This window comes from Chenopodium album, chromosome 7 (assembly GCF_948465745.1).
Source record: "Chenopodium album chromosome 7, dcCheAlbu1.1, whole genome shotgun sequence".
Classification (NCBI taxonomy): domain Eukaryota; kingdom Viridiplantae; phylum Streptophyta; class Magnoliopsida; order Caryophyllales; family Amaranthaceae; genus Chenopodium; species Chenopodium album.
In genome coordinates this window covers 15,684,311-15,756,399 of record NC_137840.1, presented here as the reverse complement: position 1 = coordinate 15,756,399, position 72,089 = coordinate 15,684,311, and the positions used below count along the sequence as shown (strand labels likewise).

The 72,089-nt window shown below is 33.5% G+C and overlaps 1 protein-coding gene and 1 pseudogene across 1 annotated transcript; one reads left to right on the top strand and one right to left on the bottom strand.

Moving 5' to 3' along the window:
• Nucleotides 1-46,967: 46,967 nt before the first annotated feature.
• On the bottom strand, nucleotides 46,968-48,475 carry LOC145640045 (uncharacterized; annotated as a pseudogene).
• Nucleotides 48,476-50,154: 1,679 nt separating this feature from the next.
• Nucleotides 50,155-50,994, top strand: LOC145640044 (protein FAR-RED IMPAIRED RESPONSE 1-like). Its single transcript, XM_081691356.1, has one exon. The coding sequence runs from the start codon at nucleotides 50,155-50,157 to the stop codon at nucleotides 50,992-50,994; it is 840 nt and encodes a 279-aa protein (XP_081547482.1).
• The last annotated feature ends 21,095 nt before the right edge of the window (nucleotides 50,995-72,089 follow it).

The following is a 72,089-nucleotide window of genomic DNA, read 5'->3' as shown; positions in this document are numbered from 1 at the left end:
TTCATTATTGCTGTTTATTTCCATGGAGTTAATTTCTAAATTTGAAGTTCTCAACAATGTAGGTTTGATTTCTTATTTCAATTGCTAATTTTCGCTGATTAGGTTTTTATTGTTAATGCTATTTGTTGATTTTACATTTTCCATTGATTCTATTAATGTGTTTGAGCAATTTTTTATTCGAACTCATCGTATAATTATTAGGTTTAATTATTTGTAATTTCATATAATTCAATTGATTAATTGATGAACTAGTTCAAGGATTGATTAATTCTAATTGAGTTGCTGAAATTTGAGATTAGATTTTGATTTCTCATTGTATTTTTATTAATTTGTGATGAATTTGATCACTTGTTGATTAAACTAATGATGCATTTTGTTTGAGTTTAAGATGATTTTGAATATGGCGTAATTGTAAGGTTTAATTAGTTGTAATTTCTTATAATTTAAATGATTAATTGATGAACTAATCAAACAATTATCAAATTTAAATAAGTTGTTGGAATTTGCGATGAGATTTTGATTTCTCATTCTATTTTTATTAATTTGTGATGAACTTGATCACTTGTTGATTAAACTATTCATGAATTTTGTTTTGTATGATTCTCAATATTCGCTTCATATGATTTCTGAACTTGATTTTGATATTTGATTATAATTGCTTTTTTTCCCCATATTTGAACTTTGTTGTTTTATTTTTGAACTCAAGTAATGGTTATAATGAACTGTGTTTGTTTATTGTAGTTAGAACATATGAAATTGTTTATAAGGAAAGTCTGAAGGCTGAGCAACATTTTAAGCAGTTTCTTCAGGTGCTGAAGTTTTGAACGGTGTTCAGTGGTTTATGGTTGGGGTTCAGATATTTTTGTAGGGGGTTCAGAGGTTTTTGTAGGGTGTTCAGTAGTTTGTGGTTGGGGTTCAGAAGTTTTTGTAGAGGGTTCAGAAGTTTTTGTAGGGTGTTCAGTGGTTTGTGGTTGGGGTTCATAAGTTTTTGTAGGGTGTTCATGGTTTGTGGTTGAGGTTCATAAGTTTTTGTAGGGTATATAGTGGTTTGTGGTTGGGTTCAGAAGTTTTTTTAGGGTGTTTAGTGGATTGTAGTTGGAGTTCAAAAGTTTTTGTAAGGGTTTCAAAGGTTTTTGTAGGGTGTTTAGTGATTTGTGGTGGTTTAGAAGTATTTATAGGGGGTTCAGAGGTTTTTTTAGGGTGTTTAGTGGTTTGTGGTTGGGGTCCAGAAGTTTTTGTAGGGGGTTCAAAGGTTTTTGTAGGGTGTTTAGTGGTTCGTGGTTGGGTTCAGAAGTATTGAGAGTGTTCAGTGGTTTGTTGTTGGGGTTCAAAAGGTTTTGTAGGGGGTTCAGAGGTTTTTGTAGGGTGTTTAGTGGTTTGTGGTTGGAGTTTAGAAGTTTAGAAGTTTTTGTATGGTGTTCAGTGGTTTGTGGTTAAGGTTCATAAGTTTTTGTACGGTATTTAGTGGTTTGTGGTTGAGTTCAGAAGTTTTTGTAGGGTGTTTAGTGGACTGTAGTTGGGGTTAAAAAGTTTTTGTAGGGAGTTCAGAAGTTTTTGTAGGGTGTTTAGTGATTTGTCGTTGGGGTTCAGAAGTTTTTATAGGGGGTTCAGAGGTTGTTTTAGGGTGTTTAGTGGTTCTTGGTTGGGGTTCAAAAGTTTTTGTAAGGGGTTTAAAGGTTTTTGTAGGGTGTTCAGTGGTTCGTGGTTGGGTTCAGAAGTATTTTGAGAGTGTTCAGTGGTATGTTGTTGGGGTTCAAAAGTTTTTATAGGGGGTTAAGGGGTTTTGGTAAGGTGTTCAGTGGTTTGTGGCTGGGTTCAGAGGTTTTTTACGGTGGTTAAAATGTTTTTTAAGGGTGGTCAGTGGATTGTAATTGGGGTTCAAAAGTTTTTATAGGGGTTCATAGGTTTTTGAGTTTTGTTCAGTGTTTTTTGGTGGCTTATTAGAAAATTATAGGGGCTTATCAGAAGTTTATGGGGGCTTTTGTGTTGCTTCTGGTGTCTTATGAGAAGTTTCTGGTGGATGTTCAGAAGTTTCTTGAAGGTGTACAGTAGCTGGTCTATAATTATATAATAAGTATTAAACGACAAAAGAAGGAAATACACAACATCCAAATAAATTATTATTTCACACCAAAGTACTTGATAAAGTTTATACACAAATTATTACTTCATACATCACATATATATATGGACGTAAAAGGCAACGTATATGAACAAACAGGAAATTATGAATGTAATGGATATGGAACGATTAACATCAGGTTTTCTAATTTTATTGCACAATCCACCAAAATTGGTCAAAAAGCTCCAAAAAAAAGCAGCAAATCTCCATTTTTTTTACAAGAAACTTTAAAGTGTAGAGAAAGTAGAGTTTTCCCTATTGTTGAAAATTATAAAGATTTTAGTAATTAGAGGTAAAAAAGGGAGAATCAAAATTATTAACGAGGGAAACAAAAACAATCTTCAGAAAAAAAAAAAAAAAAAAAAAAAGGAGAGAGAAAAAAAAAATGGTTGTTGAAAGTTTTAATTTACATTTTCAAAGAATTTAGAGGTAAAAAAAATTTATCAAAATTCAAGGTTGAAAACAAAAAAATAATAAAAAGGTTGGGCTTCTTTCTATTGGGCGCAGGCTTCTTTCTATTGGACATGGACTCACTGGGATGGGTGGCAGATTGAGCCTGGTGCACCTATTTGCACCATGGTGCATGTTATACTAATTGTCCTTAATCTATAATTTTAATGAAAATTATATGTAATACATTTTGTGTTGTTTATTTGTAATTACATTTAGTTTGGAAAATATTGACATTTGCTACCAACAAAAGGACTGTGTGTCACATTTGCTACTTGTTTAAATTTATTTTATTTTATTTTATTTAAATTTTGCTTCCACACAAATCTCTAAAATATTTATTTCACTACCAACTGACTTACGCCGTTACTATTTTCGTTAGTTGGCTTTACCCACCCCTCAACCTCACTGCCACCCCCTTTCCTCAACTGCTACCCCTTCCCCCTTGCCGACGCAAACCCACCCCCTCCCTTTCACCACCCTACGCAACCAACGAACCCCCCTTCCCTTTCTCCGTTCTCGTTGTCCTGACTTCTACCCCAAACAAAAATCACCCCCTTTCCCCTTCCCCCCACCGAAATGCGCCCCCAGCCTCGTTTCCCCCCCACCAAATCGAACCCCTCCCGTTCCCCTACCCTTTTCGGCCTTCCTTAACCTTAAACCACCACCCCAAAACCACCCAAAACGAATTTAGGGTTTCTCTTATGGTGGATTTGGGGTGGTGGTTTAAGGTAAGGGATGATAAAAAAGGGTAGGGGAAGGGGAGGGGGTCGATTTCGGTGGGGGGAACGGGGTTGGGGAGCGGATTCCGGTGGGGGGAAGGGGAAGGGGGTGATGGTTTTGGTTCAGAGTGGGGGGTGGGGCAGTGAGAACGGAGAAAGGGAAAGGGGGCTCGTTGGCTGCGTAGGGTCGTGGAGGAAAGGGAGTGGGGTGGGTTCGCGCCGACGCTGGCCGCCGATATGGGGGGGGAGGAAGGGGTGGCAGGGTAACTAGGTTTCTTTTTTTTTTTTTAATTTTTTTTGTTTGAATAAACTTAACGGAACCTTAATGGATTCCGTTAAGTGGTAGTGAAATTTTAATTATTTGATTTTAGGTGGTAGCAAAATAAAATAAAAAATTAAACGGGTAGCAAATGTAACACTAGTTACTTTCGCTGGTAGTAAATGTCACTTTTTCCTTTAGTTTGTGAGTACCAACACCTATTAATTGATAATTTGAAAACTATTTTCTCAACTTGTTTTGGAAAAAAAAAAAAAAAAAAAAAAAAAAAAAACTGTTTTCTCAACTATAAAATCAATGTTTTTTTTTAAAAAAAAAAAAATTAAACATGATAAATATATGTTAGAAATATTATACTTTGTTTTAGGAAAGAAGAGTGAAAAAAATAAACAAAACTATGATTATAAAATAAAATCTAAACTTTAGATTTACGTTTACAAACCATTGGACCTCAAGTTTAAACATATAATACTACTACAACACTCGTTACATGTAGAGTAATTAATTTGGAGGCATCCAATTTCTCGGAGGCCGTATTCTATATTTCTATGTCTCATGTTGAACATGGTCATAAGCGGGCCTGGCAACAACTTAAGTTATACTTCGTACAATTTAGACCATAATAACTTGTTGCTTTAAATGTTTACTTGTTGCTGTTTGTTGAATAGTGCTGGTGACTACACTAATGCATGGTCTTCCTATCGTTTCATCTTCTCTTGTTCAATTGTTGGAACTTGATTCAAATCAAAATCATTATCATAATGATTATTATGCACCTTGTGCATTAGAAAATTTTTCATCCTCATAAGTGCTCCAAGTAACATTAAGGTCATACTTAAAAAATATCCCCAACCTTATTAACTTTTGTGTTATCAACACCATTAGTAGTATTGTCATCGTTACAAGGTTTCCAAGCAGCATTCAAATCAAACTTGAAGTTAATTGAAGCTATCAATGTAGGCAATGGTGCTCCCCTTTTTTTTCCCGTTTCTTCTCTAAGTGAAGCGAAAATTGCCTCTTTGCTATGTTTTTATGTGATTGAAAAAGCCAAAAGTCTCAAATTTAAGTGATATAATGGAGGAATCTAAAAGTTTGTGTTTCCTAAGCAATCAATACAAAAATTAAACCATTTAGTGTTAGTTCATTAATGAAAAGCCCAATTCCTGCCCCTTTGGTACAAATTTTTCCCTAGACTGTAGTCTAGGCTGCTTCCCCTACACCCCCTAACTAACTACGTTTTTTTATCCCCCTTCTTCCACCAGTGTTTTTTTTTTTTCATTCAAGCAAGTATATAATGTTCATGAAGAGACAATATTTCTTTCCTTTTCTCTCTCCTCGTTTTACCAATTTTAATTTCTCTCTCCTCTTTTAACTGATTTCACTTTCTCTCTCCTACATTTTTTGATTTTTTTTTTTCAAAATTTTCTCTTCTTCCATGGAGATTTTTTATCTCAATTGCATTTGATTATGATTGTGACACTATTTTCCTCCTTGGTTTCCTCGACTCATTTAACAATAATGTGAATAATTTGTCATTCAATCAATGTGAGAAATTTTGATTATAATGCTTTGATTTCATAGTTTTTGATGTATTGGTTTTAATTTTGATAAAGCTCTGATTTTAGTATTGTTATTGTTGTTATTAGTTGATTCATATATAGTTTTGGTTGTATTATTCTTCTAATTTGATTCTCATTTGTGTTATTGTTTTTATTTTGTAATTTTGATTGTTGCCTTTTTAATTTTATGTGTCTTATATGAACATCTATAGTTATTGTAATAATATTACTAACCAATTATTTTTATTAGCTTGTTATGTCATATAAAAATAATCTTAGTTAAAAAAAATGATCACTTGTGCAATAGTAAATGTTTATTTATGTTTAATGTATTTTTTTAGTAAACTATAGATTTATTTTAGTTGTATTTAAATATATATATATGTTTTCCATGTGAATTTCAATAATTTTCATTCTTGTAAAGATGCTCATAACTATTTCAATAGTGATGAACGTATTTTAATATATTTGTTCCCTAAAAAAAATCTTAACATTTGTTATTTTGTTTTGTTGTAATAATGTTCAATTATGCAATCATAAATGTTCATTTATATATATACTTGTGTTTATGGAATTATAAGTTGTACATATGACGTTTAATGATTATATATCAATATTTATAGTTTCATAAATGATGTTGAGTTATGTAACTATATAGATGATCATTTATATTTCTACATATAGTAATTTAATTGTAAGTGATCAAATGCATTATTGTAACTGACCATTACTGCTACTATATATGTTCATTTGTTACATGTTCATTTATTGCAGTGGGAAAATAGGATGCTATTATTTTTGAAGAAGCAAATCAGTTTGATTTTTGAGGGAAACAATTTCCATCCGAAGATGACGCTTATGAAATGTTTAACGAGTATGCTTTTATGAAAGGTTTTGGAATTAGAGTTTGGAGGAGTAAGAGGCGAAGTGATGACTCATTTTCTATGAAAGGATTTATTTGTTCTAATGGGGGTTATAAAGATAAAAAGTGTAGCTTAGAAATATTAAGTCCTAAGAGAGACTTGATACATAAATTGAGTGTTTAGCTTTAATTTTGTACAGTTTTCTATTGATCATTCAAGTGTTTTATGAACTTATAGTGTCAAATATTCTAATATATATATATATATATATATATATATATATATATATATATATAATGTAGTTAGTGAATGATTGTTCAAAGTCGAAAATTGTAAATGTTCAACCACAAATTCAAGTTGTTATGAATATTTAGTTTTTTTGTTTATGAACATATTTTTTTTTCCTAATATGAACATTATACATATATATACATATATATATATATATATACATATATATATATATATATATACATATATATATATATATATATACATATATATATATATATATACATATATATATATATATATACATATATATATATATATATATATATGTATAAGGATGTATAAGGATGTGAATCTGTAATAATATATATTTTTGAAAAAAGAGTTTATTTCCTTCTTATTAAATTCAAATAGAAATTGTATATCACCAAAAATTCAAATATTGGATATTAAAATATGCATCACATCAATTCCACACATATTATTATACACAATGAATTCTCGATCCAAAATTGAAAAATTCAACCTCGTGTTATTGGTTCGTGTTGCGCGAATCCATGCCTTCTTGATTTTGTTTATTTTGTCTTCCCTTTTTTTCCTTGCTATTGTGTGGTGCAACTCACTATATCCACAATTCTTTGTTTAACTAATATACAAAAACAAATGAATTATTAGTTAGATTGAGCAAGAACTGTTAAATGAATTGAACCAATTTTCATATGAATAACATTATAACAATTGAAATAAACATATATTAATATAAAATGAACATATATTAGTGTAGAAATGGTCATCTATTATTATGGAAATGAACAACTATTAATACACAAATGAACATATTTACATGATTGAATATGAAAATGAACATCTATTGATATATAAATGAACCTGCATTAGTTTAAAAATGTCTATGGAAGATATCAATCAATGAACATGAAATATATACATAAATAACTTTTGAAGCTATTAATACGTGATTTATCATATATCCATATTAAAAAGGACATATATTGAAACTCAAAACTGATCCGAGTATGAAATATTTTAAGAAGATCACCAAAATATAAATATTTATCAATATTCTAATGATCGTATATTAATATCTGAAAACCATATACATTTATGTGATTGAACATCTACCAAAATACAAATGAACATTCATCAAAATAATATTCCACTATAAACTATGAAAAAGAATGAACATATATTATGACTATGTAGTAATATATAATTGAACATTTATATTAATGATTTATTTTGTGAATGACTGTTTACTAATATATAAATGAGCATTTATCAAAATGGAAATGAACATTCAGTAAAAAAAAATTAAAAACCCATTATGAACTAATTTAATTTTGTCTTACTTTTCTCCAAATTCTTTGATGTTCTTCTCTAAAACTATTTCCTTCGTACCGTAAAAAAAAAAAAAAAAAAAAAAAAAAGAAAAGAAAAAAAAAATACTTCATATACTCAAAAATCAAAATACACTTGTTCAGATCACTAGTTTTTAAACGATTATTATTAAAAATTACTTAAATGCAATAGTTCATACTTTTTTTTTCCATGTTATATGCTTTGATGATATTCCTGTAACACAATTGCAACAAAAAAAATTATTATAACTAGAGTTTATATACTTTTTTTCGAACTAAATATGTATAAAATCACTTACTTCTTTGAATTTCGACCTTGATTTGTTGAATTCTATAGTAATTGAACAATTCTTTTGATAATTTGTCAAAATTTTGTAGAAATTTTCGTATTTTTAAATGCAAAAAATTGATTTAGAGAGATAAAATGCAGAAAATGGGTTAGGAGAGAGAAAGTAAAATGTAGAAAATGGGTTAGGAGAGAGAAAAAAGATATGAGAAAGGTAGTTTGTTTTTTTTTTTTTTATTTATTTATATGGGGGGGGGGGGTAAATTAATACAGTTACTAATTTTAGGGAAGGGGTATTAAATAAAACTCTGCGTTTAGGGAGGGGTGTAGGGAAATATGCCTAAACTAGTGTCTAGCCATATATAATTACCCCTTTAGTGGATGGTTTTATGACATGATATGTGAATATGTCACAAAGCCTACAACCAAAGCCGGCAAATCAATAGCCACATATAACAGACATAACTTGTCAGATAAACTTTTTTTTATTCTCAATTTTTTCGTCCTTTTTCACGTTAAACTAAACTTTTAGCAATCTAGATTATTACCTCTATTACAGGTTATGTGCAAAGATTTGAAATAAAGCAGAGAGGAAAAATGTCTAATCATCGCACATAACCTGTAACGGAGGTAGTATTAATATTGGACCATAAATTTAGAACTTGAATATCAATTTTTAGGCTTATATAGAGTAATCAAGTATGTAATCTTACATTTTAATCTTCGTTTTTATTTTTCACTAACTTCAATATGAATTTATGTTGAGATTAGTTTGCAACTTTAATTTGATTTATGTGAAAATTCATGTGTTTGGTTATTGCAATTGTACTATGAATTTTTATTAATTGGATGCCTATTGTAGACACTTAAAAATGTCTTCCCAAAACCAAACCCGATGATAAATAACCTTGCACCGTCATTATTGGGCGGGTCGAGTTTTTAATCTCGGGAGTGCTTAAAACTCATGTTCAGTCGAACACAGCTTACAAGACAGTCAACAGATCAATCCTAATATTTAGTCAAAGCATAGTCCAACTCACATTTTAGCCCAAACCCTTTTAATTTATTTCGTGTTATTTATTAATTTAGCCCGACTAATAAATAATAAAACCCTAAGTCTTAATAATTCTGAAACGACACCTAAATATCGCGTACTTAATGATTAAGAAATAAGTTTAAAAGGAGTTTGGACCGTTTTAAGGAAAAAATGTATGCCGTGTCACAACAGACATACCGCGTGACAGCATTTTATGCCGTGTCACGGTACGCCGTGCCGTGTTGCGGCACACATGTTGTGACGCGACATTTTCCTAGGGTTTCTCCACATCGCCTTTTCATTTATAAGGTTTCGTGCTTCACCCTACTCATTTCCTCTTTATATAAGAGCATAGTTTCCTCAGTTTCGAGGCACCAAAAATCATTTTCTTTCTCTCTTATGCTCTAACGTGCCTAAACACTAGTCTACTTGGCCTTCTTCTCTCACAATACTTCCCATTAGCACTCCCCGGAGTCCCCACTTGACTTGTAATTCCACATTTAAACCAAGACATGAAGGTATAACTGTTTGAGGGTTTAGTATTAGGGAGACATTTTTAGGTGTCTACACCTATGAATAAAAGGGAGTCAACTTTTTGTACTCTATTGTTATTAGCCGAAATAGTAAAAAGCAAAAAAAAAAAAACAAAAAAAAAAACAAAAAAAAAAAAAACTCTAAATGGCTCATTAAATGACTTTTTGGTTATTCGTGCAAAAAAAAAAAAGACAACACACCCTATTAGACCATGTCCAATGGGAGACTCTACTTTGAATATTAAAATACAAATTAAAATTAATTGTTTTTCGCACCCAATGATGATAGTGTGAGACATAGGCGGAGGTAGGGGGGCTGATGGAGGGCTGGCTTCCCCGGCCCATCATGGCACCCATTTTTTTTTTTTTTTTTTTTTTTTTTTTTTTTTTGCCACCCATAAAATTTATGAATAAATGTGAATGTTAACTTAAAGGTAATAATAAAGTTGGGTGTCTTAGTTGGTTTGAGAAGGAAATAATAGTACTTTGTTGGCGTGTGATCATGGGATCAAATCTTAATATAATATTTTAAATCAGTTTGAGTCAGTTTCCCCCCTCCTTTTTCCAATTAATACTATTTTAAATGTATATTTTGATTTAGATTTTTTTTTGCTAATATATACATATGAAAATAATGTGGTCTTTTCTATACTTCTCAGAGTCATTACTTCCCAATTTTTCCAACAACTTTTAATTATAATTGCATTTTCGATAAGATTTTTTTATCTATGTACATGTGGAATGATCAAGTTTGACCATGGTATTTAAAATCTGCAATAATTGCATTTTTCCCTTAAAACTCCTAATAATATTTTTCCTTAAAAAACAAACTTTATATGAGAGTCGGCCCCCCGACTCCTAAATTCCTTGCTTCGCCCCTAGCGTGATATCGTAGACACCAAGTTGTGTCTCCCCAAAACCAAACCCAGTGATGAGTATCTTTCACGTAATTGAATACCGAGAAAGGTGAAATGTGAAGAGTCTCGTGAATTCATCTGTTTTCTAAAAATAATTCATTTCTGTTTTCGAAAATCAATCATTTCATATCCTATTTATGAAGAAAGTCCGATCCATTTTAGTATATTCTATAATATGGGTCCAATAATTATGTAGTTGGATGGGGCTTGAAAAGATCTTTCCAACGATATATTATAATCCCAATTCCGGGCTATAAAGAGGAAGTCATGGTCAAAATACTAAACTAGGTCTAAACGAGTTTGATGTGAGACCCAATGATCATGTGGAGGGTCCATTAATCTTAATTATATTCCGATAAAAATTAGCTTAAATTAGAAGCTTCTATTAATTTTTAAAATATCTTAATTATCCATTTTGCAAAGATAAGATTACAAAATTTGAAGTTGAATAAAACTCCACTTTTTGAAAGTCCGTATTCTATTCAAAATGAAAGACGTTCAAAGATAATCAGATATAATTTCTTTCCTCATATTTTTTATCCAAATATTTTATGGTTGAATATCCCTTGAAATTATCTTTCCAATGATATATTGTAATATTAATTCTTAGCTATAACGAAAAAGATATGAAAGAAATACGAAACTCTATCTAAAACTTACACCCTTCCACTATTTCGGTCATATCTTTTATTGTACAAAATATTTTAATCTGGTTTTAATTGGGTAGGAAAGTGGACTTTAAAAGCTTTCCAGCGGAATATTATTTGCCCTATTTCGACTTCTGGATCAAAAGATATGATAAAAATAAAATCCGTAAAAAAAACTGTCTTATCGCGCCGTGATAGAGCCATTGCGACGCGATAAAAGGAATTTTATTCCGATTCAATTTCTGACTCTTTTCTAATCGTTTTTGGTCATTTTTCTCTATAAATAGTCATTTTTCTCTGTTTTAAATCACCAACATTCACCAACAATCAACAATAATCTTTCTATTCTCTCTCTCTCTAAGCTAGAAGCTTATTTTTTCTCCCTCTTTCTAAGCCTTGCCTTTTCAGATAAAAAATTCCTCCATCACGAGACTTAGACACACCTAGCCAAGCTCAAAGTTGTCTTTGCCCTAGACGTAAAAGGTTGATAATTGTAGGGAATATTTCAAGCATTACCCCAAACTTGAACCCCACTGTGATCATATACTTAAGCATGGTGGCGTCCAAAGGGAAGGAAGCTAGAGCAAAAGAGTCGCCAACAAGTTTTAGGAACTTGTAAACCATTCACAGGGTGAAGGTTACACCCCTTAACGATCCATGAGATCGTCAACTCCAATAGGTCTGGAACCAAGAATGGTGTTCGGGGATGCAGGTACAAATTCAATCTAAAAGAGACTGAACTCGCTCTAATAATAGGCCTCTACTTTATTCTTCTCGTATTCATGTGCGCTTTCTGACTAACATGCAATCAATAGGTTTACCCTAAACCTGTTTAATTTATGTTGGTTGAATATTAATGCACAAATAAATCTATTATTGGCGATCACTTGAATTATAATCATATTAACCTTAAACAAGATTATTAATTATCTTACTAAGCGTGATTACAAGTACAAATTCTCTTTAAACATGCATAAAAAGTGTGATCAAGCAATAACAAAATATAATCAAGCAACATAATAATAATAATAATAATCATAATTAAAATAATCATGTTAAAGCATAATAGCAAGATCCTAGGCATGATACTACAAGATTAATAACAAACCCTAGCATGTCACTAAACAATAAAAATCCAAGCTTTAACCCTAACATGATATTAAGAAAGACAATAAGAGGCATCATAGAAATCATAATTGACATTATATTCTTTACCCTAAACATGATACTAAGAAAAGCATTCTAACATGATACTAGGAAAAAGCATCCTAACATGATACTAGGAATCAAAATAACAACTGAAACATGATTTCTATATCATAATATCAATAAAACAGTTAAAACACTTACTTGAAATGTCTCGTACCTCTTTTTAATAACAAAATACACACGTTAGTAACTTCAAGGAAAATAAAAAATCAAAACAATTAAATTAAAAGAGAGAGATAGAGACAGTATCAAGATTTTCTTGATGAGAGTTGGTTCTTTTAAAAACAGAGGTTTAAGGACGCAATTTATAATGAAAATAGTCCGAAATAGATAAAAAAGAATCGGAGTTCCAAGAGGAATAAAAACGACGCTGGCGCTGCAACTACCTTTGTCACTTTGCGATAGGGCTCGTCGCCACGCGACAGGCTTGTCGCTAGGCGACAACTTGGTGTTCGGCGTTGTAGGTGATTTTCCACACGTTTTCATATTTTTTGAAAAATTAAGCGTAGAAATCCGTACGAGGGGTAAAATCGTAATTTCATTTAAAACACTTCTTTTATTCCAAATAAAACTCATAAAACTCAATTATCAATGCTAATCACATTAGGATTCAAAAGAATCTTCTAGAAGATTCTAGAAGACTATAATCAATCCTAATTGTATTAAGAATGATAATTCATAATAGGCCCTCCTCTAGATCATTGGGCCACATATAAAGATCAAATCGGGCCCAGTTTAGTAATTTGGCCATAACTTCCTCATTATTCATCGGAATTGGGCTTATAATATTTGTTGGAAAGCTCTTTTCGAGCCCAACCCAACTACACTATTATTGGACCCTTGCCATGGACCAAACTAAAGTTGGTTTGCTATTTTCATAAAATAGGTTTTCGAAAACAGAGAGAAAGAATAGAATTGTAATAAAATCTAACCGCAACACTAGACTTTCCACACTTTCACTTCATTTGATTATGATTCGATGTGTAAGGTATTCATCACCGGGTTTGGTTTTGGGGAGACATAAATGGGTGTCTACAATAATTTATGAGGATTTGGTCCCAATCCCTATTTCAATTATTTAAATTAGTTGTTTGATTTAATATTTTCATTGAAGTTACTAAAGTGTGTATTGTTTTTATAGAAAGAGATACTAGACAACAAAGTAAGTAGTTTTTATTTCTATATATCTTTAGATAGCATGCTTAGATTATTTTGATTCCTAGTGTCATGTTAGGATGTCATTTATTGCTTTCTAGTATCATGATTAGGTTGCTTCCTATTCCTTCTATCATGCTAGTATCATGTTAGGAATAAAACTTTGCTTTATTGTTTAGCGACATGGAAGGATTTGTTATTAATCATGTTGGTATCATGCCTATGATTTTGGTATTATTATTATTATGTTTTGATGAGATAATTATAATGATGATGATTTGTTATGTCAATATTATTATTATGTTGCTTAATATATTATTGTTATTGCTTGATCACGCTCTCTATTGTAGGTTTAAAAGGAATTTATACTTTAAATCACGCTTAATAAGATATATAATTAATAATTTGATTTAGGTTAATATGATTTTAATTCAAGTGATCGTCAATAATAGACTTATTTGTGCATTAATATTAACCAACATAGATTAAACAGGTTTAGGATTGATATATTGATTGTATGTTAGTCAGAAAGCGCACATGAATATGAGAAGAATAAAGTAGAGGCTCATTTTTAGGGCAATTTCAATCTCTTTTAGGTTGGATTTGTACCTTTATCCCCAAATATCTAGTCATGGTTTAGGACCACTCTGGAGTTAGCGATCTCATGGATCGTGAAGGGGTGTAACCTTTACCCTGTGAATGGTTTACAAGTTCCTAAAACTTGTTGGCGACTCCTTTTCTCTAGCTTCCTTCCCTTTGGACGCCACCATACTTAAGTGTATGATCATAGTGAGGCTCAAGTGTGGGATGCTTGAAATATTCCCTATAGATACCCAACACATTTCTCAATTTAGCAACTCATAATGTGTTTTGGTACACCTGGATGAAAATTGTCATCTAAAAACAATAAGTCAGCTTCCTAAATTAATGATCCTTAATTGAATTTTTTTTTTTAATTTCCTTTCCATAATTTTAGCTTCCTATATCCATAATTGTTCGTAATCAGATTTTTAAAAACAGAGATGTTTTAGAGACAAAATAAAATTTCAAGAGAAAGATATAAATTTTTCGAGAGAAAATGATGGCTCATGGAGAGTTTCGTCATGATCTATGATTGTTGAACTGCACTTGATGATCAACAAATTGATGTTTTTGACAATTGATATATTTAATTTTAGATTTTATCACCAAATGAGAAGGTAGTTGTCAATTGCATGAGACTCAAAAACATTCCACTATTTTCAATTCAATTAAATAAACAATTTTTTTTGAAAGAATTAAATAAATAATTTTTAGTTTTTACAAAAACATTAAAAGTTAAATAAATAGCTAAACCATAATAAAATTAATAAGGGCCCACTTTTTTTTTAGTCAATTGTATGAGATTCAAAGTTGAATATCTAAATCAACTATTCCCTTCAAAAAAAAAAAAAAAAGTTGAATATCTAAACTTAGCAACATTCTTGTAAAGTATTTAAATTTAGATACCAACTTATTGGTATTCTTTACAAAAATACTCTCTCTCATAAAAAAACTCCAATCAGTCTCACCATTGAAGATGGTCTTACTTTTCACATACTCTCTCCTCCCATTTTTAATTATCGTGAAAAGAAAAACAAGAATTAGATTATGGACGGAGGGGCAAAGTATGTTTCTACTAATATTCCAACGAAAGTTAGTGTTTCACTTAATCCCCCCGTTTGGCCGTTCCTTAACAATTGACACACTTTCCTTTTTTGTCTGGACCTAAAAAGTTGACACATTACTAAAAGTACCATAAAACCACTAATATTAAATTGTTTTTTTATTATTATTATTTTTTTTAATTTTTTTTATCTTACATAATGGCCCAACATTTTTAAGGTTTATATTAAAATGATCCCCAATCCTACTCAAACTTTCCACTAACTTAACTTTACAATGACCCATACAATAATATTTCTATGAATAAAATAACATTCCACTATTTTCATTTTACAATAAACAATTATATTCAATAAAACTACACCACTTTAACTTTTTTCTAAACACTGTGCTCATTTCAATGTGTCAATTAAATGGGAACGGAAGGAGTAAAAAAAAGAAGACAAAGTAATTTCTGAATACTTTCTTTATGTCTAATAGTTTAACCTACTTTTCATTTTGGGGCGATTCATTAAATTTGAGGCACATTTACATCATTTTTTTTTGTCCAAATTATTTATACTACCTTACCCATATTATTCCACAGTACAATATATACACTTTTTTAATCAATGCTTCAATTCTTAATTTATTCTCTAATTTTTACATCCACCAACTTTTTCTTATTTTTATCACTCTTATGTTATTATCATTTTCTTACACTCACTCACCTTTTTTCTAACTTTCTTAAAATCAATCTCTACCTTTTATAAAGTTTGAGAGAGCTCTTAAAAATAGTGGGCGGATGTTTATACCCTAAAAAATGTGTTTATATATTTGCCCCCATTTAAAAATTTGAGAAATTACTTTATTTTTTTCTATTACATTATTTTAAAAAAAAATTGTAACCTTAAATAAAGTTACATCGATTAATAATTCTTAATCAAGAAGTTGTATTTGTTTTCATTATATACAAAGTTACTCTGTATATCTCTTACCTTCTCTACTTTTGTGTAGAGTCCAAGTTCATATACCACTATTAATTGTGTTTCATTCTATGTAGCACTCAATTTTATGTCACATCATTTTAGATATTATTCATGTTATTGATTTAATTTTTAATAGCAAATAAAATTAAATAGAGTTTATATAATTTATATTTAAGTATAAATCTTTCTTTCTTTCTTGTTTACAATTATGTTGAAATCAACTTCATTATTATAAAATAGGAAAATTACACTTTAATAATCCCAACTATTGGCGATTTACCTAGAATAATCCCAACTAGGGATTATTTTCTAACAATACCAACTTTGCCTCTTATTTTCTTCTAGTAGACCCAACCGGTGAACTATGGGTCAACAACCTGTTATAACAAGTCATATGCCACGTGTCAACACACGATTGGTCCAATATAAAAAAAACAAAAAAAATTAGAACATTAAAAACAAAAATAAGTATTAAAAAAATTAGAAAAAAAACAAAAAATTAAAAAAAAAATCAGAAATTAAAAAAAAACAAAAATAACCAAAAAAAAAACCAGACACTTAGAAAAATTTCAAAAAATTAATAAAAAAAAAATTAATAAAAAAAAATCAGAAAATTAGAAAAAAAAATCAAAAAATTTAAAGAAACAAAACAAAACCCAAAACCCACCGGCCACCCTCCCACCACCCCGTAACCCTAGCCAGCCACCCTCCCTCCCCTTTCCCCGTCGGCGGCTAACCCCCTAAACATCCCAAAATGGCCGGCCGGCTGACACCCACCCAGCTCGGAAACTATCCGGTCGGCCCAAAATCACCCCCGAAATCACCCCCTCACTATTTCCCGACCTCCATAACCACCATCTCCTCTTCCCCGACCCTCAAAACAACCCCACCTCCTTTCCCCCACCGTCAAAATTGGCCATTTTCGGCGGTAGGGGAAAGGAGGAGGGGCTGTTTTGATGGCCGGGGAAGTTGGAGGGGGTGGTTTTGGGGGTTGGGGAATAGCGAGGGGTAGTTTCGGAGGGTGGTTTTGGGTCGACCGAGTGTTTTTCGAGATAGATGGGTGTCGGTCGGCCATTTTGGCATGTTTTGGGGGTTAGTTACGAGGTGGTGGGAAGGTGGCTGGGAGGGTTTTGGGATTTTTCTTTATTTTCATTAATTTTTTTTCTAATTTTTTGATTTTTTAAAAATGAATTTTCTAATTGCATTTTTATTTTCTGATTTTTTTTTTTTTGTTTTTAAATTTTTTTTTTCCATTTTCTAATTTTTTTTATTAATTTTTTTTTTTCAATTTTCTAATTTTATTTTTTATTTTCTGATTTTTAAATTTTCTGATTTAATTTTCTAATTTTTTAAATTCTAAAATAATCACGTGTTGACACGTGGCATTTATATATAGAAAAAATTAAAAAAAAAATATCTTTTCAATAGGTTATCGGTCATTGGGACCGCTGGAAGAAAATAAGAGGCAGAGTTGGTACTGTTAGAAAATAATCTTTAGTTGGGATTATTCAAGGTAAATCGCCAATAGTTGGGATTATTAAAGTGTATTTTTCCTATAAAATATATTTTTTCTCTACAAATATTTAACCTAATCTTTCTGCCTAAAATTCAAATGGTTGCTTTGTTTGTATAAGTCATTCGCTCACTATGATTCACTAAATTCTACCCCAAATATATTTATAATTGCCACAAAACGCCAGTATACTCATATTATATCATCGATATGGTAAAGTTGGATGTGACAACGTAACAAAATTATTTCTCATGTAGTATCCATTCAATTGAAATTTTGATATTGATGGATGCAATTAGAGAAAGAATGAGTTAATGTAATTAAACATCAAAATTAGGGTTCTTGTAAAGTTATGCAGGTAGTACGGAAGGAAAAAAATAAAAAGAAAATAATTTAGTCAAAATTCATAATCTCAAAAGATCATTTTTTATTTAAATTTCCTTTAATATTTACTTATAAGAAATAAGGACTAGAATATATATCTAGATAAAATTCATTATCTCAAAAGATAATTTTTTATATTGAATTAATTTAAACTTTAAAATCTCATTCACTAAATTTGCTTATGTGACATTTGAATTATTTAATTCTAATAAAAATTACAAATCTCTCATCTAATTGGCTATAACTAATCTTTATAATCCTACATGCATGTAATTGGCGCATTAAGAAATTTTAATCCTATGCGGGTCTCTAAAAACTTGGGAAAAAACTCGTTTATACATATAACATATACTAGTTTGTACCTGGGTGATGCCCAAATTTTAGTATAAACTTTAATACAATCATATAACCTATTTTGATAATGCATGATATTTAGACATATTATATCATATCAACCTTTGGTAGTTTTTTTTGTAAATAGATATATTTGTTATGATTGACTTGAAATTATTTTTATTGAACTTAAATTATTTTTACTAAAGTTTTAACCAGACTAAAATTATATTTACTGATTAAAACTTATTTTATTAATTCTCTATTTTTTAAATAAATTAAATATATTATAAATAGATCTGAATTTAAAAAACTTTTTAAAATAAATTTTATGATGGAAATAGAACCGAGTATTTTTACAATATTAAAACTTATTTTTTAGTAATTCTCTATTATTTTTAAAAATATATCAAATGTATTATAAATAATGGATCTTATTTTTAAGAACTTTTTAAAACGAATTCTATGTCGGAAATAGAAGAGAGTTATAAGATATTTATTTAAAGTTATAATTAATTGTATATATAAAATATTAGAAGTAGTATATCAATAATAAAACTCTATACAATATTTATATCTTAAAATCATTAACCAAAATTCGCTTACTTAGCATCATGTGTGTCACAATAATATCTATTTGTCGCCTACATGGCGTGACACTCGGCGAAAAACTAGAATGCTCAATGTCAATATTTTGTGGTCTGACTGCGAGATCCAAATTTATTTATTATTGATGTGATGATATGATATTAGATTGCTATCAAAAATTAAATCAAGAAATGGGATAGTTAAAATGACGTGGATCAATAATGTTAAATGCTACATGAATGAGATAAAATAGAAGGATATAGGAATCAGACCCTTTTGAGTAATGCCAAGTAATTGAATTATATCAAACTTTTTGATTCTTGAATTCAATAATTTTTGCTGCTTCGTCATTAAATCTAAATAACACAACTAAAGTTTCAAACATTAGAGAGTGAGATGGCCATTGCAGAGTCAGGCTCATCCGTGCATGTGGCGACATCATCTCCTCCCTCCTTCTCATAGCATCCATTACTGCTAGAGCTGAGGTGGTCTAAAGAGATTAAGTGGATGGAATCCTGGAAGTTGTGCCCAGGGGTTCGGGTACTTGAGGGAAAAGAGCCTGGGTCTTGGGTCCTTGGGCTGGTTGGTGTTGATAAGTCCATTCCCTCGTAGATAAAGGCTTCTTAAACTGGTAGGTCACAAATATGGGTGAGATTGATGAATGGGGAGGGGATGGAAGATTCAAGTTCATTGGTAAATATGGTGAAAGGAGCGGAATGGTCGGAGGATTTGGAGGTATGGACAGAGATGGAATTGTGTTTGTTCGAACAGGGATTGGCCTCCAAATTGGAGTTGATATTGGAGTTTGAGAGAGGGGTGGCTAGGTGAATGACAGGGATGAGGGGAGCACCACTTCCTTGTCCTCCATTGTTACTGAATTTTTGAGCTAGTAAAGGAGGAACTACATGGTTTTTTTGAGGAGAGGAAGTAGATGAAATATTTAATGAAATGGCAGAAGAAGTAAAAGCAGATGGATGTTCTTTTTGGGCAAAAACAAAAGTGTTTATTGAGTTCAAAATTGGGATATCTTGAGTAGGATTTTGTTCAGAACCTAGATTTAAGTGCGCAGTAATATGAGTGATAGTTTATTAAGACAATAAACCCTTTTTTGGATAAACAAAAGGAAGTATCCTAGAAGTGGAATTAAAACACTGAGTAGAAGTGGGTGGCATTGAATGCTTGAGTGAAAGCTCAGAAAACTCTTCGTCTCCCGTGATATCCGTAGTTAATACCTTCCATAAATTTTTGAGCCATGTACATATTTATTGTTTTAGTTTATTTGTTTCTGAATTTGAATCTTGCTACCTTGGGACTTAAGTTTTTCACTCTGATTGCTAGTACTGGCTTTAGTGTGGGGTTGAGCTTTTGGCTTAATTTTTTTTGGATCAAGTGACAAGGGTCCATGGCCCATAATCCCCAGGAAGACCACTATTATCAATAGTATCCTTGATAACTTGGTGGGCCCAGAAGAAGAGGATGAAGTGGGCCTAGAAGAAGAGGATGAAGTGTGCCCATTATTGTTAGCAACTGTAAAAACTGGATTTTGTTTGGCAGTTTTGGGTCCACCAGCAGTTGCCAAACTGATCATGGAAGCTTCCACCTGATTATTCTCAACCAAGATACTTAAACTTGCCACATGTTTGCAATCTTTTGCTAGGTGCCCTATTCTTCTACATACAAAGCACAGAGAGTGTATATTTTCATACTGAACACTATGCCATCCAACGCCTACCCAAGCTTTGGAAACTAGTGAATTAGACATGGTGATTTGATAAGTGACTTTTATGTCACTTTTAGGGTGATTATTGAGTCGCTTTCCGGCTTATCTTACAATAATTTAGCCTATTTTGTTCTTTATTTCTATTATTTTATTATTCTCGTCTTTTATTCTTTATTTTGAGTATTTTTGTAATTTTCTATAGTTTTTAGTTTATTTTCGTGTTTTATTTTATTTTTCTTTCTTTTAATGTTTGTAGTTTAAGTCGTTAGTTTATATTTTTAATAATTTCTCTTTTCATCTCATTTTCTTATTTATTTTAGTTTCGTATTTTATTTTATTTCATTTCATTTAATTTTATTATTTCTTTAGTTTTAGCATTTTATTTTATTTTATTTTACTTTATTTATCTTATTTTATTTTACTTTATTTTATTTATTTTATTTTATTTTCCATTTCACCCTCGTGTTGTTTTTGGTTGTAGGCGTTCCGGGTTTCAAAGTCAAGTTTGTGTTCGGGGTCCAAGGTTCGAACAAACTTCACAATGCCCCTAACCGACCTAGCTGCTGCCCACCTCTTAACCTACACCACACCATCCCTTAACCTCCACCACACCATCTCCATCACCGACTGCAACAGCAACAAACACACCACCTCCAATCACCTTCCCCTGCTTCCTCACGCAAACCCCAACAATCAATTAACCACCATTCCACACCGCCCTGAACCACAAACAACAACCAACCCCTGCTCCCTCAAACAACAGCCGCACACCACCATCTTCAGCCACAACCAAACCAACACCACCAAAACTGCAACCAATTCACCAATTACTCCAATCCATAGCTACGCAAAACCACCAAAATCACCACCCACAACATCCCTGCTCACCTCACACCAAGAACCACCAAAACACCTCCAATCACCACCACCAATAACCGCAATTCACCCAACACCGAAACCACCACACATCACAACACCAACAACAACAACAGTGACAACAACCGTCAACAACACCAACACCATCAGCCACCTCCAATCAACCTCCGCCAAAACCGCCAATCGCCTATCAATCACCAATTAAACCACTCACCAATTAAACCAAACTCCCACGCATCGCACCTCCCCTGCCTCACCTCCCATTTCACCACCAATTCGCATCTCCAATCGCACCAATCGAACCAAACTCACAGCAAGGAGCAACCCAGACCTCGCGGCCGCGCAGCCCTGTCAGAAAGCGCACGAGATTGAGTCCAAAATCAGAGTCGAGGCAGAAGTTATGCGCGACCTCTGCGCGGTGTCTTCGCGGGCGCGCATTCGTGGGTCAATTACGAGCTTTTCACGTGATTTTTAATGAGAATTGAACGGCTTCGATTGATGCTTGATTGATGACGATGAGGATTGACGGTGGTGATTGAGTGATAATTGATGATGCCTGATGGTGATGTAGGTGATGCAAATCAAAGCAGCCAAGATCGAAAGAGAAAGAAATGGAAGCTGATTTGTTTTACTGTTTTGGGGAATTTGATGGGTTTTGTTTCTGTTTTCCTTTTTCTTTTCATTTTCTTTTATTTTATTTTATTTTTAGTTTAGTTTTATTTTTGGTTTTTAAGTTTAGTTATTTTAATTATTTTAGTTAGTTTTTATTTCTTTTTAGTTTTCTCTTTTACTTTATTTTATTTTAGCCTTGTATTATAAATACCCCTTCGGGGTTATTTTCTAAAAACATTCACTTAACATTAGTTTAGCCTTTATTTTCTCTCTCTTAGGGTTAGGAGTAGTTTAGAGAGAGAAAGATGGGATTTTTCATGGAGTTTTTGGGATTTTGAAGAAGCAAATTTGTGGATTTTTCCTCTCATAAATTCAATGAGTTTTCCTAACTTTTTCTCACCTTTATTGCTTTCATTTATTATTGTTTTTGCTTATTTATTTGTTTATTTGAGTAGATTAATTAGTTTAGTTGTTGATTCTTGCTTTTATTATTATTTTACCTTGTTTTTCATATTTGTGTTCATTATGTTAGTTTAGGTTTTGTTCTAGGGAAATGGATGAAGGTTATGTTAATTAATTTGATGATTGATTGTGGTTAGTATGAAATTGTTTCTTGATTATTGTGTATGGATGATGCTTTTATGGATTAGAATCTTTCTAGCTATTTGATTCTATGCTTTTAATTGTGTTTTCAATCAATTGGGCGAAAGTGAGTTGTTTGAGAACCCTAAATTCCTCCATGTCTTTGCTAGGCTAGTTGCACGAGAGTGAATTAGTTTAGTAGGATTATTAACATGTTTAATTGCGCGAGAGTGAGTTAAATGTGTTGATTGTTCCTAATCAAGGTCATTTTCATCTAATTGTATGATGTTATTGAATGTATTGATGTAATTGGATTCCACTTTCCCTAGTTTTAGTTATTTGCTCTTAGTAGTGTTTAGTTGAACCTTTCTTTACCTCACAAGCTTTCCTAGTAGTCTAATTAGCATAGATTGATACACTTAGTCCTTTTGGGTTCGACCCTTTACTTACCCCTATACTCGTATTAGGGTAGTTTAGGTATTATAAATTGTTAATTTGATTAGGGTTAGTAGACTAACGACACTACTTAAATCTTCGATCAAATTTTGGCGCCGTTGCCGGGGACTAAGGTGTTCATTAGTTTGTGTTGATTAGATTAACTAGGTTCTTGTATGTATTTTGATTTTTGTTTGCTTTTCTTTGTTTGATATTTGTATAAAAATGGCATGCTTATCTTTTCCTCAATTTGATGGTGAACCCTTTTATGCTTACTTTGAAAGACTAGATGGTTTTCTTAGTTACCATGGGTGTTCTCTTAATGATGCTTGTGATATAGCTTATTGGGGCATGAATGAGTATACTAGGGGAATGGTTGAGGACATGAATAATGGTAGATTTTGTCATTTGTCTATGCATGATGCGTGGGATTTCTTCACATGGCTTGCTAAGGATTCTTTAGATAGAGAATCTCATGTTTCTTACTTTGATTCTCAATGCCAAGATTCTTTTAATTTTTGCATGAATTCTCTTGATACTTCTTATGTGCCTAGTGATAATCCAAGTATGCAAATTGACACCTTCCCCCCTTATGCTCATTTTGATGAGGTTTGTGCTAATTTTGATGATGTGCAATTTGAATTTGATCATGAACCTCAACCCAATAACATTGAAGCCCAAATTCTTTCTCAAATGCAATATCTCACCCAACAACTCCAAGAGCTTCAAGAGGAACAAAAATTGAGAGAAGTGAGGCTTGCCCAAGTGATGAGTGCTTTGGTTGATGTAAATGGATGTGAGGCACCTCATTTGGAGTGTGAGAGTGTTTTTGAGAATGATGTGGGCCAAGGGTGTGAAGTTGAGGGGAGATTTTCTTGTGATGAGGGGATTTTTGAGGATTTTGATCCTTTTCATTCCCCATTTGAGCTTGAATGCCATCCTTCCCCTTATTTACCCCCTTTGAGAGCTTCCCTTGGTGAGGATGTGAGTGAGCCATCTTCAATTTTGAATGAGGGATATCATGAGGAGGATGATGATGAGTTTGAGCAATCAAGAGAGATTGAGAGTCCCTTGAGTGATGGTGGAAGAGTTGTGAATGAAGAAAATGTCGATTTTGAGGTTTCCAACCCCCTTCTCCATCTTGATGAGTCTACCTTGCATGTTTGTGACCCTTCTATCCATGAGTCTTTGGACTCATTTGAGGTTATGGCTAGTATGTTCATTGAAGGTGTAACGAATCACTACAGCCTTTTGAGAGAGTTCATTGGCAATGCTTCATGGGAAAGGGATGAATTTGAGAGAAACCTTTATCCTTTCATGCATGGTTTAGAGACTCTAGGCTTTGAGGATCTTAAGGGAGTTGTTGTTCATCGTTGTGATAGAGAGGAGGATGAGGTTGTTTCTATTGGAGAGTTTTTGTTTCAGGGAGATGTGAGTCATGAGTGTTCTTTTGAGGATTCTATGATTGATTTTCATGCCCTCATTGGTGATGTGAGGCTTTGTGAGTCCATTGTTTCTCCTCCCCTTCCTCATGTCCCTTTCTCAAGGAAATTTGACCACATCTCCTACTATCCTATGTTCCTCCCCTCTTTTGTCTTAAAGCCTATTGAGGACCCTCTCTTGTTTGATGAGACTTTTCCTTCTCATCCTCCCATCATTGAGGAAATGGGTGATTATGCCACCCAAAAAGATTTTGAGGAGGTTTTGCCTTTTTATTCTTTTCCTTATTTTTCTTCTTCTTTCTCTTCTTATTTTCTCGATTTTTCTTTTGATTTTTCTTCTTTCTTTTGGCATCTTCCTCCTCATTTACGTGCAATAATCTTGTTGCACGTCCTCCTCCCTTCATTTTCCTACTTGTTATCATATGAAATGTGTAGTAGTGCATTTGATAAGCTCTTGCGTTCGTTGCAATATTATTTACTAGAGCGGTCTCGCTTGGACGTTAAACAAGCCTTTCTCGGGAAGTAACCCGAGGTTTTTATTGCTTTCATTTTCTTTCTTTTTTAGATTAGATTTTCTCTCATGGAAATGTTTGTGTGCCTTTTGCTAGGTACATGGCTTGATATACTCTTATGCATTGGTTTGGATAAAGAACCAAGGAAGTTTGACGCCTATTTTTGCTAGCATAAGGAAATCGAGATTCAATTCAAGAGGAAATCGGCTTTGAAAGGTTAAATTGGTTCATTTGCGGGTAATTACACCCACCAATATCCGGTAATATCTTTCCTAGATCTTTCTCTAATGGTTGGTGACTCGTTGGACTTGTGTTGGTTTGTTGGATTGATTTCTTTCTTTTCCCCTCCCATGGATTATTTGGTTTATGTTTGAGTATATTGTCTCATTCAAGCTTGGGGGAGGGTATCCTATCATGTTTGGCGGGATGTTGATTCGTTTATGCCATGCACTTGAGTATATGCATTTCCATGCCTTTTCTTTTGTTTTGAAAATTCCAAAAAGATTTTTGTTTACTTTCAAGGTAATTTTGGCAAAATGTGTTTTGTTTGTTCTTATTTTGGATATTTTGTTTTGGGACTTGAATCCTTGAATGTTTTTCTTCCTAAGTGGTAAATGTATGCACGGTTTGAGAGTGTCATTGGTTAACTCTAGGATACTATATGCTAAGGTAGCCGGTTTAAGAACTTTTAGGGGTCCATGAAGCCTTAGTTCACGGGAATGTGGTAAGATGGAGTTGCTCTCTATAGTGGATTTGAAACCCTTGGTTGGTATTTGTTTGGTTATAATCCCTTGTGAGCTTCATTTGTTCTAGCCTTCATCACCTTGTTGAGCGGCTATTTAGGATCCTTGACTATGCATGTCTTAATCCTTGTTTTGACCTCTAGCTCCAAAGATCGTGACTGGGCCTCTCTAGGGGAGGAAAAGGGCACCTTTTCTCATTTTTTCTTTATCTTCTTTTTATTTTGTTACAAATTTGATTTTCTATTTTGCATCAACCTACTTATTAACCAATTTGAGCCTAATGTTTCCCGCTCTTGTTTAAACCACATTACAAACCCAATGGCCTATGTTTACCAACCCTTTTAGTTAGTGAAGCATAGGCATGTGAGGTTTGAGTTTTGAGAGTGTCGATCATGAGCAAGAAAACTTTGTGAATTGGTTTAAGTACGGTATTTGAAAGTTGAGCTTGAAAAGAATATGCAAGAAAAGTTTGAAAAGAAAGATGCAATTCAAGAAAATCAAATGAAGTTTCAAGAAAAAAGCCGTCCATGGTTAGAAAAAGGCAAGGACACAAAAAAAAAAAGAATCAAACAAACACACAAATATATTTTTGTTTGGTTTCGTTTTCTACCCTAGTTTAAGCATTGAGGACAATGCTTCGTTCAAGCTTGGGGGGGGAGCGTTCCTTCATTTTTTTTTTTTTTTGTATATATTGTGTGTTAGTGTTGAGTAAGCTTGGGGGAGTTGGCATTATTGGTATTTTTGTTTGATATTTTGCGATTTCTTGAGTTTGTTTTTGAGAGTAGGCCACTCTTTTGCTTCACTTAGGAAATATCACCAAAATTTTCAAATTTTTACCCCGCCTTAACCCTTAGCCTTATGTTACAACCCAATAAAAGACCCTTAGACTTTAGTAGGATTAGGTCAAAGAACGGTGGAGGGAGATAGATTTCAAACCTATGGAGAGAGTATGCATGGTTGAGATGTCGGGATAACCTTCTCAAAGTTTTTCATTTCTTTATCTTTTTCTGGTTCCTTCGAGGAATCATGAGAAGCTAGCTTAAGGGTTGATTTGAAGCTAGTGGAGAGAACGCGGCCCGATTGGTTGGGGCTAGGGTGGATTGAGTCCTCATTAGTTCTCTATGCTTAGCATATGTTATGTTTCAATCAACCATTGACATCTTGGAACGTGCATACATTTGTCTATTTAGAAAGGTTTGCATCCATCGGTGTTTGTTCCAATCTCTTGTCCAAATATGAACTTGTGTTTTTCTTTCTCGTTTTATGTTTCTTTTTCTTTTCTTTTTATTGCCGTGCCTTGGTTTTTATTTAGAGTTGTGGGTTAAACTCTAAGGATACCCTCACGAGAGCATACTCGTCCTCTAGGGCGATCTAGGGGTTTAAAGGGCTTGTCATTAGTTGCTAAAAGTGACCGTGATTCCTACGAAAGTGAGTTAGTGTACATTCTTGTCTCCTTTAGTGTCTTAGATTTTCTTGAATAAATCACTCTCCTTCTCTCGTGTTTCATGTTAATTTGCTCAAGGACGAGCAAAAGTTTAGCTTGGGGGAGTTTGATAAGTGACTTTTATGTCACTTTTAGGGTGATTATTGAGTCGCTTTCCGGCTTATCTTACAATAATTTAGCCTATTTTGTTCTTTATTTCTATTATTTTATTATTCTCGTCTTTTATTCTTTATTTTGAGTATTTTTGTAATTTTCTATAGTTTTTAGTTTATTTTCGTGTTTTATTTTATTTTTCTTTCTTTTAATGTTTGTAGTTTAAGTCGTTAGTTTATATTTTTAATAATTTCTCTTTTTATCTCATTTTCTTATTTATTTTAGTTTAGTATTTTATTTTATTTCATTTCATTTAATTTTATTATTTCTTTAGTTTTAGCATTTTATTTTATTTTATTTTACTTTATTTATCTTATTTTATTTTACTTTATTTTATTTATTTTATTTTATTTTCCATTTCACCCTCGTGTTGTTTTTGGTTGTAGGCGTTCCGGGTTTCAAAGTCAAGTTTGTGTTCGGGGTCCAAGGTTCGAGCAAACTTCACAATGCCCCTAACCGACCTAGCTGCTACCCACCTCTTAACCTACACCACACCATCCCTTAACCTCCACCACACCATCTCCATCACTAACTGCAACAACAACAAACACACCACCTCCAATTACCTTCCCCTGCTTCCTCACGCAAACCCCAACAATCAATTAACCACCATTCCACACCGCCCTGAACCACAAACAACAACCAACCCCTACTCCCTCAAACAACAGCCGCACACCACCATCTTCAGCCACAACCAAACCAACACCACCAAAACCGCAACCAATTCACCAATTACTCCAATCCATAGCCACGCAAAACCACCAAAATCACCACCCACAGCGTCCCTGCTCACCTCACACCAAGAACACCTCCAATCACCACCCACCAATAACCGCAATTCACCCAACACCGAAACCACCACACATCACAACACCAACAGCAACAGAAGCGACAACAACCGTCAACAACACCAACACCATCAGCCACCTCCAATCAACCTCCGCCAAAACCGCCAATCGCCTATCAATCACCAATTGAACCACTCACCAATTAAACCAAACTCCCACGCATCGCACCTCCCCTGCCTCACCTCCCATTTCACCACCAATTCGCATCTCCAATCGCACCAATCGAACCAAACTCACAGCAAGGAGTAACCCAAACCTCGCGGCCGCGCAGCCCTGTCAGAAAGCGCACGAGATTGAGTCCAAAATCAGAGTCGAGGCAGAAGCTATGCGCGACCTCTGCGCGGTGTCTTCGCGGGCGCGCATTCGTGGGTCAATTACGAGCTTTTCACGTGATTTTTAATGAGAATTGAACAGCTTCGATTGATGCTTGATTGATGACGATGAGGATTGACGGTGGTGATTGAGTGATAATTGATGATGCGTGATGGTGATGCAGGTGATGCAAATCAGAGCAGCCAAGATCGAAAGAGAAAGAAATGGAAGCTGATTTGTTTTACTGTTTTGGGGAATTTGATGGGTTTTGTTTCTGTTTTCCTTTTTCTTTTCATTTTCTTTTATTTTATTTTATTTTTAGTTTAGTTTTATTTTTGGTTTTTAAGTTTAGTTATTTTAATTATTTTAGTTAGTTTTTATTTCTTTTTAGTTTTCTCTTTTACTTTATTTTATTTTAGCCTTGTATTATAAATACCCCTTTGGGGTTATTTTCTAAAAACATTCACTTAACATTAGTTTAGCCTTTATTTTCTCTCTCTTAGGGTTAGGAGTAGTTTAGAGAGAGAAAGATGGGATTTTTCATGGAGTTTTTGGGATTTTGAAGAAGCAAATTTGTGGCTTTTTCCTCTCATAAATTCAATGAGTTTTCCCAACTTTCTCTCACCTTTATTGCTTTCATTTATTATTGTTTTTGCTTATTTATTTGTTTATTTGAGTAGATTAATTAGTTTAGTTGTTGATTCTTGCTTTTATTATTATTTTACCTTGTTTTCCATATTTGTGTTCATTATGTTAGTTTAGGTTTTGTTCTAGGGAAATGGATGAAGGTTATGTTAATTAATTTGATGATTGATTGTGGTTAGTATGAAATTGTTTCTTGATTATTGTGTATGGATGATGCTTTTATGGATTAGAATCTTTCTAGCTATTTGATTCTATGCTTTTAATTGTGTTTTCAATCAATTGGGCGAAAGTGAGTTGTTTGAGAACCCTAAATTCCTCCATGTCTTTGCTAGGCTAGTTGCACGAGAGTGAATTAGTTTAGTAGGATTATTAACATGTTTAATTGCGCGAGAGTGAGTTAAATGTGTTGATTGTTCCTAATCAAGGTCATTTTCATCTAATTGTATGATGTTATTGAATGTATTGATGTAATTGGATTCCACTTTCCCTAGTTTTAGTTATTTGCTCTTAGTAGTGTTTAGTTGAACCTTTCTTTACCTCACAAGCTTTCCTAGTAGTCTAATTAGCATAGATTGATACACTTAGTCCTTTTGGGTTCGACCCTTTACTTACCCCTATACTCGTATTAGGGTAGTTTAGGTATTATAAATTGTTAATTTGATTAGGGTTAGTAGACTAACGACACTACTTAAATCTTCGATCATGATTTCAATGCAAACCCTAGCATATCAAGCTCTTGACATTGTATCAGTTGCATAATCCACCATAATTAGATTTCCTACGTTCTTTGCAATTTGAAATAGAGCTTCCTTATCATAATATTCCACATGGAGTTCTGGAAAACGAATCTAAACTGACATAGTGCCAAAAGTAGATGAAGATCTGAAATTTGGTTTCTATTTGGTAATGACTAGGTAATGGTCTAGGATGAACCAAGGACCACCATACAACGTTCTTTCATATTCATCAAGAGAGGAGAACCTAAAGAGGAAAACATTGTTACCCACGTCTATAGTCTCAAGGTTGCCTTTGATCCTCCACATAATTTTGGTATGTGAAGTAATGAAAGCAGGGCGAATGTTTATCCTAAACATTTCCCCATTAAAGTTAATTTCCATGGCTCCCTTAGCCTATAAAGGGTTTCTGCTGAGAAACTCACTGCAACATCAGAAGCTGGCAAAACCTCAGCTTAATCTTCCCACTCAAGGGAAGTGATAGCTATGTTACGTGCTTCATTAAACCATTGAGATGATTTAGACACAGCCTCCCTAAAAGAGATAGGTTGTAGTTGCTTTAGATGCATCCTCCTTGGAGTGGATCTTATCAAAAGGTATTGTATCCTGTATATCTATATCAACTATATTGCTATTTGATAAGTTATTATTCTCTTCCATCAAATGGAAGAGGGAGAGAAACAATCGAGCCTTGTATATAGGTTCAAACTAAAGTAAAATCCCAAGGAATCCACACCCCGGGATGTGAAGGAAACCCTCGATGATTCACTAAAGCGAAATCTATATATTTAACAAGAAAAAAGATTGATTAAAAAAGCTAGAGAAAATATTCTAGAAAGAGAAAATTGATTCCATAAAAGTTAAAAAAAAAATACCTTCCATTAGATGGAAGAGAATACTAGAGAGAGAAAATTTATTCCATTTTAGATTTGATGCATTTCAGGGGATCTCACGAAAATCTTCCAATCATTCCCTTGCTCACCGTCACAGAAGGCCAAAACATGGCACGGTTGGGAAACCCTATAGCGATGTATCAATCTTAAGAGGAGGTCTTAGGTCTACAAACATAGTTTCTTTAAACTCTAGACTCTTGTAGGAACATGTAAGTGAGGAGCTACATTGCTCCGATCAAAGTGGAGGACATCCATGGGCTAGGATATTAGAGACAATGGAGGGACTAGGAGGAGTTCTTCCTTCCACAGAACGCCTAATTAGGTGACTTGCCTACTGTAACTCTCTCCAAACCCTTACCTTGTTTAAATATGAAGCTTATTGTTTAAAATGTAAGGGGAGTAAACAATAACAAATTTGTTTCTCATGCATGGGATCTGGTTAGTCTGCATAAACCTGATTTGTGAATTTTACTTGAGACAAAGTGTAATGTTGGTAGGGCTGAGGACCTTAAAAAAAACCTTAGGCTTTCAAGATCATTGGGTAATTCATGCAATTAGGCAAAATGGGGTATTTGTGTTTCCTAGAAAGCCACTATGGATCTGATTCATTAAAATAATTTGGAGAATAAGTTTCATTCCCTTTTTAAGCTCCATAATCACAAACCAGAAATTGTAATTACTGGTGTGCATGCTCCAAGTATCCCTAGGGATCGACATGAATTTTGGAAGGATTTTCAAAACGATTGTTCACCTCCTTTGGCATCATGGCTCATTGTTGGTGATATAAATGAGGTGACAAATCAAGGAGAGAAGCAGGGGGGAGGCCTTTTAGAGCTTCTCAATGCTAGGACTTCAACAATTTCACTAATGCTACTGGCTTGATTGACTTGGGAGCTCGTGGCAATCCTTATACATGGCAGAATGCTCAGCTTGGAAGGTTCTTAATCAGGGATAGATTGGATAGAGCTATAGCAAATGCTTCTCTTGTTGAGATTTTTCCTCAAGTTTAGGTAACAAACTTGGTTTGAACATATTTAGATCATAATCCTATTCTTATCTCTTGATGCGTGCCATTTATGACACTCTTAGGCTAGATTTTCTTCTTATTTTTATGCTCGTTTTTAGTTTTATGTCGTGTTTTTAGGTAATAATGCTTGAATTGCGTGTTTGTGTGTAAGTTTAGAGAAATGCGTGCTTTTAATGGTTTCTTATTATTTTATTCATTTCTCGGCTATCTCTCTCGCTTCTCCGTTTATTTGACTTGTTTTGTAGGTGTGTCGAGTTTCCCGGATTTAACCATCAAGGAGGGAGCTCAAGCACATTCAAGGAATTCAACGGAGCCGAGTTCGAGAATATAAGCATGCAAGTCAAGGACCTAAGCGAACTCCAGAAGCACCAAGAAGCTGCCCCAAGCAGCCATGCGCATCAGCACAGCCGAGCCACCAAGCAGCCAGCGCACAACGGCCCAGCAAGCAGCCGCGGGCGTGGGGTGGCTGGCCGCGGGTGCGGGTTTCCTGGCTGCGGGTGGCTGTAGCCCAAAACTACCACTTTCAAGCAGTATGTAGCCGCAGGCTAGCAGCGGCCTGGCCGCGGGTGCGGGCTTAGGGGTATTCTCCTCCGCGGGCACGACTTTCTGGGTTTTACTTGCGATTTCAATTCTTTTCTCCATTTGTATATATTTTGTACATCTTTCTTTAGTCTTCATACATGACATTCTTTAGTTTGAGAATAGTTTCTCTCTCCTCTAAGAAGGATTAGGTTAGTTTAAGAGACTCTCTCTCTAGATTAGGAGTAGTTTTAGAGAGATAAAGTGAGGGATTTCAATGGTGATTGAGAGATTGAAGATACAAGGGTGACAATTGTGTTGAAGATCTTCTCTATTATCAATGAGCATTCTTAACTCTATCTCACCTTATTGCTTTGTTTCATTTCATGTTTGTTTGGTTTAATTTTGATGTTTGATTCTTGATAGTGTAATTGTTCTTGATATATTGTTGATTCTTGATTTCCATAGTTGTTAGTTGATAGATTATGATTCTTGAATAGTTGTTTGGCTAGAAATTGGGTGAAACTTGTATGATTGATTAATTGTGATTAATTTAAGAATTATGTTGATTGATTGTTGAGATTAAAGTGATTAATGAAGGTTTGCAAGTGTGTAATTCGATTAGGCCTTGAGAATTATGCTAGATTACATTGTAATTGCTAATGACACGAACAATTGATTTAGGAATTGCAATTATCAATTGGTTTTGATTGTGATTCTCTTAGTTTGTTATTCACAGTGAACCCTAGCTTAACAATTAAGAGATATCTCTTTGATTCAAATTGATTACTCTTATCATTAGTCTTCACAACCTTTGATTGGCATGATCTTCCCAAGTTGGTGCTATTGACATGATTGCTTGTTGATCCCCGTTCCTAGTGTTTTATTTCCTTGGTTAGTTTTTTTGTTAGTTGTTAGTGTTAAATCTTACCTTCGATTTTGACCTAGCTAAGGCACATAATTGAAAGTGTTTGAACATTACCGTTCCTTTGGGTTCGACCCTTGACTTGCCTTTATACTCGTATTTAGGTTTGTTAAGTGTTTGTAAATTTAGTTTGACCGAGGGAAGATTTGATAACGACCTAGTATTCCCCTCGTCATCTCTTTAACTCCTAACACTCTAAGAGGTCCTTTTCCTTTTAGATGTAAGGAGTTTTGGCTCCATCATAATAATTATTAAACCTTCTTCCTGTCTAATTGGAAAAATTATGATGAGTTGATTGATTTCTTGGATGGAAGAAAAATTTATTTAAATAACATTCATGAATGGAATTTAAATATTTTTGGCAATCTTATAAAGAAAAAGAAAGTTCTTTTAGTCAGAATCAATGGTATTCAAATTGCCTTAGCTAAAAAATTTTCTTACTTTCTTGTGAATTTAGAGAAAATTCTTCTTCATGATTTAAATGTTGTTTACAAAATTGAAAGGGTAATTTGGGCTCAAAAGGCCGGGATTAATTAGAGGAAATATGGAGAATATAATACTAAATACTTCCATATTCTTGCTAAAGTGAAAATAAGTAAACGTAAAATTCTTTCTCTAAGTGATTCTGCTGGTCATCTCATCGAAGATCAGCAATCACTTAAATCTTTAGCTAGAACTAATTTTGTTTCCCTTTTAACTAGTTCTGTTGTTCATCAATCCCAGTCCTTACCTAGTTACTCTATCATACATGTTTGTGATGATGATATCTCTTTGCTTACCTCTTCCCTAAGTTAGATGAAATCAGAAGCAATTTGTTTAGAATGGATCCCATCAAGAGTCCTGGTCCTGTTGGCATGCAGCCTATTTTTTACCAAAAATTTAGGGATGATTAAGGGCCTTCCATAACTACGTTTGTAACTAGGGTATTCAGGGATAGTCATATTCCCTCTGAGTTTAACTGTTCCTACATTTGCTTAATCCCTAAGAAAGATCATCCAACCTCTATTTTTGATTTCAGACATATTGGTTTATGCAACACCATTTACAAGCTAGTCATAAAAATCATCTCTTCAAGAGTAAGATCTCTACTTGACCATATTATCAGCCCCTTACAATCAAGCTTCATTAAGGGTAGGGGGATGGAGGATAATATTATCCTGATTAAGGAAGTTGCTCACTTATTTCATAAATGCAAAAAAGGAAATATATGATGGTCTTGAAACTGGACCTTGCTAAGGCATATGATTGTTTGGAATGGTCTTTCATTCTTGATACCCTTCAATGTTTTGGCTTTCCTAAATCATTATTGATCTCATTATGGATTATGTAACCTCCACCTCCATTTTTGTTCTTTAGAATGGGGAAATAACAAAAAGTTTTAAACCTTCTGGGGGTATTAGGCAAGGAGATCCCCTATCTTCTTATCTGTATGTCTTGTGCATGGAAAGACTTTCATTGTTGATAGAAAATAGTATTGCCAGGGGTAGTTAGAAGCCTCTTAAAATCTCTAAAAATTGCCACTTATCTCACCTTTTCTATGCTGATGATGTGTTCCTCTTTGGTACTGCCAACATTTATAATCTTCAAAACATGATTTCAATCTTAAATGAGTTTAGAATATTTTCAGGTTTGAAGGTCAATGATTTAAAGTCCAACATTATTTTTCCTCCCAAAATGGAAAATCATGTTAGACTTCAGCTTAAAACCCTGTCTAAATTCAACTCCTCAGTCTCTTTTGGCAAATATTTGGGGGTGAATATTAGTCATGAAAAAGGATACCTATTGGGAGCACTTATCCAAATCTCGTGATCAGATTAGAGGTTGGGAGGCCAAATTGCTTAATATGGCAGGTAGGTGTACTTTAATCAAGTCAGTTTTGAATTTCTATCCTATTCATGCCATGCAAACTAGCATTCTTCCCATCTCTATCACTTTATCCTTGGAAAAGCATTGTAAGAAATTTATGTGGAATAGGTCTAAATCATTAAGATATACTCCTACCACCAAGTGGGGGTAATGTCATTCTGCCTATAGCTTTAGGGGGTTTGGGGATAAGATCTCTCAAGGAATGGAACATCTCCTTCATGGCTAAATTAGGATGGTTTATTCTCACACAACCTCAAAATCTTTGGGTGAAATTTTTTAAGGATAAGTATTTTAGAAGGTTAGAATTTTTAGATTCTTTCTTATTCTAACCCATCCCAATCTCCTATGTGGAGGGACATCCTAAAAGGGAGTGATTTTCCTATAAAAGGGTTAATAATAAGAATTGGTAATGGAGAGGACACCTCTCTTTTGTATCATCACTGGGTAGGAGAGACAACCCTCTACAAATTGATCTCTAGGGATATTCCTTAGTCCAGGTGTCATTGGAGAGTGTCTAATATAATTAGAAGTGGGTCATGGTACATTGATGACATTATACCCCTTATTCTAAGCACTCCTATTTCCATGTCTAACTCTTGTTCCTCTTCTTCTGATCAAGTAAAATGGCTTCATCATGTTTCAGGAGTCTTCACCATCAAATCTGCCTACTTTACAGCCACTCAACCCTCCCCTGTTCCTTTACCCTTCTCTTTTAACTGGAAGAGCTTCTGGAAAATCAAGGTCCCTTTTAAGTACAAAATGTTCATGTGAATTGTGTGCTTTCCATTTTACCTTCTGTTGCTATTCTTGCTTCTAGGATTCGATATTTTGATAGCATCTATTGCAGATGTCAAGAACAGGCAGAAGGTTTCATTTATGTGTTTAGGGACTGTCATTCTTCTATTATCTTGTGGAAAATGATTTTTCAAAAACTTAAGCCTGCTCCTTCTTTCAATTACTCTACCTTTATGAATAACTCTGTAACACCCTAGAAATTCTTTTATTTTAAAATACATGTTTTGCCCTGTATAAAACTTTAAATAGGAATATCTAAGACATTACCGTCACCGTGAAAATGGTTAAGGAAAACATCAAAGATACACAGCTGAAGACTAATTTTAAAAACCTTTCCAAAACAAACCAACTTGAAAAGTTAACCAAACGAAAGTGAAGTTAAAACCAAAATAAACGAAGTAAAATGAAAATCAACCTACAACTTGGAACCATTAAAGACCCTTATTAAAAACCAAACCAAATCCAAAACTTGATGTTAGCTCCACATATAAATAATAGTATAAATAATTAAAGCAGAAACACATTATAAACTAATAGAAACTAGCATGATTTGCTCTTCACTCATGCCCCGTCATGAATGTGCTTCAATACCTGAAAAGCTTATCTCTACTTGTCTCTACTACTCTCCATTAAAAATGGGTCATCATAGGGCCAAGATAAAGACATGGACAAAACACACAAACACACACAATCAGCAAAGCTGAGTACATAAGCATAAATAAACACACTAACATGCTTTCACCTATCAACACACAGTTACCTCAATGCACCTGTTTACAAGCACACACAACATTCAACAAGACTTTTCAACTAGACCACTAAATAATTTATTTAGCGTTGATCACGCATAGAACGGGTTTTCAACTCTACCTCTCCCAAATAAATTGAGATTAACTGACACGGGAGCTAACCGTGCCAGCACAAAACCACACATAGGTGGAGGAATTCCAGCGCATAATAATAATAAAAAGGAATGTATGTACAACGTCCTGTACTCCATTAGAAGTTATGATCAAATATAAAGTCACATAACTCCCCCCATATGTTCATACTCAAGGTATGTACGTTCCAAGAGTTTTGGTGCGTAATCTCTTTTACTTTACGTTATTTACAGATTTTTAACTTGGTGATGACTCTCAAACTATAATAATTCAATCAATGATAATTATTCAAACATACCAATTTAATTATTGAATAATTAGTGACCACATAATATTTAATGTTGAACCCCTTTTAATTCTACCTCAGTGTCAAAGACACCTTAAACGCATAAAGCGCCAAAAATCCTATCCCTTGGTGTTAAAAACACCTTAAGAACACTAAGGCACCAAAATATAATTTATTCCTCGTGTACATAGACACTTATATAGCTCCTTTCCCATGCCTATAGCATCAATAAAAATTATATGAACTATAATAAAATTCCTTTTTAATATTCCAAGCCAAATTAAACATGTAGTTTAATTAAACATGCATTCTAACATGCCATAAATAAAAGTGTAGTCCATATAATCATGCCAAAATATAATTTTCCAATCCATAAACCATCACAAATAAATCATGCTTCACAATTCAATCACCAACACCAATAATTCACAATCCCAAACATAAACCTTAGCATGATACTACTTGTAATTGATTTAAATCAAGCCTAACATGATACTACATCACCAAAATATACTAAGTACGCAAACGTACCTCAAATAAGCTTTTAAAATAACTGAGTACTCTACAACAATTCTCGAACCAAGTCTTCTACATAAAGGGACAATAATACTATATTAATTCTCCTCGTATACACAATTTCTAGCAACTTAAATTTACTTTAGACTACTTAAAATAATCTGAAATTTATTTAAAAACCCCTAATTAAATTCATTTTTAATGGGTATTCACACCCTTTTATCAAAATCACAATTATACTACTTTAAATAAAATTCCAGCATTTTAAACTAATCAAAAACCCTTTAAAACTTCATCAAAATACATCTTTATACTTAAATTATCCATAGGAACATTAAATTATCTCTTACCCCTTTTAAACTCAAGGATAAAATTTAAAGCATAAAAAAAAATTCGTTAAAAATAAAAAACTGCCCGAAAATTATATTTAGAGGCTGAATTTGGCAACGAGAGGGTGGTGCTCACTACTTAAGGTAGTGAGTCTTTCTTAGAACGTTGTTTCCACATGAAAAACACTACTTTTTAAATCAAAATTGGAGGAGTTCAGAACCTGATCGGGATTAAAACGAGATTAATATTAATGAACGAAAATCTAATAATTAAAACACGAATTTACGTGTTCAAAATAATCTGGAATTAAGTTAAACTAATCAGTATTTATAATCACAAAAATTTCAAAACATCATTACTATAAAAGTCCTAAATAAATTTTTCATAAAAACCCTGAAATCATGATTTTCAATAATTAAAAACCCTAGGTTATAAAATTTAAAAAATCTGAAAATTATAAAGTTTAATCATCAAAAATACAATTTGATACTAATTTAATTAATTTCAGACAATAAAATCAAAACCCTTAAATCAATAATTATAATTACACAAATTAATAAAACAAAGGAGAAAGAAAATAAGACTAAACTTTTTGTGTGGGAAATTTTGAGGATTATGGGGTATACATAGAGTAGAGAGTGTAGGGTTAAATTTGGGCTTATAAAAATGTGGGCTTAAGTTATGAGTTTTGGAATGGGTTATTCCAATAAGAGTATGTAAGAATAATTTACATTTCCCAATAATTAATAAAAGTTTGGCCCAAAATATATTTTACTCTTATAAAACCTTATATTTAAAATATTTTAACCCTTTAAAATATTTAATTAAAATACTTAAGCCCTTAACAATACATTTTATTAATACTTAAATACTTTACAAAAATACATAAAAATACGGGGTATTACAAGCTCTTGGAATGATTGGATCAATTTCAATTTTGCTCAAACCCCTAAGTGGAAATGCATTTTCATGATGGGAATGTGGCAAATTTGGAAGCTTAGAAATGGTGTTGTTTTTAACAATGAAGATTACAATTGTAATTCAATTTTTAACAGATTTATAATTGATTACCAGATAAACATTTTTGTTTTAGAGGGTAGCTCAAAAGGAAAAGGCAAGGAAAAATTATAATGTGTTAAGGGTCCACTGGTGGACAGATCCATTCCTTGGAGACCTCCCAAAGCTGGGTTTATCAAATTGAACACAGATGGAGCCTGGAAAAGTGAAGAGGAAGAGGGTGCAGGAGGTGGCGGTGTTTTCAGAATTGACAAAGGGGAATGGTACTTTGGTTTCTCCAGTAAATACAATGCCAAAACTCCTCTTAAAGCAGAGTTATATGCATTAAGGGAAGGTTTAAGCTTTGCAAGAGCTTTCCCTGTCAAATTCCTAGAGGTTGAAACATATGCTGAAGCTGTCCGATCTATGCTTAACAAGGTGCCGGATAATATGCATCATAAACTTGCAACTATATCATCATTGATATTGGTAGGTTGCTGAGAAATAAGGAAATGACTATCTTATTCAGCCACATCCCTATGGAGAGAAACTCAGTTGCTCATTATCTGAGCCTGCTTGCAACGCGTATGCATAGGGATTACATTCCACACTATGTTGTGCCAACTAGTCTTATTGCTGCATATGAAGCTGATCATAGTGCTTTGGAGGGTATTATGTAGCTCATGTTGGAGCTTTTATCCATGTCTGTGTAAGGAGGGTAATCCCATCGTAGGGGGTCCTTCCTCAGATGCCCATGGCTGCTTAAAAGCCTAGGACTTTACACTTTTTAGGGTGTATTAAGATTTGAATTCCTGAATATTTGGGAGACCTTGAATTAGAAATAATACTCTCATCATGCTTTTTGGTAAGAAACAAGTAGGAGTCGCCAATGAGTTTTAGGAAAACTCATAAACCTCGTTCATGCCTTTCTCCCAAGAAGAGTTCAAGGGATAATTAGCACGAATCGTAAATTTACCCATGCCCAAATTGGTCTACATAAACCAGAAATGAGTTCGGGAGCGAGGGTACTAAGATAACGTTCCCTTTAGAGGGGAATCGCTATCTTAGCCCTAGTACGACCTCTACTAGCTCTTCCTTTTTCACAATTTCATTACCAAACAATATATGCAACGTGATACCTAAAGACTAAGTTATTTGATTTTATTTACAAGCATTAATCACGTAGGAATTACATTGCAAAAGTCGTTATTCTTATTTAATAATATTCGTGAAAGAACAATAAATAAACAAGATTCGCCTTGTTTTAAGTGATAAAACAACAATTAATTATTCAAATTCTAGTCTTGATTAACGAAAGAGTACTATGTGAATTAATTAATTAAAAGTTTCTTTAAAGTGATCAAACAACACTAATTATTCAATTATAGTTATTTAAACAATAAAGGAAAAGTGATTTATCTAAGTGCTTAGGAAACTAACCGTTCTTCTTTTATGTTAAATCTTCGTTTAATGTGTTTATGGACTTTCTTTCTTCTTCGTACCTCCAAGGACTTAAATGGATTCAATTAGGATTAGAAAGTATTTGGGAAGAGAGAAGAAAAAGTAGTATGATAGTAAGAGAAGTTGTGAGATTAGGGTTTTGAGAATGCTAGGGTTTTAATTATGAATTTTCGGTCCCCGTAATGCTGAACGAAGACCCCTATTTATAGGCGTAGGGATCTAGGTTTAGGGTTTTAGAGCCGCGCCATATCGTGGTGCGCGCAACTCTCTGAGTCGCGCTGGGTGCTGCGCGCATCTCAATGAGTCGGGCGCGCCAGGTGCGCGTAACTGATTGAGTTGCGCTGGTTTGCGGTTTGCTTTATACGAAAGCGCGTTTTTAAAACTTCCATAACTTTTGATTGCGAAGTCGGATTAAGGCGTGTGAGATATCATTGGAAATCTCTAAATGTCTACTTTCCAGTACCGTTAAAATTAGGTTAAAATTTGTTATGGATCAAAACTTATGGCCGTTGGAGTGCAAGGGTGTAGGTTTTGGGCCCGGTTTAGTGTTTTGATCATAACTTCTTCGTTTTGGCTCGGAATTGGGCTTATAATATACTGTTGGAAAGCTCTTTGAAATAACTATCCATATGTATAGGATTTTCACAGGAATTTGATGGTTAGTTTATCTGTTTGTCTCGGTTTTCAACAATGTAGGTTCCATTGGATCCAATCATTGCATTTAACGTATTTGAGTTCGTTATTAATCAAGTTTAAACATGTATGAACACGTTTTAGGCCTAATTAGTAATCGGACAAGGCTCTAACACAACTTGGTCTCAAATATGGGTTTTAACTTACTTCATTATGCTTTTCGTAGTCCATAAACACTTCAACTTTGATCTAACATGAAGAACGGATTTTTGTAACATCATTGCACTTCCTTTCGGGACAAGAGGCCAAAAGTAGGTGTCTACAATCTGTATATTTTTTTTTTGTTTAAAAACAATTTCCTATGTTACTGTTGTTTATTTTAGATGGATGAACTTGGTCCTTGCCTCCTTGGTTTTTATTTTGGGTTATAAACATATGGACATTAGGATGTAATTATTCTAGGGCTATGACCAAGTAATCCATGCCTTGTTTTGTGTTAAAAAAATGTTTCAAACATTATATATGCAATCAATTTTAATATAATACCATACATATTGGTGTAGGACATCAGGATCAAGCACAAAAATTGTTTTTCCTAAAAGACTAGCCACATCATGCGTGTAGGGATGACCCCTAGTAATATATAAAAATATGAGTAATTTTATTTATCATCAAATAGCCCAACAAGGATGATACCTTGGATTTTCTATATAATGTCCAATTCATATAAAATTTCTATAACATAACACTAATTATTAAAGGGTTCAATTTATGATTATTAACATCATTAAAGGTGACAAAAAATAATGTGGATAGATAGAGTTCAATTAGTTTGAACCATGTTTTGTTATTATCTTCTAAGCTTCTTCTGTTTCATTTTATCTTAGCAAGGGATATTCCTTTCTAAGTATACCAAACTTTAATGCTTCAAAGTTGGAATATGTTATTTTCTTTCTTCTGGAAGATTTTTCTAACGTAACCCAAATTTGTTATGCGTACTTGCGTAGTAGTACCTATAACTAAAATAATAATAAGTTCTGAAGTTAAGATAATAATAAAAATAAAAGAATGTTGCCGCCCTTGAGTTAAGGATGTAATATGCTATTTTAATTCGTAGAAAACTTTACAACAATTATCCATAGACAAACACCTTCAGAACCATCTGCATTTATTAATTTTATGGATTATGATTACTCCCTTGCTTGACTATCCGATTGTCATGGTCTAAGACTCTAAGTTCTTTCACACTGGATCATGCGGCGCACTCTTGTCTTTTGATGGCAAGGGCGCAAACCATGTTAGTTCACGAGGCTTGTTAGCACAAAGCAACACCTAAAAGCATCTTGATCGGAGCTTGTGATGGCTGAGCTAGCCTTCGAACTGGGAAAAACAAGCGGGACTGGATCACAAGTTCGTTTCTTATGACATGTAGAGAGTGTTAGGGTGATATAAAATGCATGTGACAATGTCGGTGTCAATTTGGATTTTTCGGGTTGAGTTCAGTGAGGTCAGATCAGGTAAAATCTATTTTCAAACTTGAGTCATTGTAAATTATTGTGCCCATGCAAATCAAAACCTCAATTATATGTTTTTCAACTCAACTTCAAATCCGGTCGGTTTGGTCATGTTTTGACATCTCTATGTGACAACACAATATCTATACAATTTAACAACATACAATAAAAGCTAGACAACATGTCAACACGTCCGCACCCAATAGTTTGTGCCGCTGAGAATGTAGTGGTAGCGGCAACGACATCCATCCTTCCACCACCTGTAAAATCAAATACACTAAACCACAATCCAGATCAACATCCCCAAAATCCCCAAATAATATTCCCCCAAATCAAAACAAATCACAGATTAAAACAAATAAATAAACCTAAATCGACAAAAAAAAATTACAATTGGAGGTGTTAATGGCACGGTGTCAGCGTCGATGGTTGGTGATGTGGTGTTTGGTGGGTTCGGTGGTTGGTGGTTTCGCTGATGATGCCGTGGTTGGTGGGTTGCGATGGGTTTGGTGAACGACAGCGGCAAAACGACATTGTGATGGCCGGTGGCCGGAAAGATTATTTATCTAGGAGGAAAGGGAATTGAGGAACAAAGGATAAGGTGAGGTAGTGTGGGGTGGCGTTGGAGCAGGAGCAGGAGAAGAAGATGGAGTGAGGGGTGGCGTGAGGAGCAAGAGAAGGAGAGGGACTGAGGTGGCGTGAGGATCTGCTAACAAGAGAGAGAAAGGAAGAGAGGAATAGGAAGAGGGGGAGAGGATAGAGGAAAACGTATTAGCCAAAAAAAGATACATATCCACTAACAAGAGGAAAACATCATCCAACAAGAGGAATATATCAGCCAACAAAAGGTACTTATCAGCTAACCAAAAAAACATATTAGCCAGGAAATGAAGCATATCAACAAACAAAAGTATGAAATCAACAAACAAAAGCAACAGGTTAGCCAGCAAAATAAACATATCAGCCAACAAAATGAAACATATAAATCAACAATTAAAATATACGTATTAACCAACAAAATAAATATATCAACCATCTAATGAAATATATAAGCCAAATGATCGTTGTCTAATATCAACCAAAAAAGGGAAAAAAATAAACATATCAGCCAATAAAAGCAATACATTAGCCAAAACAAAAATCATATCAGGCAACAAATGAAATATATCAGCCAACACATGAAACATATCAGCCAATAAGTAATATATATCATCCAAGGCTCCCGCACCAAATTGTGTTTATTTATTTATTTTGAATTAATGCCCTTTTTGGTTGAAAGGATTTGGCTAGAAAACAAAAAGTAAAGAAAGGAAAAGGTTTTAATATGTTCCCATGTTTGGGCTCATAAATGACATGAGAATTTAAAGGAAAGGAAGGGAGTAAAAGGAAAGCCTCTTTACAAATTTTCACCTTTCCTTTCCTTCCAAAATTGGAGGATTTCAATTGAAAAGAGAAAATAAAAGCCCTTTTTTTTTTTTTTTTTTTTTTTTTTTTTTTTTTTTTTTTTTCTTTTTCTTTTTAACATCGGTACACCACGCTTCATTTGCTCGTTTGATGTAACTTAAATGAATAATTTAGGAGTTATCATATACAAAACCAGTATCACATCTCTAGGTACCGTAGCCTATCAAAGATACGGAGTACTTTGTATTATTTATTCAAGTCTTATATGAAACAGAAGCAGGGTATAGTATTTTGTGAAATGCACCATCCGCATACCTAAATGAGATTATAATGAGGCAAAAGCTTGAATTTATTCAACATATGCGGTAGCTTAAATACAATTAGGAAATTCACCCTAGTATAAAGATAAGATCAAAAGATTTCATAATCTATACAATATCGACATATCCTAATAAATCGTAACATATTTGATTACGATGTAGTAGAACGTCAAACTTGGTAATTGATCATGCATTCAGTAGTGACTTGACTTACGGGAATCAGTGAATGCTCTTGTAGACGTTGCTTATAGTTGTAATTTAGATCAAAGTCAATGCAAAAATTGTCTTTTATGCTGATTGATTATTGCCTCAAAATAAATGTTTTTCTCCTGAGGCGGGGTCATGATTTGTTAGAAGTGGTTGACATATTTCAATTTCAAAGTTGCATTTCATGTTACCAAGTCAACATAAGAAGAATTTTGTCCCTATTGTTAGGTTAAATTAAATCAAATTGAGGGTTAGGAAAGTTTTAGTACTCGGAATTGGAATTGGTAACGAAAATTGTTCATCACCATCACTCAAAAACGAGTTGTGTACGTATCTAAAATGTAAACAGTGTGTATTCTAGAATAAGGTATGGTGACTTCTAGAAAAAACTAATCTATTAGCCTGTTCGATGAAAGGGTTGTTACTTGTGTTATTTTCAATAGTTGAAACTTTTGATATAAAATTAAATACGAAATAATTGTTTCATTACTGAAAATTAATAGAAAAAAAATCAAGTAACTACACCATGCGATTAGCCACATATAAAAGTTTGTACTATTTAATAGTTAAATTTCATTGTGGTGCATGCGTATACACGGACTTGATTGGTAACACTTTTTAATACTTAGCGTACTATCGATTGTTACTTTTTGAAAACTAGCAATGCATCAAACTTGATAAGCATTAGTTTTGATTAATTCTTTCCACTATATTTGTTTTTTTTTTTTTTTTTTTTTTTTTTTTTTTTTTTTTTTTTTTTTGCTATAAATTAAAATCTTCCTCTTTAATTTCATAAATCATCATATGATCATTGACAATAAATTAAAATCTTCCTCTTTAATTTCATAAATCATCATATGATCATATAATTCATTTGTATGGAGAAAGCATTATTATTTGATTGGAATTATAACAACGTATATAAGAGTGAGACTATGTTATTTTACCTGATCTAATTTCTCATTTATTAAACATTGAGTTTATGTTGTATATTAAATTATTAATCCTTGAAAATAAAATTTGCAAATGAGTTGTTTTGAATTATTAGTATTGATTAATAATATATGGATTTGTGTAATCAGATTATTTATAAAATAACTAAAAAGATATTAATTGGCCTGGTCTAATCAGATTATATATAAATCAAGTAAATATTTGCTTAGATCAAATGAAGACTATGAAGTGGAGTTATTATAAGCTTAATTAATCTAATAGGCAGTATCTAACACAAAATTAGTAAATTAGTTCTGCTTACAAAGAATAGCCGTAATGTCATTCCGACTAAGTATAAGTGTATAACATAACAAAAAAAACAACTCTAAAATGCGCAAAGTAATGCTTAATAAGTCTGACATTTGCCAGATCACTTTAATTTTTTAACAAAGAACGAGAGAATATATATATGGTTTATAGCAACAAACACCATGCATGTTAACAGAATAACAGAAGACAAAAGAGTTATATGTTATTCTGTAAGAATGTCGTTTGCAAATATATAGGGTATCTACTTCTCTGCTTGTCCTTACTCTTAGCCCTATTGTACTTCCCACCTTTTTTTTTTCTTCCTCCTTCCTTTTGGTTAAAAGGGTACTTGCTACTTCCCACCTTTAACTAACATATTTTATTTAGCATAAACTTGTAAACAAGATGGGTATACATTAAATATCGTTAAGGATATAAAGTAATCTTAAAAACGAAAATAATGTCCTTCAGGTAAAGATTAAAAGTTACCAATACTTTATTGAAATAAGTAAAAATAAAAAAATTGCCTCTTAAAAACCATATAATTCCCGTTACTTTTAATCGAATCAAGAAAAACCTCCCAAAATTTGTTAAGGCTTATCTCAATATAAAACATTAAACAGTAGAATTACTATATGCCCGACGTATGAAATTGGTTTTGTTCATTAATTAATCGGAGAAAATCACAAAAACCATAATATACAATTTGAAAGTGCAAACCAAATACATTCTCTTATTTTTTTTCTTCATACTTTCATAGGATTCTTGCACATCCACCTACCTTCAAGAACAATCCTCTATATATATGTACTATATACTTGTATATGCTTATGGATTCTAAATCTTCTAATCATATTCCCTTTATCACTTATCACATTATCAATAGCTTGAGCTATCCAAGAGAGGTTTAAAAACAGGACAAAACTTTTTAAAACAAAATCAAAATGATAAAAAAAATCAACCTACTTCAATTCTCGATCAATCTCTTGAAGTTATGACACATTATATGTTAATATATTTGAACTTACAATTATACTCAGATTCACGACTGCAAATAAACTAAAAAAAAAAACAAAAACAAAACAAGTACACCTACATTATTTCATGAGCTTATTATATAATGAAATTGTGTTATCAAGAAATATTATCCGAAAAACAAACATAAACATGATGAAATAAATCACAAAAACATATTAGATTTCTTCCACTCTTTATAGTAAATAGAATTTACACCAATTTTGTGAGGCACACACACATACACTTAACCACACAAACGAAAGACTATAGATCATTAGTACTAGAGTACCTCAAGGGCTCTTCGAATCGATTTTCTTCACCAATTTCTTGAACCAGAACACTACAATCTGATTCCAAATTAGGAAGAGTCACCAAAGAGCTCATTTCAACCCATCCTGAACTCTCCCCACAAGTTGTGGTATCTGACGTTGATACATCATTGTTTACAAAACTGTTGCCATAATCGCCGTAAAGGAACTCTAGTCCATCTTCTGCCACTACCCTTTGGGGGTTGCTACTCATCAACTCCTCTAGTTCCGGAGGGAAAGTACTACTTTGTCCTTCCATCATTCCTATCCTTACACCTTCTAATTCACCTTGATGGTTAAAGTTGGTCGAATTATTTGTCAATTCACATGTACGAATCATGGTGTCCAAGGGGAGTGTAGAATTTGAGAGGTTGATATTTGTTTGTGTGATATTATTTGGGTAAGTTATGTTGTGAAGAGGTATTAATTGAGGATTATTATTGACACTATCATAATGTCCTCCATTAACCTTCATCAACAATTTTCAAAGTGATGTATGATCATTGTTAAGACCTTGGTAATTCTCACAGGAAGAATTCGAGTAATTCGGTATTGAAATTGCACTAGGTAGATTGGTAGTAAGTTGGGGTGGCCAATATGGGATTTGGTTATGATTGACAAAACTCGAGGTAAACGGAATAGAATTAACCAATCTATGATTCTCTTGCTTTATGATTAGTTTGTTGGCTTTTCGAACTTGTTGTTGATCTCTCCTTTGCTTTCCTAGGAGTTTTTTCTTCAACCTTGTGTTCCAATAATTTTTAATATCATTATCTGTTCTTCCTGGTAATTGTGCTGCAATTATAGACCATGTGTTCATCCAAAATCAATATATATTTTCATACTTAATTCTATGTATACGTACTTAAATATATGTGTTAATGTATTGCTCTTAGATTTTGATAATTTGATTAAATAGTTGTACAAACCTATTAAGAAATAAAAGAATCACACCTGCTACCAATACTCACATAGAGGCTTAAGATAATTCTATCTTCTTCTTCTGAGAATCCTTCATGTTTGATGGTAGGCCGGAGATAGTTTAGCCATCGAAGACGACAACTCTTTCCACATCTCTTAAGCCCTAAGAATGTAAACAACTAACAATAATTATATATACAAAAAAAATTATTTATTTATATACATATATGTCATTTATTCTTAGTGTATAAAAAGAACTATAAACACAGTGATGTAAATAAGATTTGATTTAGGTAAACTTTCAAGAAATAATAACAAGAAGCAAAACATGATTATTTATGAAGATAATTAATAAGAGTTACCTCATGAGATTGAAGAGAAGATGATCATCTAGCTAGGGTTAGTTACCGATTTTTGAGGCAACGCGATACAATTACCACCGGTACCATTCTTTTCGATGTAGGATTTGAGCTTGGCATCTTCTTCAGGAGACCAAGGGCCTTTCTTCACGTTAGCTTTATCACAACAAGGAGCTCTACCCATTTTTTTTTCTTTTCTCCAACACCTTAATTAAGCTTAACTTGCGAGTTTGGTGATTGTTGTGTTATGACTTTAGAAATGTTTAATAACTTGTTGGAATTAACCTATCTTTTTCTTAGTGATTTAGAGAATGAGAAAAAATGGGAGAAAGGGAGAGGAAGATAACAAGTAGGAGAATAATAATGAGTGATATATGAAAAAGCTAATAAGCTAAGGTAGGATAATTAAGCAAAGGGCACAGAAAAGTCATGTGTATGATAATAAAGTAATATTAAGGGATTATAAAGTTGGGGTATGATTATAAAATTAAGGTGGATTAATCATCCCAGTATGTAAGACAAGGATTTTTCTTCTTGTCTTTCATGGCTTGGTATCTCTGATATTTCTTTTTGAGCGAGCCCCAGTTGCTCATCATGAGAAACAAGGTTGTTCCTCACAATGGCAATTTTGAAAATATTTTGATGTTTTCCACTTACTGAGATGCTGAGTCGGATTTCGTGGGGACAGCTTATGTGTCAAATTGGTTGAATAATGGCGTAACAAGAAAACGGAATAACAGAATTAGCTGAGCTCCTCTCACCACTTTCAGAATTAGCTCACAGCAATCCTCAACTTTATCAGAGCTCCTAACCTCTCCTCACCTGCCCAGATGACTTAATTGGGTCTTCAAGTTGTCGGAAATCCGTCGAAGATAACAGGTTGGTGAAGTTTTCTATTCTTTCTTCTTTGTCCCTTCATGTTAATTTTTGTTCTGATCTGTTGTTCTGGTTCTAGGACTTTTGGTCAAATTGAATTCACAATTGAGACCGAAATCAGAATAATTGAAAGTAATGGGGTTATGCGTTGACATTCCTATGTTGAAATGGTACAAATTGGCTGAATATGGGTGATTGATTTTGGTTTAAAGGGTGTAAAATGGAAAATATGAGAATGTGTTGTTGTCTTGTTACTGCAAAAGCGTGTTGGTGTTGTCTTGGTTGATTTTTCATACTTTTTTAAATTGGTTGTAGTTACACAGACTATGTTTGTTTTAATTTGTACAATAATGATATGTAATGCGATCTGTTATAATGGGGTTTGAAGTTCTGATAATTGCTGATTGATTTTGGATAAAAATTCAATTCATACTTTATAAAACTGTGTTATAGTCTTGTGTGATGCCAAAACGTGTTGGTTGAATTGTCGTACTTTGTTCGGAGAGTTATGATTGTTTCAATTTGTATCATAATTCTGTTGGTGTTCTGCTTTTGAAGGGTGGAAGTGAATTGTTTTTGATGTTATAAGAGTGGAGTTAAGTTTTGGAGGATATTCATATGGAGGGTATAAAAGACATAGTTCTTGCAGATAGTGTTAGTGAAGATGTTATAAGGGGCAGTAATGTTGGTGTTGGTGATAGGTGCAGTGGAGTTAAGGTCAGGAGGAGTAACATTGATATGTTGGAGGGTATTGATATGGAGGTTTTAGAAGACACAATTGTTGCAGATAGTGTTAGTGAAGATGTTAACATGAATGTTGAGTATTTATCCCCCTTGAATACATTTCAGACAACTCACACTATGGTTGGTAGCAACGATATGGCAGTTGGTAGCAATGACATGACAGTAATTGAAGAGCCTAAGGAAGGGATGGTCTTCCCATCTTCGGAAGATGTTGAAGCCTACTATGAGGAGTATGCTGAGTAGATGGGGTTTGGAGTGTCTAGGGTTCAAGGTGTAAATTGTAAGAAGGACAACAGGAAAAAAAGAATAGCTAACACGTGGAAGTGTGAGTGTTGGGGAAAACCAGACATGAGGGCTAGGAGGGAAGCCAAGAAGAAGGCAAAAGCAATGGGTGTTGGAGGTTCAGGTGGTTTAGTTGATGGGGTGGTATGTGAGGATCAGCTACATCGTATGAAGAGGACTTCGAAAAAGTGTGAATGTGAGGCCCGTGTTTATGCTAGAATGAATGAAGATGGCTTGTGGGTGTTGAAGACAGTGCACCTAGAGCATAATCACCAGATTAATCCAGCAAATTCTAAGCTTGTGAAGGAGTACCACATGAAGCACCTAACCCCATCATTGAGGAGGACGTTGATGGATTACTATGAGCTAGGTGTACCAGTTTCTCAAATACACGGTTGCATGGCATTCAAACGAAAAGGACTGGACAAAATGCGTCTCACCGTCAAAGACTTACAACATGAGGTGTACAAGGTAAAGCGGTTGAAGATGGTTGGAGGGGACTCGGTGGCAATGATGGAGTTTTTTGGAATAATGCAATCCGACAACCAAAATTTTTTCCATGCCCAACGGTTGGATGAAGAAGGGAGGCTTAAGGATGTGATGTGGGTGGATGCAAGAAGTAGGGTTGATTATGAGGACTTTGGGGATGTGATATGCTTCGACGCAACATACCTAACAAATGAGTACGAGTTCCCATTTGCGAACTTTGTTGGTGTGAACCACCACGGGCAATCGTTGTTGTTGGGATGTGCTCTTGTTTCTCATGAAGACTGCGATACTTTTCGGTGGATATTTCAGTAGTGGCTAGCTTGTATGAACAACAAAGCTCCCAGTGCCATTTTGACTGACCAAGCGGCAGCTATACGGAGGCCCCTAGCTGAAGTCATGCCAAACACGATTCATCGTTGGTGCATATGGCATATAATGAGCAAGATCCCTGACAAACTTGGCAAGTGCGCACGGTAAGTGGCTTATGCAATTATTAGTTCATATTAGGTGTTGTCCGACTTTAATGAGTACAATAATCTGCTGTATGAGTTCAATATAAGTTAATTAAATTTTTTTTGTGTTTTATTTTTTTTTGTGAAGAGCAGTCTCATCTATTAGGCCTTAACAGGCTTCAGAATAAGAGTTAGATAATTATTGATCAATATAAGTTTAATGATATATGAACTGTTGTGAGTACAATATAGGTTTAATGATATATGAACTGTTGTGAGTACAATATAAGTTTAATGATATATGATCTGTTGTGACTGATGCTGGCTAATATTTGGCCTTCAAATCTGATGTAATAGTTTAATGATATGCCAAGTTGGGTGCAGGATAAAAATATATGAACTATCAGAGCAGAGTAAATTTTTTCTGTTATTTTTTTTTTTATGAAGGGGAGTCTGATCTATTAGGACTTTAGAGAAGATATATACAGTAGCAAAATGATCAGGAGGCTTGGTGGTATACAGAAGATTGCTGCTAAACACATGTGTTGTTTTGTTAAATATAATTTACTTGCATTTGTGTTTTTTTCAAGATGTTATAGTTTTAGACCATAGTTTTTTAAGACATTGTATATATTGTGATGGTAAATTAATTATTGTCTAGGTACCAAGACTTTGACAACCCCCTAAAAGAGGTGGTGTATGAGATTTTTGATCCCGAGGAGTTCAATACCCGATGGGCTGAATTCATAGCGGAGTATAACTTGGAGGACAATGAATGGCTGCATAGCCTCCACAAGGAAGGTCATCTATGGGTGCCTGCGTACATGAAGGAATATTTCTGGGCTGGTATGAAGACCACACAAAGGGTGGAGAACATTAATCGGTTTTTTAATGGCTACGTAAACCGCAAAACTAAACTCCACGAGTTTCCCCAGAAATATGACATGGCCTTAACTCAACGCGTGTCAGATGAAGTGAGTGCAGAGGAGCGTTGCTCGAAGTACCTAAGGGGGTTGGTTAGTGGCTTCAAAGTCGAAATTTTTTTCCAAAAGTTATACACAGACAACAAGTTTCAAGAAGTTCAAACGGAGTGTTCGAGATTGATGTATTGCAGCCTCCGAGGAAAGGAGGTTTTGTCTGAAAACCTTATTCAGTATTTGCTGATCGATCGTGTATGGATAGTACCTCCAGGTGCTAGTGAGGAGGTCATTACAGATAGGCGAAAGCTTTACCAAGTTACTTACTATCCTATGACTAAGGAGGTTCAATGTGTTTGTAGGAAGTTTAAGACAAGTGGCATACTTTGCAAACACTGTATTAGAATTCTTGACGAAAACGAGGTTGAAGATCTGCCACAAAAGTACATTTTAGACCGTTGGCGGAAGGATGTACCCCGTAAGCACACTAGGGTCAAGGTGTCCTACCATGATTCGAGCGACATAGAGAATGTGCAGATGGAAAAGTTCGAGCCCATCTGTGACACTGCTGCCATGCTCAATGATCAAACAGTCCAAATTGTAATTGAAGCATTATCAAAGCTTCAAAAAGTTGTTAATGATTTTATGGACAAGAAGAGTCAGGAACGTGTTCCTGTAGTTAGCACACTTTCATCACTCGCTGAAGAAGACAGAACGTTTTCATCAGTCTCAGTTCATGATGATCCTATAGACCCATGTCCATCTGCCATGGTGCCTGTTATAAAGGACCCTATAATTAAGAAAAGGAAAAGGGGCAGGCCTAAGGGTTCAAGGCACAAATCGTTAGCTGAAACTGGCTACAAGAAACCTAAGAAGAACAAGAAGCCTAGCCCAGTAAGATTTATGCTTTTTATTGTCATTACTTTTTATTTATGGAATAAGCTGACTTGGATATCATATAGGATGCAGGAAATGGTGCTGAGAAGGGTGAAGAGGATGCAGGAAATGGTGCTGAGGAGGGTGAAGAGGATGCGAATGAGGAGGATGAACATGCACCGACTGCAGGAACAGTTAAGGTAAAGGCAAAGGGAAAGGGAAAGGCAGAACAATGTAAGGGCAAGGGAAAGGGCAAACCAATCAAGGGAAAGGCAGAACAAGGTAAGGGCAAGGGAAAGGGCAAACCAATCAAGGGCAAGGCAGGAACAGTTAAGGGAAAGGGGAAGGGCAATGCCGAACCAGATAAGGGAAAGGGAAAGGGAAAGGGAAAGGGCACGGGCAAGGGCAATGCTGAACCTGTAAGTTTATACAGTCATTTATGTGATTCCAATTAAATTATTTTTTATATCATATTTAACACATCACTCACAGGTTGTGAAGCATAAGGTGGTGAAACAGAAAAGGCTTGTGGAACTAATGGCCAACGGGGCGTGACTTGTAAGTTTGGATACTACATCAACCGGAAGGCATACGTATTCCCGGGAGGCGAACAAGTTTGCTGATGTGGATTCGTGCGTTTATCATATTTAACAAAAACCTAATGTCTGATCTATTATGAGTTGAGTCTTATGTGTTGAATCTAATGTATGAACATGATTTGAATCTAGGATTTATAATATCACAATTGAGGCTCAAAACACATGCATACTTGCTAATCAGGCTATTAACATTACCAAAGATTGAAAATATAAGCAACTCCTTCTTGTACAACAATATATGTACAAAACCAAAATATTGGAGTAGTGAAAAAAGCAAAAAAATTAAAAAAAAAAAATGGAGGATGGGAAATGCGGCTGCTGGGATTCGAACCTAGAACCAAATATAGTGCATATAGAATGTAAACCAATTGAGACAGTCATCGACCGTGATATAATTAGAAAACAAATATTATATATAGTATGGAACTATTGCTTTTGCACTCTCATTCTCATTTGCATAATTTAATTAATATTTTAATTGAAAATAAAAAGGGTGTATTCCTACGCAAGGGAGGTTATATAAGACTTCACAAATAACTTTACTTTTGTAGATTTAATTATAGAACAAACTTTTCAATAAACATGCCACCAAAATCTAATACATGAACAAGCAACCTTTCATGTCTAATCATATTCTGCCACCCCTTTCAACCAATAAACCTAAAAGTCCAAAACAAATATTGGAATAGTGAAAAAAGCAAAACAAAAAAAAAAAAAAAAAGGGGGGGGGGGGAGGGGGGATGGGAAATGCGGCTGCTGGGAATCGAACATAGAACCAAACATAGTGTGTAGGTAGAATGTAAACCAATTGAGACAGTCATCGACCGTGATATAATTAGGAAACAAATATTATATATAGTACGGAACTATTTCTTTGCACTCTCATTCTCATTTGCATAATGTAATTAATATATTAATTGAAAAAAAATAACGTGTATTCCTACACAAGGGCCAAGGGGGGTTATATAAGACTTCACAAATAACTTTACTTTTGTAGATTTAATTATAAAACAAACTTTTCAATAAACATGCCACAAAAATCTAATACATGAACAAACAACTTTTCATGTCTAATCATATTCTGCCACCCCTTTCAACCAATATACCCAAAAGTCCAAAACAAATATTGGAGTAGTGAAAAAAGCAAAAAAAAAAAAAAAAAAAAAAAAAAAAAATGGGGGATGGGAAATGCGGCTGCTGGGAATCGAACCTAGAACCAAATATAGTGTGTAGGTAGAATGTAAACCAATTAAGACAGTCATCGACCGTGATATAATTAGGAAACAAATATTATATATAGTACGGAACTATTGCTTTGCACTCTTATTCTCATTTGCATAATGTAATTAATATATTAATTGAAAAAAAATAACGTGTATTCCTACACAAGGGCCAAGGGGGATTATATACGACTTTACAAATAACTTTACTTTTGTAGATTTAATTATAAAACAAACTTTTCAATAAACATGCCACCAAAATCTAATACATGAACAAGCAACCTTTCATGTCTAATCATATTCTGCCACCCCTTTCAACCAATAAACCCAAAAGTCCAAAACAAATATTGGAGTAGTGAAAAAAGCAAAAAAAAAAATGGGGGATGGGAAATGCGGCTGCTGGGAATCGAACCTAGAACCAAATATAGTGTGTAGGTAGAATGTAAACCAATTGAGATAGTCATCGACCGTGATATAATTAGGAAACAAATATTATATATATTACGGAACTATTGCTTTGCACTCTCATTCTCATTTGCATAATGTAATTAATATATTAATTGAAAAAAAAAATAACTTGTATTCCTACATAAGGGCTAAGGGGGGTTATATAAGACTTCACAAATAACTTTACTTTTGTAGATTTAATTATAGAACAAATTTTTCAATAAACATGCCACCAAAATCTAATACATGAACAAGCAACATTTCATGTCTAATCATATTCTGCCACCCCTTTCAACCAATAAACCCAAAAGTTCAAAACAAATATTGGAGTAGTGAAAAAAGCAAAAAAAAAGGGGGATGGGAAATGCGACTGCTGGGAATCGAACCTAGAACCAAATATAGTGTGTAGGTAGAATGTAAACCAATTGAGACAGTCATCGACCGTGATATAATTAGGAAACAAATATTATATATAGTATGAAACTACTGCTTTGCACTCTCATTTTTGGCGCAAAAAAAAAGAGGGAATGAAAGAGGGAGTTGAAAGGGTATGTATGACATCATCCCCATGATCAAATAACTTCCATTATTTATTTCAATTTCCCCTTAAATTTGCTCTCCATTTTTACATAACTTCTCTCTATTATTCCCAATTTGTTAATTTCTTTCTCTATTAATCCAAAAATGGTTAAACAAAACAAGGGCAAACAACCAATGGTTCTGTCAGAGCACGATCAACCCAAATACTCTGAATTGCAATTCCTTGAGTTGAGGAAGAAAATGATAAGAGATCAATTGGCTGACTACCAGTTAATGTGCAAATCCCTGCAGTTTGAAATGGATGATGTTGATACGGCCATATCTAAAATTCACAAAGATAAGGCAGAGGCCAATGAAGCACTGACAGAAAAGGAACAGAGCACAAGGGGTAGGAAGAGACCTACGAAGGAGGCAAAGTCGGAGGCTATGAAAAGGGTTTTTGGTGGGGTTGGTGATGGGCAAGCAACAGTGGGTGTTGCTACTAGACAGGGACCCGCTGTTGCATGAGGAGTGCAACCGGTTGGGAACAGGCGGAGGCCGAGGCAGTGGACAGTGAGGCAGAGGAGATCCACAAGCCCGACGGAGGTAGTTCCCCACGCTCCATATCATGTTCGTGATCACTGGTCTCCGGAGTTTTCTGGCGATGAATCTGGTGCTTACGGTCACTCTGCTTCTACCATCGAAAAGTTTGACTAGTTTGTACAATTATGCTCAATGTTTAATGTTTAGTGTTTTAAGTTTATTTGATGTTTTATGTGTGTAGTTTGAACAATGAAGTAGTAATTAGTAGATATCTTATTGTTGCATGTCTGTTTTATGTTTTATGTGTTGAACAATTAAGTAGATATTGTGGAACAATTAAGTAGTAATTACTAGGTATGTTATTGTTGCATGTCTAATTTATGTTTTATGTGTTGAACAGTTAAGTAGTAATAAGTAGATATTGTGAGTAATAAGTACATATTTTATTGTTTTATGGTTGTGAGTAACAATTACGAGTTCTAGCTTATAATTTGCAATTTTGGAATTAGGAATTAGGAATACATAAAGATTTTAAGATTTTAAAGCTTAATAATTTGCAATTTTGTTACTTATAATTTGCAAGAAATTTCATTAGGAATACATAAAGATTTTAAGATTTTAAAGCTTAATAATTTGTTACTCCGTATTTTAATTTGGGTTTTGCTATACATAAATATAAAAAACAACAATTTAATATAATTAATGCACTTTTTCATATTCCAATGGAATCTAATATTATAATTGAATTAAATAACTGATTTACTTAATGTAGTGTTATTAATAGGATAGATTTTCATAACACTACATTTAATAACACTTCCTAAACTACTTTTTTTTGGAAAATAAACAATTCTACCCCGTAGCTAATATCCTACCATCGTGTACAAAAAAAGAAAACAAAAAAAGTCGTCAAATAAGTTAGGCCAAATTTCATTAGGAATACATAAAGATTTTAAGATTTTAAAGCTTAATAATTTGTTACTCCCTCCGTTTCATAATGTTAGTCCCATATAGAATCAATCACGTGAAATAAGAAAAGAAATATATTAGGAATGTAACATTAAAGTACAACATAATTAATAATAAGTTTAACTTTTTTAATTTTTATTAGGAAAACATAACTCAAAATTGCATAATCTAAGGTAAAAATTTCCTTACTTAGAGTCATGTCATCAATCCACAACTTATTAATTCCAAAATAAATCAACTTATAAATGAAATATATTCAATATGGGTATATCTTTTTGAAACGCTCAAAAATAGTATGTGGGACTGACATTATGAAACGGATGGAGTATTTTAATTTGGGTTTTGCAAAACATAAATATAAAAAACAACATTTTCATATAATTAATGCACTTTTTCATATTCCAATGGAATCTAATATTATAATTGAATTAAACAATTGATTTACTTAATGTAGTGTTAAGTTATTAATAGGATAGATTTTCATAACACTACATTTAATAACACTTCCTAAACTACTTTTTTTTAGGAAAATAAACAATTCTACTCCGTAGCTAATATCCTACCATCGTGTACAAAAAAAGAAAACAAAAACAGTCGTCAAATAAGTTAGGCCAAATTTCATGTTCTCGTATGGATGTTTTTCAATTAGGCTATATTCGTCCAATTTCAATTGCATGCATTTTTATTAAGTCATATTGTAAGAGAATAAACTATGTAATTAATCCTTATATATAGCCCTATAGCATTGGATCTTTTACCAAAATGGCTATTTTGACAAAAGTATTTACCAAAACGGCTAATTATAAAATTTAATTCCTAAACTAGCTAATGTTATATTATTTATTTTTAATATTCCTTTGAACCCGTTCGGTTCATTTTATTTTTTATTTGGTTTTAATTAAAGAGAATTAGTTTTTTTTTTTTTTAATGTTACAATGTTACAATTAACAATCAACAGAATATACATGCATAAACAACAAAAACAAAAACAAAAAAAAAAAAAAAAAAAAAAAAAAAAAAAAAAAAAAAAAGATCCAAAATCAAAAAAAGAAAAAAAAAAATAAACAACTGAAACTGCATTCAATCATAATAAAGCCAACAATACAGTTGATCATATTTAGTGGCTCACACTAAGACAAGATCTACACCAAACACTGCAGGCTGTCCTCCTTGAAACTTAATCAATGCACCTTCTTCTACCTGAACGTTGTACCGATCAGTAAATTCCCTAACACCACTTAGTTCACACTTGGTAATGAGACCATCCTTCTTCACAACTTTCAGCTTCGCAGCGATTTGCTCATCATCAGAGTTTTGAAGCAGCACATTAGTTGAATCACCACAGTTGTTTAACCATTTGTTAGCAAAGTCAACAGGAACATTCTGCAATAATTGAACCGGAATAAGTATAAATATTTTATCAGGTCAAAAAAGTGTAATAGTTATTAGCAGCACATACAATTACTCCTTTCTTAAGGTAAGATGCAGTGAAAATGAACTTGAAATGTGGCTCAGAACAGGAACGTGCAAGGTCATCAATCCATTCATTTGTTTCGATTATATTTTTTGAGCTACCATGGTAAGCAGGTCTGCGTCCTGGCCTCTTACTCGAGCTTGAGCCAGGTCCTGGCCTCTTACTCAAGCTCGAGCCACCAGTGCTCTTTGCAGTTTCAGATCTTTGTGATTTCTTGCTTCCTGATCGCCTTAAAATCTTTACCAAGAAACAGCTATTCCCTCTATATGTAAACTTTAGACCATCGCCAACCATGATCTCATTTTCTTCAACAAAATCAACCCAACCACCTGCTAAGATAGTCATCCAACCATCTCTGTCTTCTTCATGTGCCATTGTAGCTTCCCACACTCTGCCATACTGTTGTAGTTGCAAGTCAACCCCTTTATCACCATCATTCAAGATATTCTTAAATTCATTAGGAATACGCTGTAAATTAATACACATTAGCAAAATACCAGCTCAAAATATAAGTAACAACCAAACATACACATGTCAGAAAGTAATCTCACCATAACACATAACTACAACAATAATAAAGCAATAATTATATGTTTCATACCAGCTTATCTTTGTGATGATCATCATAACAAATGGTAAATGTCATCGCAGTATTTGCCATTCAATATTCTGAACAATTTACTAAGATTTTTATTTATACTTGGCTTTTTCACACAATTCAGTAGCTAATCTGCAGGATAGGAGAATTATGCTATATATACACATATATAACAAAGCTATTGGCAAAATTATGTATTATTTTCCATTCAATATATATATATATATATATATATATATATATATATATATATATATATATATATATATATATATATATATATATATATATATATATACACACACATAAATAACAAAGCTATTGTCAAATTATGTAGTATATTAATTGCAATTAAATATTACTTTGACAAGAAAAGACTTGAACAATCAGATTTTTCGGTAACTGAAAGAATCTTTAATTTCAATATTCCTTCCCAATGGTCATACCAACCATAATTACAAGTCAAGAAAATTCAAAGATGGCATAATGATCAACCCAAATAAAATAATAAGTACCAATGTTATTCAATCATCATTTAGTAAGCTAACCACAATACATCAGTTACATACCTAATAATAAGTACCAATGTTATTCAATCATCATTGAGTGAGCTGAATCGATGATAGTGATTTTGTCTAATTAAATCAGCCAAATGTTTTTTTTTTCTAAATTTATCTTCAAAATAAACTTCCATATAACTACTTATAATCCTTTTATTGATCCGTTTTTTCAAATTTTAGTATTCACTTGTTTATTTTAATTTTTTTTTAATGTTTTAAATTATGCAATTTGATTTGGAGCTTTAAAAAAAAATCAAAAAATAAAATTATTGACTTGAACCGAACCCGACTCGAACCCGAGAATGACCCGACTAGGACATGACCCGACTTGATTATAACCCGCAAATTATTGACTTGAACCGAACCTGATAATGACCCGACCTGATTATAACCCCCAAATAACTGACTTGAACCGAACCCAACTCGAACCCGAACAGGACCCTAACTCGTTTAAACCCGTAAAAACCCGAATGTTACCCGACCCAAATGTAACCCGACCTTTTATTGACCCCACCGAAATCCTACCCAAACCCGATAAGATGTATGACCCGACGTTACCCGACTCAATCATGACCCAACCCGAACCCGACCCGCATAGGTCACGACATTAACCCGTACTGACCCGACCCGAGATGACCCGACCCACACTAACCCGACTCAAACCCGACCCATTTACCCGAATTGGCAGCTGTATATAAGACAATAAACAAAAATGAGAATTTCTAAAGGTACATATACATTTTTTAAGGCCAATGTATCACGGTCAAAATACTACGCATAAGGTCAGCGGTTCGATTCCTACCAACACCCCACCCCCAAACAATTTTTTTTTCTTTTAAAGTTTTCGTTGATTGATAAAAAAAAATTTATATTTATTATATTTTCTTTTTCCTTTCCAAGATTAAAAACAAAAAATAAAAAAAATAAAAAAAAAAACCAAAAAAAAAAATAAAAACAAACAAAACAAAAATAGCTGATATTGCTTGAAAATTGATACTCTATTAAGACTATAAACAAAAAATGAGAATTTCTAAAGGTTAAAAAAAATTAAAAAAAAAAAAAAAATTCGTAATTCTTGCAAAGAGTATGACGTGTACTGATTTGGGATAAGATTGGAAACTAAGACCTGAACCCTTTTCAACACTTCGAAGTTAACATTGACTCTGGAATTCAAAGAGTTTTTGACGAATACAGTTCACCATTTGACTACTGCCTTATCCTACAAAGCATAAGTACCAACATTCACCCTCCTATAAATACTCACTACCAATAAACTAAAGACTCACATTTGTAGAGACTAGAGAGTATCATCTTACAAAGAAAAATTTTAGGAGAATATGGGGAGTTCAAGTGATGAAAGTGTGTACAGTGAATCTGAAATAGAGGAGTGTGCAGAAAAACCATACAAGCGTTTAGTCGACGGCAAGACCAAAATCCGCCAGTCAGCATAGGGATTGAGGTGCCCCTTCTGCATGGGGAAGAAAATTAAGCACTACAGTTTCACGTCTCTCGTACAACATGCCCATGGGGTGGGACATGGGTCTGAGCGGCGCCGTGTTAAACAGAAGGCAGAACATCTTTCCTTAGACAAGTTTCTGAAAGAAAATGAAAACAAGTACAATCGGCCAACCCCCACCCCTGAGTAGTTGTTTGTTTAGTTTTTATGATTTCCATGTTTTCAGGTGTTGCTATGTTTTTTTTTTAAAATTATGATGTACCAATAAGTATGCTATGTTATGAAATAAAACCTAGTAAGTTTTTTTTTCAATACTATTAACGCGTAAAATAATCCCCTATTGCTTGCAATTGAATTTCAGATCTAGATTCAAATGAATTGAACCCTAATTTTGCATATTGGTTAATCTCAATATGAAGATTTTAAAATCTCTATATTATAAAATCAGCAGTGACTATAGATTCACGTATTTATAATTCCAAATTACAATTTCCTATAATTATCAAGATTATTCACAGAAATAGTACAAGCTAAACAATTCAAAAAAAGAAAGCAAATATGTGAAAGCAAAATTCAATTCAAATCAAACTTACCTACATTTGACGTCATCACTCGAGTTGTTCCTGTAACTGAGATTGAATTATTAAATTTTAGGTTATATCCCAATATTTAGAAACTGAAATTGGTTTACGACAAAAAGAAAGTAACATCTTACCTCAGAAGCTAACACAAGGGAGAACGTTAACTGCGCATCAAAGGATATAGAGGGAGAAGGATGAGTGGATGACACTTGATTGACTGACTGTAGAAGGTAAACACTATACGAGTTCAATTTAGGTTAAAAGATTTTTTGGATTTTATTTATACTTTATTTTTATTTGTACTTTATTGGTAATTTGTACTTTATTTTTATTTGTACCTTTTCTGATTTGTGCTTTTTTTTTATTTGTACTTTTTTCTTATTTGTGCTTTTTTTTTATTTGTACATTTTCTTACTTTGAAGAAATTTTTATTTGAATTGTTTTAATTTGAAGACACAAATTAACTTATCTAAGATGGCAAGACTCTTAATTAACTTAAGACATGTTGGTCTTCAGTTCAAGTCTTGTTATAAGCATTTTTAAAATGTAAACTTAATACATGTCAAACTTAATACTTGTGAAACTCACATACTCACATATCACGTTTATGACATGTCGAACTTGATATAGGTGACACGTGAACAAATTTTGTTTTAGAAACATTTTTTAATACTACGTATATAAGTATAGCTTTAACCAATTATTTAACCGTATAATTAATTGTTAATTTCCAATTTTGTCATCTTTACAATTTCAATAATACGATGTTTGAATTTCGTTTTAACTTTCGTCAGTCAATGTTTCTCCTTTAATAATCTAATGTTTACAAAAAAAAAATATGATAAAGAAAGGATTTCTAGAATTAATCCACGCGGTTGGACTTAGATCATGTGTTGTTTGTGTTGCAGTGAAACAATTTAGATCATGTACCTTATTTCTTTGAAACTAGTCAATCCAAGTGTAATTTTGAAGTATTATTAGGGGTGAGCAAAAAGTCTGTGTAACTGTCAATTGGAACTGGCACCGGGTAGGAACCGGCAGATCCGGAGGTTGTTCCAATTCCAATTATCAACCTTTTCGATCCAAAACCGGTTGGGTACCCGGTTACCCAATAAGTAATATCACTTTCTTTTCCTTTGCTTACAAATAGGGGTGTCCATTCGGTTTTAGGTTTGGATTTAGTACAAATCCAATCCGATCTGAAATAAATTTCCGTTTTTAGTTTTCAAATCCAATCCGTTCCGAATTACTTAGCCAATCCATTTAGCGTATACACACATACACGTATAACTTTGACTTTTTCGTTTTTTATATTTATATACTAGTATATTAAATTTGGTTTGTGTTGTAACCAATAAAAAAAATCACAAGAAACAAATGTTAATATACAAAATGACGTTGGATATTCTCAATGAAGAAACTTTTTATATATATTTTATTTTTGTAATTTTTATTATACAATTAGATTTAGTGTATATATAATACAAATCAAATTGATGAATTTATTTCAAAAAAATAACATGTATATACATCAACCTGACAATTTATAAAATTGAGGTGACACCGTGAGAGCATCAAATTAAAATCATGATAACTTCATAAAAGTAGTTTTAAAATATTATTACTCCTATATATATATTCGACAAGTAACAAACTATTGGATTAGAAAACGTATTAAAATATAAATACAAATAATTAATTTGTAACTATCACATTTAGAAATTATTTTCTACAACCATGTTGTACCATGTTGTTGGCTAGTGATTGTGGTCTTAAGGATACGTCCATGTTAGAAGTCTTGTAATCATTATTGTTTGTAATCATTATTGTTTGTTGAACTCATAATTTGTGTGATATTGGTCTTAGAACTCTTAGATTAAAGGGCATGGTTAATTTCCACAATAGTTATGGAAGTAGTATGTGATTATTAACTCACCATTGAAAATCTCCACCTCAAAATTTACTTCAAACTTAAAACCTAAAATAATTGAGTCTTTCTTTTTATCCCATACATTCAACATCATATCCCCTGATACAAGGACTAAGCATGCATAAGTATATATAGTGTTAAGTATGATTACAATAAAATGAACAAGAAGGTTTAACATCACTTCAAAAAAGATGTGAATTGCTACAATAGGCCAAATTCAGGTGTTTGGCCAAAGTTCAAGGCAGAGGATTTGAGTCCAATAGCTTTGAGTTTGAGTGAACCACCAACTAGGTTCGACAAACACTACTTTCCACAAAATCACAAGCAATACTATATAACTCCACTTTAGTTAAGCTTTAAAACTTTTCAAGTGCATTCTCGAAATTAACATCATCACCCAACAAACCTTTACTCGTTTTCATCTATATATAATCACTCCGCCAAACCTAAACTCAATTTCACCTAATTGAGACGGGTACAAGGTAGACCTCTATTAGATCCTGGCTCACTAATCACATACAAGTAATAGAGGTCATGGTGATGAGCAAATGGGGTTACTTTATCTTTGTAAGTTACTTAAATGAAAAAAGGGGTTGCTCTCATAAATATGTGGGATAATTCTTTTAATTTTTAAAACAAAAGAATATGCGTTATTCGAATGAACTAAATGGATTACTTATTTTTAAATTATTTGATTTTATTCATATATTTAATTTGGGTTACTTTAATGAACAAGATAGGGTTATTCTTATGAAAAAATGAGACTACTCATACATTTAAATGAAGATTACTTTTATATACCAATATGACTATATGTCTGGCTATTACAAAACTTACCTATTTTTGTAATACCCCGTATTTTTATGTATTTTTATAAAGTATTTAAGTATTAATAAAATGTATTGTCAAGGGCTCAAGTATTTTAATTAAATATTTTAAAGGGTTAAATTATTTTAAATATAAAGAAAGGATTTCTAGAATTAATCCGCGCGGTTGGACTTAGATCATGTGTTGTTTGTGTTGCAGTGAAACAATTTAGATCATGTACCTTATTTCTTTGAAACTAGTCAATCCAAGTGTAATTTTGAAGCATTATTAGGGGTGAGCAAAAAGTCTGTGTAACTGTCAATTGGAACTGGCACCGGGTAGGAACCGGCAGATCCGGAGGTGGTTCCAATTCCAATTATCAACCTTTTCGATCCAAAATCGGTTGGGTACCCGGTTACCCAATAAGTAATATCACTTTCTTTTCCTTTGCTTACAAATAGGGGTGTCCATTCGGTTTTAGGTTTGGATCTAGCACAAATCCAATACGATCCGAAATAATTTTCCGTTTTTAGTTTTCAAATCCAATCCGATCCGAATTACTTATCCAATCCGATCTAAATTACTTAGCTAATCCGATCCAAATTACTTAGCAAATCCGATCCAATCCGAATTATAATTCTTTATTGGGTACCCGGTTACCCAATAAGTAATATCACTTTCTTTTCCTTTGCTTACAAATAGAGGTGTCCATTCGGTTTTAGGTTTGGATTTATCACAAATCCAATCCGATCTGAAATAATTTTCCTTTTTTAGTTTTCAAATCCAATCCGATCCGAATTACTTAGCCAATCCGATCCGAATTACTCACCAAATCCGATCCGATCCGAATTAAAATTCTTGATTGGGTACCCGGTTACCCAATAAGTAATATCACTTTCTTTTCCTTTTCTTAGCTTACAAATAGGGGTGTCCGTTCGGTTTTAGGTTTGGATTTAGCACAAATCCAATCCGATCCGAAATAAATTTCCGTTTTTAGTTTTCAAATCAAATCCGATCCTTAGCCAATCCGATCCTAATTACTTACCAAATCCGATCCGATCCGATCCGAATTATAATTCTTGATTGGGTACCCGGTTACTCAATAAGTAATATCACTTTATTTTCCTTTTCTTAGCTTACAAATAGGGGTGTCCATTCGATTTTAGGGTTGGATTTAGCACAAATCCAATCCGATCCGAAATAATTTTCCGTTTTTAGTTTTCAAATACAATCCGATCCTAATTACTTAGCCAGTCCGATCCGAATTACTTACCAAATCCGGTCCGATCCGAAAGTTCACTGAAAGTAGTCGGTGGCTTTATCAAAGTATTGCAGCGGAAATCCAACTCAAATCTTAAAATAATATAATTTAGAAAACTAATAAGTCAAAGCTTACAAATTAGAACCATAAAGGCCCTTATTTAAAACCAAACCAATAATCAAAGTCCCAAAACATAATTAAAGTAGTAAAACATAAATAAGTTCAACACAAAGAACGAATACTCTCAATCACACCAATCCCTTGACAATGCGTATGTTAAATCCCCGAACTTCACATCATCAAGCTAACCTGTGCAATATTACTCCCCAATAATACCAATGTAATAATTGGATCATCATAGGGTCATTGAAAGGCGAAGGCCATGACCAAAAGAAAACACACAAAAGCACGCAATCAGCAAAGCTGAGTACATACAAGCTACAACGCACAAAACCTAGCATGCTCAACTAATTAAAGTAAATTAACATACAACACGAATTCATTAATCAAGACTCCACACTTAAACAATTCAATCGACTCAACATACTTGCTAATCAATTCCAAACACTTGACTCTTTATATTTAATTTCATTAATTTAATTTGGAGTAAGCAATAGACGAGGTTGTCCAATCCACCAAGTCATTTTGGTCCCAAATGACCATTTTAAATAAAAGTTTAGCGCGATGCAAGAATGAGCGCGACTCCATTATATTTTGCTTGAATTGCGATCCAATCCGAATTATAATTCTTGAAAGTGTATTACTACATGATTTATTTACATTTATGACATGTCGGACTTGATAGAGGTGAGACGTGAACAAGAGTATAGCTTTAACCAACCATTTAACCGTAAAATTAATTGTTTATTTCCAATTTTGTCATCTTTACAATTTCAATAATACGCTGTTTGAATTTCGTTTTAACTTTCGTCAATCAATGTTTCTCCTTTAGTAATCTAATGTTTTTTTTTAAAAAAAAACATATGATAAAGAAAGGATTTCTAGAATTAATCCGCGTGGTTGGACTTAGATCATGTGCTGTTTGTGTTCGTTGCAGTGAAACAATTTAGATCATGTACCTTATTTCTTTGTCATATGGTAATTCTCTAACTTTGAAGCATAATCTATTTAACTTAGTCTTATTTATATTTTTTGTTGTTGTACTACTTTTATTTGAAACTAGTTGGGTACTCGGTTAGTTTTCAAATCCAATCTGGACCCGAATTACTTACCCAATCCGATCCGAATTACTTACCAAATCCGATCCGATCCGATCCAATCCGAATTACAATTCTTGAAAGTATAGTAGTACATGATTTATTTACCAGTATTGAAAACATAGGTTTACGTTATTAATATTATTATAATGATGAACATAGTTTAGTTTAACATGAATAATATTAAAAAATAAATAAATTATAATTCGGTTATTTCAGTTTTTTGGATCCGAACAAGGTCAATCCGATCTGATTCGAAAATCCAAATTAAAAAATAAATTCAATCCAATCTGATCCAATTTAAAGTTTGGATCCGATACGAATTGATAATTCGGTTTGGATTTGATTAGATTTTGGTTTTTATCTGAATAATGGACACCCCAACTTACAAATCAATACCCTTAGCTTGTCAATATATCATAGATGTACTACATAATTTCTTTGAGGTCCTTTTGCAATTTTGTGGGTCTATGTCAGTGGGAGATTGGAAGAGCTCTTCCCTTTACCTTACGGGAGTAAGTCAGATATCCCACACATAAAAAAACAAAATTTCCCTCCTTTATGCTGTCCTTTTTGCGTGGGGAAGCATGAGGATTTTATTATTGTTTAGTAACAAATACTGACATTACAAATCACTAGTACTCACCCTTTACATAACCCCATCTTCAACCCCAATTAAAGAACCCATCTTTGACAAGGGAATAAACATGTCGTCAATTGTCTATCCCTAGATCAAATACAATTTATACAACCTAAACAAACCTAATACGAGTATAAGGCAAGCATAGGGGTCGAACCACAGAGAACGGTAAACACCACCAAATGTTATCGACAATTAAGCTAGTCCGGAATAGGGGATAAATAAACTTAAGTCTAAAAATGCTAAAACAAGAAATAAAACATTAAGGGAAATGGTTTAGGTATAGCATTCACTTGAACATAAACAAAGGCATAGAAATTGAATTAATTATGAACTAAACATGCTCGAATATCGAAATTAAGAATCCAATCTAGCCGCCTTCCGGGGTCAATTGGCTTCTCCTAACATAGCCTCTATGCTTCCACATTAGAACCATATACTAGGAGGTACTATTAAATAACAATCGATACTAATGAACCTTAACTAAGTCAACTTCTGTTACTTGTTAGTAAAGACTCATCTTTGATCAACTAACAATGTGCACTTGCAAGAAAGACCAAAGAGTATCAAGCATATAAAGACTTTAATCACAAATAAATCAATTCTAAACCCTAGAACATGCTCAAGGTCCAACTACACCACAACCATCCCCTTAATGGGGAAATTACTCACTAATCATGATAATAACAAGATTAATCAACAAATAATCAAGAATCAACATGATCAACAAGAAATACCAACAACTAAAATAATAATCAAAATAAACAAATAAAAATAGAGGGGAGAGAGTAAGAAATTGATCATTAGTTGAAGATGAAGGTCTACAAAGGATTGAACAAGCTCCTTCTTCAAAATCCAAGTTCATTAATGAAGAAAACCTCACTTTCTCTCTCTACCAAAGAAGACTAATCCTAACCTAACCTAAAACTAATTAGAGAGAGAAAATAGATAGTTATTCCCCCCTTTCTAATTACCCCAAAATTGGGTATTTATACTAAGCTAATCAAACTAGGAAAAAAAGAAGAATAAAAGAAGGAAATAAAATAATGAAAGAAAAGGAAAATAAAAAGGAAATAAAAATAGAAAAGAAAACAAAAAAGAAAAGAAAAATAAAAGAAAAAGAAAAAGGAAACCAAAACCATCCAAACATCAGCTCCCCGATTTCCATTCATCACCATCAAACGGTTTTATTTTCCTTTCTTCTTGGCTGCTCTCATTCGATTCTCCTACCACCATCATCAACCTTTATCATTAAATCAACGCTCTAAATCAATGGCTATCAACACCAATTGCATCATCATCGTTTTTAGACCGATTGACCTTCATTAATAACCACGTGTATAGCTCGTGAAATGGTTCGATCGAACCGTGGGTTGGTGCGGCCGAACTACGGGGTTGGTTCGGTCGAACCATGGGTATGTTCGACCACTCCTCTTCGATTAACGAAACCCACAAAGTCTCTATCTCGAAGTTCGATCGAACCACAAACGGTATGCTCGAACTTGATTGATTTTCAATTTGTTCTGAATTGCTTAATTGCAGGGCCGAAATGCTTGTGTGAATTGGTGGATTGATGTTGCCGGTTGTGTTGTTGTTGGTGTTGGTGGCGTTGCTGTTGGTGTTGGTGGAGCAGGGGATGTGCGTGAATTGGTGGGTGATTGTGGTTGTTGTTGCTGGCAACTGGAAGTGAGGCAGGGGCAGCGAAATGCTTGTGTTCGTTGTTGTTGCTGTTGTTGGTGGTTGAGAACGGTGGTGCGGCTGGTGGTAATTGGTGGTTGATTTTGGTTGTTGTTGCTGGCAACTGGAAGTGAGGCAGGGGCAGCGAAATGCTTGCGGAGCTGCAGACTGGTTTTGGGGTTGGGGCTGCACGTGAAGGTGGTGTGTGGTGGTTTATGGGAGGTTGCAATTGGTGGCTACTGTGTGCGGCGGCATTGATTGGTGGCTGCGGTGCTGTGAGAGTGGGGAGCTAGGAGCAGGGGAGATAAGTATGTGCTTGGTGTGGTGGAGGATAGGTGTGATGGGGTGAAGGATAGGAGCTTGACTTGATTGACTCGGGTCTCGAACATCCAATGCAAACCACTTGACTTTGAAATCCGTGCTTGAACCCGAAAACATACCTACACAACCAAAAATACACATTGGAGAATCGGGACATAAAATAAGATAAATGAAATAGAAATAAATAAAATGAAAATAGATAAAGGACGAAATAAAATAAAACCAAGACAAATAAAATAAAATAAAATAAATAAAATAGGAATAAATAAAATAAAATAAAATGAAATAGAAAATAAGAGAGATAAAACTAAACTAAAAATAATAAAACAAAAACTATACAAGCAAATAAAGTAAAATAAAATACGAAAATAAACTAAAGCTAATAAAATGAAGAAAATAAACTAAAACGCTCCAACACTACCAAATAAACAAGAAACTTTATTAAAAAGAAAACAAGAGAAAGAAAGGGAAAATAAGATAAAATAAACACGAAAATGACTCTAAAACTACTCCCTAAGAGTGACATAAATGTCACTCATCAAATTCCCCCAAGCTAAACCTTTGCTCGTCCTCGAGCAAAGCTAAGGCAAAAGAGAACAAGATGGAATTATTAAAGGCAAAAGAAACAAAATAGAAACAAAGAAAAAGAATGTACACTAACTCACTGTCGTAGGAATCACGGATGCATTTAGCGTATGCATCAAGCCCTTTAAACCCCTATGTCGCCAAAGAGGACGAGTAAGCTCTCGTGAGGGTTTCCTAAGAGGTTTAACCCACAACTCTTGGCAACACATAACATTCAAGGCAAAGGTGAAATCAAGAAAACTCGAGTTTTGATATTTCAAACTAAACACAAACCATGGGCTAAATGCACAAGAATACAATCCTTTCTAGACATTAAAGGTAGCCAAGCAAAAGAATAGCTAAGGTTGATACACACATAATGCATGCAAAGGGGAGAGAACTTAGAGGGACTTACACTCCTCCTTATCTCCAACCAAACTCCCGCATCCTCACTAGTTTTGCATCCACTTTTAAGGTGATATCTCGAGATTCCTCGAAGGAATCGGAAGAAATAGTCAATGAAAAATATTTAGGCTACCCGACATCTTGGCATTGATAGCTCGCTCAATAGGCTTGGCTTGATTACCCTCCATCGGTAGTAACTAAACCTCACTAAGGTCCAAAGGTCTTAAAAGGGTTGAAACGTTTAGGCTAGGGTAAAGGGTGTGGAAATAAATTTGGAAATTGGTGGTAAACTTAGAAGTGAAGCAAGGTTGATCATTCCTCAATTCAAACTCAATAAACTACCAACTTTCAAATCAAAAATTCTAGCAACTCTTCCCCCAAGCTTATTCTTTTTCAACCAAACAACAAATATTTTTGTATTTTCTCAATATTTTCTTCTTTTTTTTTTTCATTTCTTTTTATTCTTTGCTCTCGCCTCTTTTAACTTTGAGCGGCTTTTTCTTTCATTTCCTTTATTTTTTTTTTCATTTACTCAAACCATTCAACATAACAAAAATAATCTCAAGTACCAAAATTTGAGTTTTTCACTTCTTTTTCATTCTTTTTTTCACTTTCATTAACCAAAAATACAAATCAAGTCCCAAGAATGCTTCACAAAAACTAATAAAGGTGAAAATAAAGCAAAGGTCCATTGGTTTGTAATGTGGTTATGCCAAAGAAGGAAAATGGCTCAAATTAGGTTACTAAATGAGCAAATGCAAAAGAAAAATAAAAGAATAGAAAATAATAAAACAAAACATAAATCATAATTGCCTTTGTCTTCCCCTAGGTTGGTTCGGTCTCGATCTTGGGTAGATTAAGCCAAATTCTCGATATAAGCTAGCAATGCTAAGGATCCAAACGCCACACATGCAAGAAATGTAGAAGGCTAGAACAAAATAGTCACATCCTCACAAAAATGACGGTAGCGGAGTAGCAAAAATCACCTTTAAAGCTTCAACTAGCTAGAGAGCGACAACCGTCTTACCACAAACCAAGTGAGCTAAGGTCTTATAGCCCTTAAGTTCTACTACCTTGGCAATGTTATATGCGTGAACCAACCTCGACATTCAAGTGCACGAAAACCTCTAGCAACTAGCAAAGAGGGTATTCTAGGTGCTAAAGCCCAATTATGTCCAAGTTTAAAACAAAACATTTTGAAACTTGCCTTGAATGCCATGGAAAGACACTATACACACAAATATTCACAAAACCAACAATACTCAAGAATGTATATACAATTGTGCAAGATGAAAGCATGATCAATCAAAGCCACAAATACCAAAAGTCAACTCAATAAGGCGCTCATGGCCATCCAAACATAGAAAACCAATC

Excerpts from the sequence above, each read along its gene's own strand:
- LOC145640044 (XM_081691356.1), top strand. The coding sequence starts at position 50,155 with ATGGGGTTTGGAGTGTCTAGGGTTCAAGGTGTAAATTGTAAGAAGGAC.